The 66,782-nt window shown below is 48.6% G+C and overlaps 8 protein-coding genes across 19 annotated transcripts in view; 3 read left to right on the top strand and 5 right to left on the bottom strand.

Annotated features, from left to right (window-relative positions):
* phka2 (phosphorylase kinase, alpha 2 (liver)) overlaps nt 1-4,084 on the bottom strand; it is a 19,524-nt gene extending 15,440 nt beyond the window's left edge. For all 7 annotated transcript variants that reach the window (XR_011079931.1, XR_011079932.1, XM_068599418.1 and 4 more), the window contains exons 1-2: nt 3,755-4,084; nt 3,580-3,662 (exon numbers count right to left, since the gene is read on the bottom strand). Coding sequence is in view for 5 of the 7 variants with exons in the window: in XM_068599418.1 (XP_068455519.1) it covers nt 3,580-3,657 (78 nt within the window). In the remaining 2 variants the exon portion in view is untranslated. The remainder of the gene's footprint in view (nt 1-3,579; nt 3,663-3,754) is intronic.
* A 707-nt stretch (nt 4,085-4,791) lies between these two features.
* Nucleotides 4,792-8,912, top strand: ap1s2 (adaptor related protein complex 1 subunit sigma 2). The gene is made up of 5 exons (XM_068599386.1): nt 4,792-5,038; nt 5,477-5,655; nt 6,310-6,418; nt 6,527-6,664; nt 7,343-8,912. Exons 2-5 carry the CDS (start codon nt 5,477-5,479, stop codon nt 7,388-7,390), a joined length of 474 nt encoding a protein of 157 aa, XP_068455487.1. The 5' UTR covers nt 4,792-5,038; the 3' UTR covers nt 7,391-8,912.
* A 7-nt stretch (nt 8,913-8,919) lies between these two features.
* zrsr2 (zinc finger (CCCH type), RNA-binding motif and serine/arginine rich 2) lies at nt 8,920-13,477 on the bottom strand. The gene is made up of 11 exons (XM_068599385.1): nt 13,173-13,477; nt 12,852-12,931; nt 12,688-12,769; nt 12,508-12,616; nt 12,293-12,379; nt 11,856-11,894; nt 11,311-11,435; nt 10,978-11,191; nt 10,667-10,722; nt 10,471-10,580; nt 8,920-10,091 (listed from the first exon to the last, which is right to left on the bottom strand). Exons 1-11 carry the CDS (start codon nt 13,211-13,213, stop codon nt 9,082-9,084), a joined length of 1,953 nt encoding a protein of 650 aa, XP_068455486.1. The 5' UTR covers nt 13,214-13,477; the 3' UTR covers nt 8,920-9,081.
* Nucleotides 13,478-13,849: 372 nt separating this feature from the next.
* Nucleotides 13,850-17,665, bottom strand: LOC137801956 (transmembrane 6 superfamily member 1-like). Of its 4 annotated transcripts, none has more exons than XM_068599424.1 (10): nt 17,405-17,665; nt 17,180-17,247; nt 16,918-17,019; nt 16,749-16,848; nt 16,535-16,617; nt 16,256-16,374; nt 15,961-16,065; nt 15,790-15,882; nt 15,586-15,705; nt 13,850-14,236 (listed from the first exon to the last, which is right to left on the bottom strand). In XM_068599424.1, exons 1-10 carry the CDS (start codon nt 17,548-17,550, stop codon nt 13,901-13,903), a joined length of 1,272 nt encoding a protein of 423 aa, XP_068455525.1. In that variant the 5' UTR covers nt 17,551-17,665; the 3' UTR covers nt 13,850-13,900. The 4 variants fall into 4 exon arrangements, with proteins under 4 accessions (XP_068455525.1, XP_068455526.1, XP_068455529.1 ...); XM_068599425.1 differs by having other exon boundaries at nt 17,180-17,303; nt 17,405-17,544; XM_068599428.1 differs by having other exon boundaries at nt 16,922-17,019; nt 17,405-17,541.
* Nucleotides 17,666-18,349: 684 nt separating this feature from the next.
* Nucleotides 18,350-23,185, top strand: LOC137801970 (BTB/POZ domain-containing protein 1-like). 2 transcript variants are annotated; one of them, XM_068599454.1, is made up of 8 exons: nt 18,350-18,978; nt 19,572-19,728; nt 20,845-20,950; nt 21,034-21,231; nt 21,359-21,551; nt 21,669-21,756; nt 22,229-22,375; nt 22,483-23,185. In XM_068599454.1, exons 1-8 carry the CDS (start codon nt 18,563-18,565, stop codon nt 22,639-22,641), a joined length of 1,464 nt encoding a protein of 487 aa, XP_068455555.1. In that variant the 5' UTR covers nt 18,350-18,562; the 3' UTR covers nt 22,642-23,185. The 2 variants fall into 2 exon arrangements, with proteins under 2 accessions (XP_068455555.1, XP_068455556.1); XM_068599455.1 differs by having other exon boundaries at nt 18,351-18,978; nt 21,422-21,551.
* A 5,335-nt stretch (nt 23,186-28,520) lies between these two features.
* On the bottom strand, nt 28,521-30,333 carry LOC137801958 (RNA guanine-N7 methyltransferase activating subunit-like). The gene is made up of 3 exons (XM_068599431.1): nt 30,256-30,333; nt 29,887-30,051; nt 28,521-29,364 (listed from the first exon to the last, which is right to left on the bottom strand). The coding sequence occupies exons 2-3, from the start codon at nt 30,048-30,050 to the stop codon at nt 29,169-29,171; spliced, it is 360 nt and encodes a 119-aa protein (XP_068455532.1). The 5' UTR covers nt 30,051; nt 30,256-30,333; the 3' UTR covers nt 28,521-29,168.
* Nucleotides 30,334-30,370: 37 nt separating this feature from the next.
* Nucleotides 30,371-56,694, top strand: homer2 (homer scaffold protein 2). Of its 2 annotated transcripts, none has more exons than XM_068599430.1 (9): nt 30,371-30,624; nt 37,707-37,863; nt 48,886-49,017; nt 49,215-49,307; nt 49,657-49,796; nt 51,030-51,186; nt 51,550-51,660; nt 52,237-52,317; nt 54,803-56,694. In XM_068599430.1, coding segments are annotated over exons 1-9 (1,062 nt in total). In that variant the 5' UTR covers nt 30,371-30,622; the 3' UTR covers nt 54,992-56,694. The 2 variants fall into 2 exon arrangements, with proteins under 2 accessions (XP_068455531.1, XP_068455530.1); XM_068599429.1 differs by lacking the exon at nt 30,371-30,624 and adding an exon at nt 30,736-31,211.
* Nucleotides 56,695-58,737: 2,043 nt separating this feature from the next.
* LOC137801987 (WASP homolog-associated protein with actin, membranes and microtubules) overlaps nt 58,738-66,782 on the bottom strand; it is a 10,041-nt gene continuing 1,996 nt past the window's right edge. The window contains exons 2-11 of the mRNA XM_068599476.1: nt 66,349-66,522; nt 65,070-65,220; nt 64,505-64,674; nt 62,601-62,790; nt 61,700-61,878; nt 61,515-61,601; nt 61,338-61,433; nt 60,701-61,109; nt 60,098-60,234; nt 58,738-59,857 (exon numbers count right to left, since the gene is read on the bottom strand). Coding sequence (XP_068455577.1) covers nt 59,705-59,857; nt 60,098-60,234; nt 60,701-61,109; nt 61,338-61,433; nt 61,515-61,601; nt 61,700-61,878; nt 62,601-62,790; nt 64,505-64,674; nt 65,070-65,220; nt 66,349-66,522 — 1,746 coding nt within the window. The 3' untranslated portion in view covers nt 58,738-59,704. The remainder of the gene's footprint in view (nt 59,858-60,097; nt 60,235-60,700; nt 61,110-61,337; nt 61,434-61,514; nt 61,602-61,699; nt 61,879-62,600; nt 62,791-64,504; nt 64,675-65,069; nt 65,221-66,348; nt 66,523-66,782) is intronic.

Here is a 66,782-nt window from a genome sequence, read left to right on the forward strand (position 1 = left end):
CTCGAGGAACTACTGTGTAAAGACTCGAGGCACTACTGTGTAAAGACTCGAGGCACTACTGTGTAAAGACGCGAGGCACTACTGTGTAAAGACTCGAGGAACTAGTGTGTAAAGACTCGAGGCACTACTGTGTAAAGACTCGAGGCACTACTGTGTAAAGACGCGAGGCACTACTGTGTAAAGACTCGAGGCACCACTGTGTAAAGACTCGAGGCACTACTGTGTAAAGATGCGAGGCACTACTGTGTAAAGACTCGAGGCACCACTGTGTAAAGACTCGAGGCACTACTGTGTAAAGACGCGAGGCACTAATGTGTAAAGACTCGAGGCACTACCGTGTAAAGACTCGTGGCACGACTGTGTAAAGACTCGAGGCACTACTGTGTAAAGACGCGAGGCACTACTGTGTAAAGACTCGAGGCACCACTGTGTAAAGACTCGAGGCACTACTGTGTAAAGACGCGAGGCACTAGTGTGTAAAGACTCGAGGCACTACTGTGTAAAGACTCGAGGCACTACTGTGTAAAGACTCGAGGAACTACTGTGTAAAGACTCGAGGCACTACTGTGTAAAGACTCGAGGCACTACTGTGTAAAGACGCGAGGCACTACTGTGTAAAGACTCGAGGCACCACTGTGTAAAGACTTGAGGCACTACCGTGTAAAGACGCGAGGCACTAGTGTGTAAAGACTCGAGGCACTACTGTGTAAAGACTCGAGGCACTAGTGCGTAAAGACTCGAGGCACGACCATGTAAAGACTTGAGGCACTACTGTGTAAAGACTCGAGGCACTACCGTGTAAAGACTCGTGGCACAACTGTGTAAAGACTCGAGGCACTACCGTGTAAAGACTCGTGGCACGACTATGTAAAGACTCGTGGCACAACTGTGTAAAGACTCGAGGCACTACCGTGTAAAGACTCGTGGCACGACTGTGTAAAGACTCTTGGCACGACTGTGTAAAGACTCGAGGCACTGCTGTTTAAAGACTCGAGGCACTGCCGTGTAAAGACTCGAGGCACTAGTGTGTAAAGACTCGAGGCACTACTGTATAAAGACTCGAGGCACTACCGTGTAAAGACTCGAGGCACTACTGTGTAAAGACTCGAGGCACTAGTGTGTAAAGACTCGAGGCACTACTGTGTAAAGACTCGAGGCACTAGTGCGTAAAGACTCGAGGCACGACCATGTAAAGACTTGAGGCACTACCGTGTAAAGACGCGAGGCACTAGTGTGTAAAGACTCGAGGCACTACTGTGTAAAGACTCGAGGCACTAGTGCGTAAAGACTCGAGGCACGACCATGTAAAGACTTGAGGCACTACTGTGTAAAGACTCGAGGCACTACCGTGTAAAGACTCGTGGCACAACTGTGTAAAGACTCGAGGCACTACCGTGTAAAGACTCGTGGCACGACTATGTAAAGACTCGTGGCACAACTGTGTAAAGACTCGAGGCACTACCGTGTAAAGACTCGTGGCACGACTGTGTAAAGACTCTTGGCACGACTGTGTAAAGACTCGAGGCACTGCTGTTTAAAGACTCGAGGCACTGCCGTGTAAAGACTCGAGGCACTAGTGTGTAAAGACTCGAGGCACTACTGTATAAAGACTCGAGGCACTACCGTGTAAAGACTCGAGGCACTACTGTGTAAAGACTCGAGGCACTAGTGTGTAAAGACTCGAGGCACGACCGTGTAAAGACTCGAGGTACGACCATGTAAAGACTCGAGGCACTACTGTGTAAAGACTCGAGGCACCACTGTGTAAAGACTCGAGGCACCACTGTGTAAAGACGCGAGGCACTAGTGTGTAAAGACTCGAGGCACTACTGTGTAAAGACTCGAGGCACTACTGTGTAAAGACTCGAGGAACTACTGTGTAAAGACTCGAGGCACTACTGTGTAAAGACTCGAGGCACTACTGTGTAAAGACGCGAGGCACTACTGTGTAAAGACTCGAGGCACCACTGTGTAAAGACTTGAGGCACTACTGTGTAAAGACGCGAGGCACTAGTGTGTAAAGACTCGAGGCACTACTGTGTAAAGACTCGAGGCACTACTGTGTAAAGACTCGAGGCACTAGTGCGTAAAGACTCGAGGCACGACCATGTAAAGACTTGAGGCACTACTGTGTAAAGACTCGAGGCACTACCGTGTAAAGACTCGTGGCACAACTGTGTAAAGACTCGAGGCACTACCGTGTAAAGACTCGTGGCACGACTATGTAAAGACTCGTGGCACAACTGTGTAAAGACTCGAGGCACTACCGTGTAAAGACTCGTGGCACGACTGTGTAAAGACTCTTGGCACGACTGTGTAAAGACTCGAGGCACTGCTGTTTAAAGACTCGAGGCACTGCCGTGTAAAGACTCGAGGCACTAGTGTGTAAAGACTCGAGGCACTACTGTATAAAGACTCGAGGCACTACCGTGTAAAGACTCGAGGCACTACTGTGTAAAGACTTGAGGCACTAGTGTGTAAAGACTCGAGGCACGACCCTGTAAAGACTCGAGGTACGACCATGTAAAGACTCGAGGCACTACTGTGTAAAGACTCGAGGCACTACCGTGTAAAGACTCGTGGCACAACCGTGTAAAGACTCGAGGCACTACCGTGTAAAGACTCGTGGCACGACTGTGTAAAGACTCGTGGCACAACTGTGTAAAGACTCGAGGCACTACCGTGTAAAGACTCGTGGCACGACTGTGTAAAGACTCGAGGGCCTGCTGTGTAAAGACTCGAGGCACTGCCGTGTAAAGACTCGAGGCACTGCTGTGTAAAGACTCGAGGCACTACCGTGTAAAGACTCGTGGCACGACTGTGTAAAGACTCGTGGCACGACTGTGTAAAGACTTGAGGGCCTGCTGTGTAAAGACTCGAGGGCCTGCTGTGTAAAGACTCGAGGCACTGCCGTGTAAAGACTCGAGGCACTGCTGTGTAAAGACTCGAGGCACTGCCGTGTAAAGACTCGAGGCACTGCGTTCCATCAGCTGCAGACCTCTGGGTCACAGTCTAAACTTAGACAGCTGTTGACGTGCTGGCAGATGAAGATAAAGGTGCACAGCTTCTCCTGAGGCTGAACTTTGCTCACTTGTTTATTTCTGTGCAGCTGAAGGTTGAACCGTAACCTACACAGGCTGCCAAACACCTGCATGCCTCACATGTTTCTGCAGGACATAACAAAGGACTTGTTGACAACGATACAAAAGTAGCCTGTTGTTATTAAATGAAATGCAGTGCAAGTGTAATGGCTCCAGTGCAGCCATGAGATACGTGTATGTAAACGTGCTTACTTGATTGTGTGTTGCTTTACACTTCAACTACACTATTGAGTGTTGTGTGACACAACATTACTTTGACAGCTTCCGTGTTGCACATTGTGATCTTCCTTTACCAATGACGTAACAGATACAGCATTCTGAATGGTCTGTGTTGCGTAATACGTACGCTTTTAAAATTTTCTGTGTATTTTGATGCCAACAAGTGTACATTTATGGAAGTAAATGCAGGACTTGTAACACAACGCGTCTACCCGTGATGTGACTCTCCCGGATGGGGCCATGTCCGATCCGGACTCACCTGGTGGCTCAGGATCGTCTCTTGGACCAGCCTGGCGTAGCCATCCAGCCTCACTCCGGAGTTACTGCGGCTCCTCATCCTCACTGCACACGACACAACAGGTGATGCGTGAACAGGTCGCTCGCACTGGAGGCGCATGGGTGATACGTGTCCATGGTGAGTAACAGTAACTCACCGCAGGGTTAGTGGTCCATCCCTCCGGTCCTGCGGCGCGGGTGTAATGCGACAGTTCCGCCGCTCTGCAGAGGCTGCTGCTCGGCCGCGGCTCGCGAGCTAGGAGCGAGTAGCATCAGCTGCTTCTGACAACACGAACAGTACAAACACACACGTACCTAAACACACGTGCACACACAACCCGCAGGACGTGTAGGGGCTTAAAGGTGACAACGAACGTGAAGTTCCACAGAAACGGAGCGCGTGCAGAGTCCCAACTCAACTGTACATCCGTCCTGTAAAAGGAAAACAGAGGCATTACATTATGTTCCTGTGGTTCCAGTGTTTGACCAAAGGGGGCGCTGTTTCCCTCTCTTTCAGGGCGCAACCCGGATGAAAACGAGCAGAAACTTTCTCAAAGGGTTTATTTGTGCACCACATTTTATACAAATCACGTGCTACAAGAAAACAAAGGATGAAAACAGGACATATTGTATTCAAGAGATGTTTTCTTCTTTTTGGGAGGGTATTTGTATATTGTCCGAGTGTTATTTAAGTCTATCTGCACACATATGTGTATTGTAACATATACATTTGTATGTATGACCTTGTTGTACCACTTAACTATTTTACTTTTAAATGTATAATGTATCTGTTGTCTCTAATTAATTCTGATACTGTTATAAAAAATGCTGTATAAATACATGTGTACTTATAGAATCAGGATAAGAGCAATAAGTGGCAGGTGGAAACATAAATAGATACATGATAAAAGTACATGTATTTGCAGATGTACATAAAGTAAAAACAGTTTTTCACTGTAGTAGTTTCACCGTGGTGGGGCTATTATAATCTATTAGATATCACGGTGGGTGGTTTTATGTATTGTACAACAATACATCATATCTTCTTCTTATTATGGGTTAAAAAAAAAATATTTACAAGCAAAATATTACCCGTTAAATGAATGGAGCGTTCCACGCCGCCATTTCTACAAAGTGACGTCACATTCCGATTCACCTGACTGGCCATGAAAAAGTTTCCGCTACAAGAAGGAATAGCGTAGAGAATAACGGAATATTTCAGCCAATCACATCGCACAGCTGTGGACTTCTTGGCCAATCACAGCACGCTGACTCCATCGTCGTCTCACCAGCAACGACCATCCGCTAGCTAGTTTAGCATCCGTCTGGATGAGCGGCTAAGCTACAGAGACACCGACACGTCTGTTCGTCTCTGGTTATGTGTTCCTCTTGAATTTACTTAAGTCAACAGTCGAGAGACTAAACCGGAGGCCCGGTCAAAGGTAAAGAGTCGTGTTTACGTCTCGTGTCCGTGTAGCTAGCTGCGCGCAGAGGACCGTGTGAATGATGTGTGTGTGTGGCGCGGTCGAGAGGACCGCTAACCGAAGCTAACGGAAGTTTGTGCCAAAGCTCCCTGCGCATACTGTTGAGCGAAAATACACGCGAGCAGACGAGTAGCTCGTCTCATCCACTGATAGTGATGGCCTGTGTTTCCTGTTCGGCCGTTACGTGTGTGTTATGCTGTACACGTGAGATGTGCTGGATTAACTTTCTTTCAACGAATCAACACAGCATACATGTAACGAGCGCTGGTTTAGCACCGCCGGCCCCTTCCGTCCCTTTAGCTGTCCGTCCTGTCTGTCAACACACTGCCGGTCTCCTCTGACCGACGTTGACAGGGTCAGGCTGTGGATGACTTTGACATGAACCTCCTCCCTCAGATGCAGTTCATGCTGTTGTTCAGCCGGCAGGGAAAGCTGCGGCTCCAGAAATGGTACGTGCCCCTGTCCGACAAGGAGAGGAAGAAGATCTCCAGGGACCTGGTCCAGACCATCCTGGCCCGCAAGCCCAAGATGTGCAGCTTCTTGGAGTGGAGGGACCTCAAGATTGTGTACAAGAGGTAAGAGAGGCGTGATGTATGGCAGGTGAGCATCACATGTATTTAAACCACATGCACCCTGAGAGCCGACCAGATGCAGGTGGTGGTATAAAACAACGTTTCAATGATTATTTTGTCAAGCACAGAAATTTCTGGCATTTGATCTCACGTTCTGGTGCGTGAAGAAAGCCAGAAAACACCCCCTCTCTTGTAACGACGGCCAAACAATGGAGGACTCAGAGACAGGAAGAGGGCCTGGTTCCTCCTGACAAAGACGCAATCTTGGAAATACAAAAGACACATCGTCATGTGTTTAATAACATGACACAATTTGGAATATATCATACAAACAATCAAATGCACAAAACATGTTATGCGTAAAGGTTACAATGTTCCGTTTTTGTTCAGATTTTGTTATTTATTTAAAGTCTATGTTATGTGATTTGTAGTTTTGTCTTAATGTGACTTTCTGTGAAACAGAACAAACACAAATATTTTCCCTTTGAAGACCACTTACTAGATAGATAGATAGATAGACCTACGAACGAACGATACGTTGTGGACCGTGATTACTGCTAAATAAACCTAAACTAAGCACACTAATATATTGCATTTCTGCTGTAATGGTCGACTCATCGCCGCCTCGATCTTTTACCTCCGTGCTTGCCGTTGTAGATACGCCAGCTTGTATTTCTGCTGCGCAGTGGAGGACCAGGACAATGAGCTCATCACGCTGGAGATCATCCACAGATACGTGGAGCTGCTGGACAAATATTTTGGCAGTGTGAGTCTCTCAAACAACACACGTAGCATGCTGACTGATCCAAGGTTTTCAGTCTTTTAGTCAGGATCTCACTGATCTGCTGCGGTTTGTGGTGTTGTGGCCTCACAGGTGTGCGAGTTGGATATTATCTTCAACTTTGAGAAGGCCTACTTCATTCTGGATGAGTTCCTGCTGGGCGGAGAGGCCCAGGAGACGTCCAAGAAGAACGTGCTGAAGGCCATCGAGCAGGCCGACCTGCTGCAGGAGGTACTCTCTCTTCTCCATCAGCGATAGTTGAACCCACGAGGCAGACCGACACCTGTCCACCAACCTGCTCGTTTGGGCTGTAAACGTATCAGACAGTTCAGGGAAAATGCCAATCGCAAGTTTCCTGAGCCCAAGCTGATGACTTCTTGTTTGTGTCGTCCAACAGTCCAAATCCCAAATAAATACTAACTTCACTGTCGTTTTAAGGCAAAATTCTGCAAATCTTTACATTTGAGAGGCCGGAACAAGCAAATTGACATTTTAGCTTGAAAAAAGAGTTGAACTCGTCGTTTATCAAAGCACTTTCTGTCGAATCAAGTAATCTTTGGAGTAAATTAAGAATTCCTTTCCATCGTGATCCGAACATTAACACAGGAGGGCGGAGCTAAGATCTTGGTGTTTCGTCATCTGTCGCTCGTTCTGAGCCCTCCTCTCCATCAGTGCGTCTCTTCCTGCACGTCTGCGTTTGTCTGGCTGCAGTGTTTTGCAGTCGACTGGTGTCTTGTCAGCGTGACACTAATCCTGTTGTAGTAACAGCTGAGGGCCTAGAAAGGTACCGGCACACATTTAGTAACTTTCCTTTGTGACTTGTGTACCATGAATTTAACATTAGATGGGAGAATTTGTACTCCAAAGTGTACGACGGCAAAGAACATCTTTCTTTTTCTCCGTCTGCAGGAGGCCGAGGCACCGCGGAGCGTTTTAGAGGAAATTGGGCTGACATGAATCATCGCGCTCCTTCTCCGGCTGCAGATCTGGCAACCCTCCACGTCTCTACCCCGTCTTCTCCTTTTGTCCCGTGTCAGTGTTGTCTGTATATAATTGCCACCTGTGTATTCCTGTCCTATCCAGTAATGTCCTTTTCAATGTGGTGCCAACTGTGGTTTGAATGTGTCTATGTACAATCTCCCCCGCTGTATTCTGCAGTGCTATTCGCGTAACTTCACACCCAGACTTGTTAAATCCACGCAGTACAATGTAGCGACGACATGGAAACTGCAGCGTCACGATCGCCTCACCCGACTGGACCCTTTACTTTTTATTAAGGTGCTTCTGTCTATAAACCCTCATTTGACTCTGAGCGTCATTTAATATTGAATTATGAACTGACTTCCTGCTCTGCATACAAACAGGTTTTTACTTTGTCAAGAGCAAAATATTAAAGCGTCCTTTTTATTTTATATTGATCCAGCAAAGACCCATCAATAGTTAACAGAATAACTCATATACGGTTCAAGTTTAGTTCATTTCCAAGAAGATACGTTTCCTTTTGGACCGTTTGGGGAATTGTGTTCATTGTACTTATTATGCATTGGATGGAATATTTATTTCATCCAGATGCTTCTAGATTTACCTTCAGAACAGTGTTACTAAATTACAGGTTGTTTTTTTCCCAAACCGCCATTTTATTTATTTGCCGAGTCGTCTGTAACTGAGACATGAGCAGCAGCAGCAGAGGGCCGCTTCCAGTCACAACCATCACAAGGGTCAAACCATCACAAGGGTCAAACCATCACAAGGGTCAAACCATCACAAGGGTCAAACCATCACAAGGGTCAAACCATCACAAGGGTCAAACCATCACACGGGTCAAACCATCACATGGGTCAAACCATCACAAGGGTCAACTCAACCTTCACTGAGTGACATTAAACTATTACCCATGATTAAAATCAGCATATACGTTTGTACAAGTTAACCATTTCATGTTTCCTTTTCAAAACCAAAATGTTTACCTTTTGATAAGCCGTTTGCAATTTGTCAAAATTGTCTTTGTGTCGTTAATTTCTGTCAGTTATTGATAAAACATTTAAGCTCTAAATGTCCACTGAAGGTAACTCTTACGTCAGGAAGAGGTCCAGATGAAAGCGTTCCGACACGTTGGATCAAACAACACGCGACCAAAGAACACTGTGCTTCAGCGTCTCCACGCGTGCTGAAGGATGCTCAACGCGAGCGGCTCATTCGGCCACAGTTCAGTGTTGTGAAGTATTCCTCTGCTGGAGGACCGGTCTGTCTCCACAGGACCCAGAAGAACAGGAACAGATGCTCCTGCAAACTGTTGATCAGCATTCTTAAAACCACAAAGTGTTTCTGTTGAACATTCATAACCAATTATGAATTATTAAGTTCATCTTTGATTTGTGAAGAAGAGATCACCTTTTGTATTAAACACTGCCAACACATTTGCCAACATTTCTTTTTCTTATTTGAAAGTTAACAATAAATGTCAACCAAAAGAAAAGAACTCCCCGTTTGTTGATCTTTTGTTTTTATAAAGCAACAACAGTAAAAGTAGTGCCGAAGGTCCAGCGTTCAATTATTAAAGCCACATGTTCACATAAGTACAGTGTGTGACGGCATCAGGGCTCTGAAGTCTTTTCCTTCATCATCTTCCTTCATTCCTTCATCAGCCTCTAACAGACGAGTCCTGTCTCCTGCGGCTCGGCGGGTGTTCCTGACTCTCTTTCGGGACTCGACCTCTCGCCCTCGACGCGCAGCGGCTCATCAGAGTCTTTGTTTTCCTGAGTTTCTTTCGTCTCCTGACTCGTCGCTGTGAGGTTTGCCGGCGTCTCTTCCTCCGACTCTCCGGACGAGGCCGTCCCACCAGGCGAAGCGCTCTTCCTCCTGTGCTTCTTCCTGCTCTTCTTCTTGCTCTTCTTGGAGTGTTTGTGGTGCCGCCGTGTGTTCGAGTCCCCGCTAACAGGCTTCTCAGGCTTATCGGGTTTCTTGTGTCTCTTTTCTTTCTTCCTCTCTCTGCTTGCGCTTCTGGACCGGCCTCTCGTGTCTGCATCTTTGTCTCTACGGTCTCTCGTGTCTGCATCTTTGTCTCTACGGTCTCTCGTGTCTGCATCTTTGTCTCTACGGTCTCTTGTGTCTGCATCTTTGTCTCTACGGTCTCTTGTGTCTGCATCTTTGTCTCTACGGTCTCTCGTGTCTGCATCTTTGTCTCTACGGTCTCTTGTGTCTGCATCTTTGTCTCTACGGTCTCTTGTGTCTGCATCTTTGTCTCTACGGTCTCTCGTGTCTGCATCTTTGTCTCTACGGTCTCTGTCCTCACTCCTGGACCTGGACCTGTCCCTGCTCCTGCTCCGATACCAATCCTTCGCCCTGTCACTGTGTCTGGACGTCCTCTGGGAGGCCCTTCTCTCTCTGCTCCTGCTCCTCTGTCGGTCGCCGTCTCGCCTGCTGTGGGACCTCTCGGACCTGTCGGACCTCGGTGGGCTTCTGCTGCACTGGCGCTGCCTCCAGGACCGGTCTCCGTGTCGCTCTGAGTGCCAGCCGTCTCTGCGGCTCCCCCTGACGCTGCGGTCGGGCGACATGTGCAGGTCCCGATCCGCCTCCCAGAACTCGTTGCTCGGGTTTCGGAACACGTGCAGGAAGTTGCAGTGCTTTCCTTTGGGGCACCGCCGTCTGTCGAACAACCCTGAGAAAGACACAAGGAGGCAGGAGAGAGATCGAGTCCCGTGTCTCTGCAGAGTCACCGTGAGAGATCGAGTCCCGTGTCTCTGCAGAGTCCACATGAGAGATCGAGTCCCGTGTCTCTGCAGAGTCACCGTGAGAGATCGAGTCCCGTGTCTCTGCAGAGTCCACATGAGAGATCGAGTCCCGTGTCTCTGCAGAGTCACCGTGAGAGATCGAGTCCCGTGTCTCTGCAGAGTCACCGTGAGAGATCGAGTCCCGTGTCTCTGCAGAGTCACCGTGAGAGATCGAGTCCCGTGTCTCTGCAGAGTCACCGTGAGAGATCGAGTCCCGTGTCTCTGCAGAGTCACCGTGCCGCTCTCCAACCCGTCACCAGAACTCACCACATATGGCGTTCTTCCAGCGCGTGACGGGACACATCTCACATTGGAGCTGCCGGCCTGCGTAAAACCTGCCGTTGAACTTGATGATGGCGTCTCTGCACTGCTCCTCTCTGGACGGACAAGAACAACACAGGAGCAGTTTTCAGACATACGGTTCATTTGTTTGCAGGTTGTGGAAGAGTTGCAGCAAACGTACGTGTGGAACTGGACGTAAACGTTTCCTCTCAGGTGCGGCTCGTAGTTGCAGCTGACCTGAAAGAACACAATGAAGCCGGGTGTGTATTTCTAGTGGTAATAATTGAATCATGCAACAGACTATTTCATAAAAATAAAAAAGACTATCATTTTGCTTCTCTTTGCTGGTGAATGAAAAACAAAGATAAGTCAACTTAAATAAGTGGCACCAGATTTCTGCCCTCAGCCCTTAACGTATACTGAAACCTCGCAGTCAGATGGATGACTCCAGACAGCCCACTGCTTTGCTTCAGTGCAAACCCTTCATCTGACCTTGAATTGCACGACCTTGCCGATGCCCTTCAGCTCCGGCAGGACGTCGTGGTAGAACTCCAGGAAGGCCTCCTGCAGCTCCTCCTCGCTGTGCTCCAAACAGGCGTCCGCGTCGTAGTCGTCTCTGCGCGACTGCTCCATGCCAAACGTTGTGAACATGGCCCGGATCAGCAGGGTCGGGCTGGCTGTGGGATACACATGCTTCCGGGAACATCTGGACTCGAAAAGACAGCGGAGGGCAGAATATACAGAAACATTAAAGAACGGCACGTCTTGATGCCTGTGCGGCCGTCCTGTCCGTCACAAGTCACATGACAACAGAAAGAAGAGTACCTGTCTCCGAACCGGCACGCGCCGGTCTTCAGGAAGAACGGACAGTTGGCGACGTCGCGCTCCGTTCCAAAGTTCTGGCCGTTCTTCCCGGGAGCCTCGGGGTTCATCCACGACCCGTTTTCTAGCTGCAAGAGAGAAATCAAACAAATCTATTAAATTCTCACACAAGAGATTTGATTTGATAATTTACCTCTCAGCTTTAATAACTAAATAATAGATAACCAATAAATTGTCATATAACTTACATTTTTAAGATGAATTGGTTATTAAAGTAGGATATTTTACATTTAAAACAAATGTGCTACGATGGAAACTCTAAGAAGAGAGAAACTATTTCAAACTCATATTCTGTAAATCTTCTGCTGGTACGTCTGTGATGCGCTAACATCGTCCAACACTTTGGTTATTTCCGGAGCCATGTCCACAGCCCGAGTATATATTACTACATGTTACACTAAAGCATGTTAAACTGAGACAAACAGACTATGAACGATGGACTTTAGTGACACAAACAATGCTTCGACAGCTTTTCGATGCGTTTGTACCTGATGTTCCGCTTCGTCCAACATTTTCTGAACGGCCTCCTACAAATGGTGTAAAGACACGGCTGGTGAAAATGAGTAGAGGTCAACAAACTGCAGCAGATCTGTCGCTGTGTTAAGATCACACTCAGGAGGGACTGGCATGTCAACATCTGGACGTTTCAGATTTCACACACGCTTTTCACTCAAAGTAAAAGATACATCCTCGTGAGGGCTGAAGCTGCTGTTTCTCTCTGTGTGTGTCTTAGTGCAGGACGCTGCTCGTGCTCCTCAGTCAAGGAAATGTTTAAATACAACCATGTACACAGCAAAACATCTTTACAAAGGAAACATTACTGCACGACTGTCTGCATGGTCCCTTTTGGACGGGCAACATAAACACTGGTGGAGTAGAAGAGGATATGTTTCTTTCTGTTCTATCCTGCTGGCGCCCGTTTCACCTCTCTGTCCCGCTTCTCCTGCTGCTTCTGCTCTTTTTCTTCCTGTTCTTTCTTCTGCTGAGCCTCCCATTCCTCCTTTATCATCCGCTGGGAACAAAAGACAGTAGTTATTAATATGTTCACTCACGCTCACTGATCTACGGAGTCAGACTCCAGTCATTCGTACTATTTGGGGCCAAGTTATTACGATCAGCTGGATTCAAGCAGCAGATCACCTCCTCGTCTTCTTTTCTCCTCCTCGCAGCGTCCTCCCTCTCAGCTCGCAGCCTGAACTCCTCCTGGGCACACCTTTCTTTCTGCAGCCACTCCTCGTGCAGCCGCAGTCTGAGGAAACCAGTCAACACTGAGCTGCTGTTGTCATTGCATGAGACTGAATGAGTGATGTCAATATTCACCTTTCCTCCTCTGCAGCGTCGCCATCCTCATCGTCTTCATCATGTATTTCTTCAGGCACATTGCTTGGTCCATTAGTTAGACCTGTAACAGGGCAGATGCTGCGGTTGGTCTGGTGTAACGGTGCAGCAACCACTGGAGAGATCACACAATACAAGCTTCTCACCACGTCCTCTAACTTGGGCCAGAGCTTGGCGTTTCCTCTTCCTCCTCTCCTTCCTCAGAGCAGCCTTGCGCAGCTTTTGACTGAAGACAAGATGACATTTGAAACAATAACCAGATGAGTAGAAACACGATGCATGTGCTGCTGTCAGGAGCAGAGACGCTGCAGGTGATCAGCTGCAGTCACGCTCGTATTAGCAGGGGCGCGACGCAGGTATAACACATGTGGTTCAAGTTAAAATGCTCTTTACGTCGTGACGTCAGCTTATTTCTATCCACCACTCCAAACATGTTTATATGGCTGTAAGAAGAGAGAGACACCGACCTGGGCGCAGGAGCAGAACTCAGAGGCGTCGGTGCTGCCATCACAGCTAGTTAGCATGTCCAGCTAACGTTAGCATGTCTAGCTAACGTTAGCTCAGGTGACGTCTCTTCCTCGCGTTCAGGTGAAACCCATTATTCTGCTGGCTGGACGGCTGGTTTCCAGTGGACCTGGTCTCTCAGAGCCGTAATACTTCCTTTATGTTGTAAACTTGTTGTTCGCTCGCACGCGGAGTTGTTTAGCGGAAGAGGTCGCGTGAACACAAAGTACTTCCGGTTTAAAATTTAAAACACTACAATACGATGCAAATACATTTAAGAACATATTTGTTGCTCAAATAGTTGAATATCTGTGTATTTATTCCTGTGTACACTACATAGCTGTAACTATAGCATAAAAAGCATAGACACGTGAATGATGTATTTATTTAATATAATTATTAGCAAAAAGACACACAAAACTCAAATGTCAACGAGTAAGCAATTTTTAAAACCTGGAAGAAGAATAATGACTGTTTAGTAGTTTGAATCCCACACAATCCCATTATCTCCACTGTGACACACTGAGTGTATAAAAACTGTTTGACACTCGAGTATTTTGTCACGTTTCCAAAAACTCATTCAGGATAAACGTGGAAGCTCCAGAAATAGCAACAGCTAATAACTGCAAACACACTCCTCTACAAGCACTGCAGCCTTTTATTCAGGCATCCTCAACCCCCTGTCTCCCTCTCATCCAGTCTTCTTGTCTGGTGATGGCCTGGTGGAGAAGGCCGGCCTGGTGGAGAAGGCCGGCCTGTTGGAGAAGGCCGGCCTGGTGGAGAAGGCCGGGCTGTTGGAGAAGGCCGGCCTAGTGGAGAAGGCCGGCCAGGTGGAGAAGGCCGGCCTGGTGAAGAAGGCCGGCCTAGTGAAGAAGGCCGGCCTGCAGCAGCAGCGGTAGCACAGCGCCTGAGGCAGCAGAGCGTACAGGATGTTGATCAGCATGAAGACGAGCCAGCCGGCAGCAGGAACCCTGAAGGGGAACGCCGTCCGTGTGTGAAGCGACGCTCCAATGTGAGCGAACTGAGACTACGGAGTGAAGCAGGAAGGGACAATTACAGCAATGACTAAAAGCTACATACAACCCAACAATCATTATACATTGATATGATGATTGTGTTAAACACCAGTGTACATTTGTGAATATAGGAGGAAATCCTCTCATATCTTTTCACAACTTCACATTGTCTAGATTTTACAGTTCATTTAAAGGAATAATACAAAGACAATCTGTAAAGTAACACGATACAAAGGGAACAATTGTTTAAAATATTTTTCCATTGTAACAGACTCCTGCCAGTTTTCATAGAAAGTCACTGAAAGAAGACTCATGACGCGTCTCAGAGCAACTGCAGCTTTCCTATTCATAGCCGAGTCAAGCAGCTGCCATTAAAGTGAACGCCACCGTTCCCCTTGGCCTGAAGCCAGCCTCTTCCCTTTATCCCAGCGATGACTGACGCGGCAGCTCAGATGCTTCAGATGCTTCAGTTGCTTGAGTTGCTTTGTCCTGTTGCTCCCACCAACAGAGTTTGCGTCTCCAGATGAGAGAGCATGTGGTGTCGATCCAGAGCGGAGCTGTTCATGCAGATCCAATTGTGTTTTACTGCACAGAAAAACCACTTAAACAGAGACTAGTGTGCGAGCAGCGGGAGAGAGAGGACTGCATGGCCTAATCCACCTGGAATGATGATGTCATGTGGGAACAGATGTGTTGCTCTTTCATGTGGACGACCTTTGTGGGACCACACTATAAAGACCACACTACAAGGTCTGGACAATTCACTGTGTTAGTTATTATTATTATAACTGTTCATTCACATTGACATGATATGCATTGTATCCATTAGATTTGGCTTTGGGGAGGTCTTGTGACGATATGTCAGAGCTTTCAGAGCTAGTAGGTATGTCCCAGTCATAACTGCTGGATGTTGATGTGAACACTATTTACAAGTTGGAAACTTGTAAATAAACTTTATTTACAAGTTGTATTTACAAGTTGGAAACTTGCACAAGTTGGAAACTTGTAAATAACTTCAATATGACATGAAAACAGACGTGGACCTGTTCTTTGGAATTGTTTGGCCCTTTCAGGTAAACACAGGTGCATCAATATCAAGAAGTATGGCCTTGTTCCATGTGGTGCTGGTATTACAAATGCTGTTTCACTGGAATCTTTGTGACACACTAAAAACAATGCGACCATTATTGATTTGATGAATTCCACGTGTGTCTGCCATGCCATTCCACCCTCGTGTCATCTGAGCGTGTGTTGCTGTCCACACAGCCAGATTAAGAGAAAACACAGGTGTGCTAGTGCAGGAGCTCTCCTAGTTGTTCCTCGCCCACCAGCCCACAGCGAGGGAAGAGCAGCGACGTACCTGTGCCAGGGCTCCGGAGTGCACCAGAGTCACATCTGTCATCCACTCACATCCTGGGACCAGCAGCCCATAGAGAGTAACCAGGTAGTATGGCCCAGAGTACAGCATGCCCACCAGCATCTGACAAGTACAGACACAGTTCACTTCAGAAAAGAAGTGCAGTATCAGGATGAGGGTATGAGGTTTGGAGCTTCACTGAGTTACCTGTATTTTAGGATAGGCTGAAGGGTCTTTGAGGTAGGGCTCATACTGCCGCGTGTAGGCTTGACACCATTCGCTGGAACAGTCCAGAACAATCTGGCAGACGCATGAAGAAACGCATCTGTCAGATTCCTCCACTGTGTGTGAGCAGGTGATGCTGTTGTGGGTTCTTACCAGGCCTCTGAAGACACAGAACGCAAACGCAGGAACGAGGGAGATGATGAACAGGAGGTCCGCTGGTCTGTCCAGTAGACTTGTTCCTTCAGCCTCCTGGATGCTCTGAGAGAACCACAGCACATTAAAACAGTGCATGTATTCTTCACACACAATATATATACATATTTATATATATATATATATATATATATATATATATATATATATATATATATATATATATATATATATATATATAGGAATATTCCAATAATATCCTTTATTGTTATAAGGGCCATGTTTTGATGCTTACTATCAACTGAACATCCCGGGTGGCGGGCTGGCTGAAGATCTGGAAGCAGACCCAGATGGACACAGAGACGTGGAGCATGTGGAGGAGGAAGAGAGGGCTGACGTGGGTCCCATATTTACCTGAGAGAGAACACACCGAGACAACATCTCATTGTGGGAAAGACACAGCCCAAAGCCCTGAACGCAGCAGTATTTACAGCAGTGTTTTGTGTGAAGGGGGTCACACAGGCTATCCTACACTGGCTGTCTGAAAGCATGCTATTATTTTTAGTGTACTTACCCACAGCGTTCCCAAGAATGTACACTATGGTGCGCGTGAGAAAAGATCCCACCCAGTAGAGGCCTACGTTTCGGTAACTCTTCCTGTGCGTGCAAACCACAAAACACCACCATTGTCAAAGTCACATGATCACATTCTACTTCCAAGAGACGTGGGTGGATGGATGGGTTGGTAGAGACCAACAGGTGGACAGAGACAGACCGACCGCTCTTACCCCCAAGTGATGGCAGCGATCATGACCAGATACATGAGATAGTGCACACAGCCGTCCCAGTACGAGATCATGTGCCCATGTGCTGTGTTAATATGTGGATCTGCCTGAAACACATGGTCCATCTGTCAGTAAGAAGACAAACAGACTCACAAATGGGACACTCCAACACTTGCCTCTCTGAGGTAAAACATCACAACTCCATCAATGATGTTGTCCTGCTCCAGCCCGATGATCAGGTTCATCACACTGAAGGACGCGCACAAGGCAAACCCTGGACAGAGAGACACATGCTGCAGGTTTACTGCAGGATTATACACTCCCCAATAACCCCCTCTATTGTATGTTGAAGTCTTGGTGTTGAATCTATATTTCTCTACTAAAACTATAAACATTTAACATCATCTTCTTTCATGCATCTGTGTGCTTCATACCATAGAACAGAGGATCTCCTGCATCCTTCTTCTTGAGCATTACGCAGCAGAAATGGACAGGATGAGGACTGTTGAACTCCCAGAGAAGAAGAAAGCTTCAGCACTAAGTGCAGTGTAGAATTTTCTGTTTTCATTGTAAACATGACACATTCATTTCAAATGATGCTGATTTCTGCTCTACTGGCAAGAGTTTCTAAACTGAAATAAATGGCTCGTCTCACTCACCTGTTGTTGTGAATAAGGGACTTGAATAAATAGCAGGCTGCATGGACATCAAGGACAGCACAAACACTGCATCCCTGCAGAACTGCTGGTTGTATCGGGCTGAAGAGACTTATCTCCTGGGAGAAGTGAGTCCATTCACATGACATCTACTGCTTCTGTCCATCGGGAGAGGATCCTCCTGTTGCTCTATGAAGCTTCTTCCTTCTTTCCCTGTGAAAGGTTTAACTCTCTCTCTCTCTCTCTCTCTCTCTCTCTCTCTCTCTCTCTCTCTCTCTCTCTCTCTCTCTCTCACCCTGGGTGCGTCAGAGAGTGGCATGCATATATATATATATATATATATATATATATATATATATATATATATATATATATATTGAGAGAGAGAGAGAGAGAGAGAGAGAGAGAGAGAGAGAGAGAGAGAGCGAGAGAGAAAGAGAGAGAGAGAGAGAGAGAGAGAGAGAGAGAGAGAGAGAGAGAGAGAGACTGACATCTCGTGGTCGGTTTGAAACACAACAAATACAAATAAATGTATAAATAGGTTTGTTTATACAAGTATATATGTACATGAATAGATACAATTGATACATATGTAAATAAATATGAATATGCTTGTCATCTGATTTATAAATAACTTTAATATAATTAAATCCCTAAAACGGATTCAAATGGTAATCGCTGATTTCAATATGCGTAAATGTATTACGACTGTTTATCCTCCTTCATGATTTTTATTGGGGCAAAATTGTATTTCAACAAATGCTAATTTACTAACAAAACACTTCATTAGCAACTGTATATTTATAATATATCACATCGACATATACAGCTGAATAGTTTGTTTTAAGTCGTCCTTTATTCGTCTCGCTTTGTGCTCCTCTCCTCGTCCTTCGTGGTTGTTTTGTTGCTCGTGAACTGAACAATAAAGTTGAGCGTGTTTTGAAGGAAGTGCGCGTCTGCGTCATTTCTGGAGCAGCAGCAAGCTAGCAGATAAAACAAGCTAGCAGATAACGTTAGCTCTCTGCACATCAAAGGATGATGGCGTCCGCCGCGATGGACACCACGTAAAGGAGAACCGAGGCGCGCACGGTCCGGTCGGTGTGTTCACGGTGACGTCACGGAGCTTCCCTCACGGTGAAAACCACCGAGAAACGCGTCGTTATGGCGACCGGGAGCGGCGACGGCTTAGCGTCTAACCACGACGGGCGGGAGGCGGCGGCGTCCAACGCGGTCCAGTCCGGAGCCGCGGCGCTGCTCTCCACCGCGCCAGCCTCCGGGTCCGCCCGGTCCGCCTCCCCGCCCGCCCTCGGCCTTCACCGGGAGCCCATGTACAACTGGCAGGCGACGAAGAGCTCCCTGAAGGAGCGCTTCGCCTTCCTCTTCAACAACGAGCTGCTCAGCGACGTCCGGTTCGTCGTGGGGAAGGGCCGGCAGGCCCAGAGGATACCGGCTCACAAGTTCGTCCTGGCCGCCGGCAGTGCCGTGTTTGATGCCATGTTCAACGGGGGGATGGCCACGACCTCCACTGAGATCGAGCTGCCGGACGTGGAGCCTGCAGCCTTCCTCGCCTTGCTCAGGTAGGACAGGTGACCGCAGGTTAAAGCCCACCTGGTCGCGTAACATGCAGTCAGGTGGACAGGAGCATGTGGGCCTGATGGCCATTGCACTGCACACTGGCAGAGCTACCTGGAACATGACGGTCTGCCTCTCAGATCAGGAGCTCAGGTGTAACAACATCGTCAGGTGTAGAATACTGCAGAGACAAGGGTCCATATGTCAAAGACGTCTCTGCACAGTCAGGTCCAGACCCAGTGCCAGAAGGTTAGAAAGAGGAAACGCAGTGTTTTCCTGGGTGATGTAGGTGAGTCCATGTTTCTCTGGATGAACTGCAGCAGAGACACTTTGCTGTGTTTTAGTGCATGGCGAAGTGACCATCCTACACGGGTAACCGAATAGTAATCGCATGCTTTTGGAGCTGTGTGTCCTCGGGAATGTTTTTGTGCATTTTTAATTACCTCAGATACAATACTTTCATAGATGCCTTTCTTTATGAAACAGCTGCGGTACGGCCCTCACAAAGCTCTAAGTGGTGAAAGGATGGTTTACATCAGGGTCTGATGAGGGAAAAGGTAAACATTAAGGCATCGTTCTGCCCGTTTCCTCTGCTCAGGTTCTTGTATTCTGACGAGGTCCACATCGGTCCTGAGACTGTGATGACGACTCTGTACACGGCCAAGAAGTACGCCGTCCCGGCTCTGGAGAGCCACTGTGTGGAGTTCCTCACCAAGCACCTCCGAGCCGACAACGCGTTCATGCTCCTCACTCAGGTTACTGCACCGCTGCTCAATCTGACCCTGAGGCTGAACCCTAGACCCTGAACCTGAACCCTAGACCCTAAACCTGAACCCTTAAACCTAAACCCTGAACCTGAACCCTGAACCCTCTGGCTTAACCTTCAGTCTCACACCTTGAAGTTACCTCTTTACAATATACAACATTCATAGTTATCTTGTTTGCCACGGACATATTCACATGTTACACACGGACATATTCACATGTTACACACGGACATATTCACATGTTACACACGGACATATTCACATGTTACACACGGACATATTCACATGTTACACACGGACATATTCACATGTTACACACGGACATATTCATGGTACAACCTGGGACATTACTTTGATGTTGAGTTTCTCACACACGTCTATGTTTTGATGCTTTGGGAGGCGTACTTTAAGTCCCGGTCCTCTCCCACGTGACGAGAGCAGCAGGAAGTGCTTGTTCAGAAACCAGCAGTTGAAAGTCAGGACGTATGTTGAGAGTCCTTTAAGTGAGTCCACGCTTTACGAGGCACAAACAATAAAAACACATTTAAAGTAGCGCAGAAGGTTTTAATAATGCGCGGTCAGGTCTAAATAGGAAACCATGTAATGACAATGTTGTTCATCCCATCTGCTGGAAGCTTCCACCAGAGGGTGAGCATGTGTCTGTGTCCACAGGACCGTCCTGCAGCCGTCCATGGAGGAGCTTTTAGCACATTAGCTTGCGCTGTTTTTGGTTCATGCTGCTGTTTAGTTTTGGTTCATCGGTTTGTGTGTTCGCTGCTGCGCGTCAGGCTGCTCATCAAAAACACTGCTTTTAAAAAGAGACTGGTCTCCAGCAGTGTACTCTTCATTACCAGTGACATTTTAAGTTCATTACCGTCTTATGGAGGGTTGAGTGATTTTATTTTGCCCAAAAATGTATCCAACTAATTTATCAACTTGAGTATTAGATTTCCAAAGTCAGGTGTTTTCAGAATATGTTGACGGCTTTATTTCCCCAACATCTTTTGGTTGGTGTCACACGAGTGTTTTTAAATGATCCTTTGGTGCATGACAAACAGCAGTATCTACAATGAATCCTCAGACTCATGTTGTGCTCTGGTCCAGGCCAGGTTATTCGATGAGCCTCAGCTCGCCAGCCTCTGCTTGGACACCATCGACAAAAGCACTGCGGACGCAATAAACGCAGAGGGCTTCACAGACATCGACCTCGGTATGCGAGTCTTCTCGACAAAATGATTTCATTTTCTTTAGTTTGGAGGTAAACTGACTGTTCCTGTGTGTTTGTGCGCGTAGACACCTTATGTGCAGTGCTCCAAAGAGACACACTCAGCATCAGGGAGAACCGCTTGTTCGGGGCGGTGGTGCGCTGGGCAGAGGCCGAGTGTTACCGACAACAGCTTCCCCAGACCTCTGAGAACAAGCAGAAGGTTCTGGGCAAAGCCCTGCCGCTCATCCGCTTCCCGCTCATGACCGTAGAAGAGTTCGCTGCAGGTAAGCGCACCACGAACATACCGTTGGTTTCTCTTCCTGCAATGGTTCTTTGTTTTCTGACCATGCTGTTCCTGATGTGTCCAAACAGCTCACAGAAACCAGCTTGATATTCTTTCTTGTGCAACAGGGCCTGCCCAGTCTGGAATATTGTTCGATCGGGAGGTGGTAAATCTGTTTTTACACTTTACAGTAAACCCCAAACCACGGGTCGACTACATCGACCGGCCCCGCTGCTGCCTCCGGGGCGAGGAGTACAGCATTAATAGGTTCCAGCAGGTGGAGAGTCGATGGGGGTACAGCGGTACCAGTGACAGAATCAGGTGAGGAGACCAACAACGCATCGGTCCTCCAATCTAACAAACCCAGTGGAAGTTGCAGTTAGTAGTTATTCCTTTTGGTCTAATTTTCTTTTTCCGTCTGCCTTCGTCCCTCTACAGATTTAATGTGAACAAAAGAATATCCATAGTGGGTTTTGGCCTGTATGGTTCAATACACGGACCCACTGACTACCAGGTCAACATACAGGTAACTCTGCCTTCAGTGCATCATGACGTTATGTTAAGGCCTTTCATATCCGGACCGACGCATCGCTCCAGCTTTTAGCTGTTATTCTGAATGTCTTTGTGGAAGATGAACACATTTTAAAACACAAGCAGCAAAGCAACAACTTAAAGGGTTTAAAAACGTCTAAATCTAAACTCGGTGAACTCTTCCCTGCTGCACGTAGTTCCTCTTCCCACAACGTGCACTCACATGGAGAAGAAGTGAGTCCAGTTGTGACAAAGCTTGTATCGACATTGCGTTCTGGAGAGAACACTGCTGAAGGAGCGTGATATGTTCAACATCACTGTCAATGAACAGACATTACAGACGCATTCATTCTTTCTATTGAAGCCTAAAACCCAGCCACACGGCAACCGGCCAGCTGTGTTTTACACGTGAAGCTTCCTCTTGCACACGGTTGTTCCTCCACTGACGACTTCGTCTCGTTCTGCAGATCTTAGAGAGCGACAAGCGCATCACACTGGGCCAGAACGACACCGGCTTCAACTGTGACGGCACAGCTAACACGTTCAGGGTGATGTTCAAAGAGCCGGTGGAAATCCTCCCCAACGTCAGCTACACTGCATGTGCCACCTTAAAGGTCTGCACCTGCTGGTTTAACATGCACTGCTGCAGGAATGAACAAGAGGTGTAGTTGTTCTCACCCACCTGGTTGGATTAACACATCTGTCCTGTCTCCACCTCCAGGGCCCAGACTCCCATTATGGCACAAAGGGGTTAAAGAAAGTCACCCAGGAATCAGCGACAGGGACCAAGACAACATTTTTGTTCTTCAGCTCTCCAGGAAACAACAACGGTACATCGGTGGAGGACGGGCAGATCCCAGAGATCATCTACTACACCTAGACCCCTGCTGGTGCAGCGACAGGAGACTGCTGGAGATGACGTAGTGCCTCTTCAGCCTGGAATAGAGACTGTGTGTCTGAGAGAGTGTGTGTCTTTAGTGGTGTGTGGACCGGGTCCACAATGAGGAAACCAGTGGAGTGTGTGCAGGAGTTGTAAATGATCTTCATACCGTCTGTGTTGCTGTCAGGCGGCGTCCTGAAGGGGTTAATCTGCTGGTGTGGAGCTGGACACGCTGCCGGTTGCTGGTTGCCACCATTTCATTCTCTTTGCTCAGTTTTTGCTGTCGCATTGACTGAAAGTATATTATTTGCATATTTTGTATTGTCACTGTTCATGGCTCTCGGCAGCGTCTTCAAGCTCTTGTTTCTGCGTTGAGGATCCGTGTGATGTAACCATGGTACCTGCTGTAATTTATGACTTCATGTCCGCCTAGCAACACATTAAGTGAAGAGGAGGAAATACTCCAGGACTGTTATGGTGAAATAAACAACATTTTATTTTTTAGCTTTTTGGCATTAAAATGTTGTGAAATAGTTTCAATGGATTCTGCATAATGTTCTGAGTTATGTGTCATTCCTCCTTCTGTCACTGGGGGGCGCTCTGAAACACCTGAACAAAGACAGAGGAGGTTCATCAGGAGGCCGAAACATGCTCAACACATGCTTTAAATATTAATATCTAATGTCATGGAATTATTAATATAGAACAAGAGGCTGAAGGGAAGTTATATCATTATTAACAGTGGTGGAGGAAGTACTGAAGTTTAGTACTTAAGTAAAAGTACAGGTACCCAGGAAAATTTAAATAAAAGTACTACAACAATCCTACTAAAGTAAAAAGTACTTAATTTTACATTTAATTTAAGTATTAAAAGTAAAAGTACTCACGCAATGGGTTGTCTCTCAATGTCCAGGACTGTACCATTTTGATAAAGAATGCAGATATAGCGGCTGGTAATACTTCTGCCTCTCCAGAAGTCACTACTAGTAATCATAAGCAACCGAATTTATTTATTTATTTATATATATATATATATATATATTTAAAAAAGTCAGGGACATATTTTATTACATCTTTGATTATTGACGTATCACAAATACGTTGATTATATTTATATGCGTTGCTTATACACGTAGTTTAGTTGTATTGTTTATTACAAATACGTTAATAATTGTGTGTTTGTGTTATTGTCTTCTTGCTTTCTCGCTGAATTTAAGCATATTTAAATGTCTAAAATCTGCGGGGGAAAGAAAAGGGGCGGTGTGATGCCGGTAACGGGGCCGGTCTGAAGACCGCTGGGCCGGAGGTGCCGGTAACAGCCCGCGTCCCGCCGGGTCCGGGCCGGTAACAGCCCGCGTCCCGCCGGGTCCGGGCCGGTAACAGCCCGCGTCCCGCCGCGTCCCGCCGGGTCCGGGCCGGTAACGGCCCGCCTCCCGCCGGGTCCGGTCTTCTCTAAGTCGGGTTGTTTGTGAACGCAGCCGAAGTGGGTGATGAACTCCTTCTTGTGCAGTAAACCCACTGCAGTACAACACAGACGTGTAATCAACGTATTTGTAATACCGACGTCATGAGGGAGAAAACACGTTCCTCGTCAGCGTGACTGAAGTTGTGTTTTAGTTGTGGGGGACGTCATTTGTAGGAGACGGAGTTGAAACACGTCAGATGGTCACAGACAACGAGCCCGCAGCAAACGGGTAGCTAGCTGTAGCATAGCTCGGATCCTGCGACAGGGACCGGTGTTGTTGGGCCGCGGTGTATTCTGGGAGAGCCCCGCCCCTCCTGCGGTGTGTGTGCATGCGTGTGGGCTCATGTGTTTATGTCACGGTGCTGAACGCAATACATATTTTTGTGTCGGCAACATTTTGGCGAAACTGTGTTCATAAAATGTAACGAATAACGACACATATTGTAGAAATGTAGTGGAGTAAAAGTACAGATAATACCTGCAAGATGTAACGCAGTAAAAAGTATGCACTATTATTTTTACTTCAGTAAAGTACAGATACGTAAAAATGTATTTAAGTACACGAACGAAGTAAAAATACTTCGGTACATTCCACCACTGATTATTAATATACAACAAGAGGCTGAAGGTAACTTATAAAATTATTAATATACAACAAGAGGCTAATGGTAACTTATATACTTATTAATATATAACAAGAGGCTGAAGGAACACATGCTAACATTTCATAATGCTCTGCTAACATGAACATGCTAACATTTCATAATGCTCTGCTAACATGAACGTGCTAACATTTCATAATGCTCTGCTAACATGAACGTGCTAACATTTCGTAATGCTCTGCTAACATAAACGTGCTAACATTTCATAATGCTCTGCTAACATGAACGTGCTAACATTTCATAATGCTCTGCTAACATGAACGTGCTAACATTTCATAATGCTCTGCTAACATGAACGTGCTAACATTTCATAATGCTCTGCTAACATAAACGTGCTAACATTTCATAATGCTCTGCTAACATAAACGTGCTAACATTTCATAATGCTCTGCTAACATGAATATGTTAAAATTTCATAATGCTCTGCTAACACGAACATGCTAACATTTCATAATGCTCTGCTAACATGAACATGCTAACATTTCATAATGCTCTGCTAACATGAAAATGCTAACATGAACATGCTAACATTCATAACCTGTCCATGAGCTGCTGGAGGAAACAGGCCACTTCAGACGGCTGTGAGTGGGCTCTGATGAGGAGCGTGATCCACGCTGTCAGGTGAGTCACTGGGACCCGAGAGCTTTTCCCACATCACAGCCCACTCAGACGGCTTCATAATGGAAGAAAAAATAACAAGAAAATGGGTTTTCACCGCCCACCAGACACGAAACGCTGCAGGAAGCAGGTGACGAGTCCTCAGCTCTCACCTGGAGACACCGAGACAAACACACGAGAGCTGCTCGTCAGAGGGACGATTACTGAGGAACTAAAGAGGCACACGTGTGTGTGTGTGCGTGTGTGTGTGTGTGTGTGTGTGTGTGTGTGTGTGTGTGTGTGTGTGCGTGTGTGTGTGCGTGTGCGTGTGTGTGTGTGAGTCTTCCATTAACATGCTACCTTGTCGGTTCCAGCAGGGGAGCGACACTCTGCAGGCTGATGCTCATCACCCTGAAGTCTGATCACAGAGTCTGAAGAGGAAACCACATTTACATTCAACACACCGAAGAAGAAGAAGGAGAAGAAGAAGAAGAAGAAGAAGAAGAAGAAGAAGAAGAAGGAGAAGAAGAAGAAGGAGAAGAAGAAGAAGAAGAAGAAGAAGGAGAAGAAGAAGAAGGAGAAGAAGAAGGAGAAGAAGAAGAAGAAGAAGAAGAGATGTTACATATTTGTCACAAACAGCATCCAGAGTGCAGTCAGTGTGGAGAGTAATTTAGAGACGCGTCAGCTGTTCCTGCAGCAGAGTGCTGCTGAGGATGATGATGATGCTGAGGACGCTGATGATGCTGAGGATGATGATGATGATGCTGAGGATGATGATGCTGAGGATGATGATGCCGAGGATGCTGAGGACGGACCGAACGCTGGAACGACATTTTAAAAAAGCATGATCAACTTGTAAAATACTAAATATTGCTGAAGATGCTTCCCAGCCGTTTTGAAAGGTTTCGCGCTGTCACATTTCAGACGCTGTGAGTCTCTTTGGTTCCACTAAAGACAAACAAACGCGTGGATTCGTTTACCTGTTTAAGGCCGCGAGAGTCTCAAAGGTTGAATACAGATTCAACAAAGCTCTCGTGGACCTTTTGAAGTGGCCACTGGACCTGACTACCTGTAAATAAAGCAGTTAAAACAATTACCAATACTTTCATTTGTTGATACTTTAAGCACGTTTATGGAAAATGCTTGTACTTGATTTACTTGATTTTGAATACGCTTTCACGTGCACGTTGTTGTATTTAGCTCGTCCTTCAGTAAAGGACGAGCTCTTCTTCCTGGAGAGATTCCAGCAGACCGACGCTTCCCTCTGCAGCGCTGAGCAGCTGCATGGTTCCCTGAGCAGGGGACGGACCTTCAACCCTGATGTGCAGCAGCAGTTATTAGGAACTAAGTGCATGTATCATCTGCACGTGTGCGTCCTTGTGATCGTGCACAGATCTGTACGGTGCAGCGCTGGGGGCGTTTGTTTCAACAGAGACGACTCCGCCATTCCCACGTCACATGCTCCATGACCCCCCCCCCCCCCCCGCCCCACCCCGCTCTGCTGGGGGTTGGCTGGCCCGGGCCAACCTTAGCCCCCTGCTCTCTCCACGCCAGATGTAGGTCGCCGAGTGCTGCAGGGGCTGGGGGAAGCAGTGTGTGTGTGTGTGTGTCTGTGTGTGTGTGTGTGGGAGGTTGTGGATGCACACACATGTGTGTCTGCATGCTCTTACAAAGGGAGAGAGTGGAGATGGTGGTGGATGAGTTCATCATCGAGGACATGGCCCGCAGCACTCGGGCCCATCGCTGTCACATCGCATCGTCACACACAGACCTCATGCAGCCCGACGGCCCGGAGACGCCGGTCCCTCTCTGATGCGCTCCATTGTTGTCAAGCCTCCCTTTGCATTAGCAGCTTATTACTGTAATTAAAAGGCATGGCTGTGATTACAGGGGTCGCTGAAAGCAAGTTGAATGAAGCCTTGACCGGATAACAATGTTGTAAAGCTGCTGCAAAACAACAACATGGACTCGCCCTCAAATCCCAAATGCTGTATTAACAAGAGGATGAAGTAGGAGTGCTGACCCCGTGTTGACCTCTGGTGTTTGGTGAACTTTCCACAGGAACCAGCCAATTAGCATTAAACGCAGCACAGTGGAGGTGTTGTGTTGTTGTGCTTATATATGGACGTAAAACAGAGTAAAGTGTAAAAATGTGTTTAAAGATTAAACAGAGCTGTGAAACGTTGGTGAGCTTCAGAGGTCGATATGCTCATTTCATTTCCTTTGAGCCAGACTCCTCCCACAACCCCATTTAGAGTGTTTGCTAAGTACATTGCTAAGCTAATTAGCTGCAGCCTTACAGTTAATGAACAGATGTCCAATAAAAATGTTCCACATATGTATTTCCTGGATATTTGCTGTTTGTCTCTCCTCAACACCGCAGTTGAATTTTTACATTTCCTTGCTCATAAACCAGTTTCACGTTCAGCTCTGAAGAGCCGCGTCTGAAGTCTCTAAACTGATCAGTGTGATGGCAGCCTTCCTCAGTGTGCCAGTTTTAACACACACACACACACACACACACACTAACCTCCCTTATCCTCACAGCTGAAGTCTAAATGGAGGATTAACCCCGTCGTCACCACAGCTGTGACTAGAACCCGCAGAACGCTGCAGCGGCTCTGCAGTGTTTCATCAAATGAGTACTATTTGTTACTTATTTACGTTGCTGTGAAAGGACGTGAAACATCTTCAGGCAATGAGCTACATATGCCAGAGCCAATGACGCATGTAGCAATAATGCATTCATGATGCACATCAATATTTTAGTTGCTTTTCAGTGTGTGAACTATTGGTCGGCCCGAGCCATTCACTGAGAACATGAGACGCCTTCCTTTTACTCGCAGCGCACGTGTTCAGACCGACATCACAGGACGGACTGAGGACGTGGGGCTTCAGGGCGTCCTGTGTTTCTGGAGGCACAGAGGCCAAGAGCATCGTCGAGGAGAGAAGACGCTGTGATGACTTTCAGGCTTTGAGAGGGTGCAGTGAAGCACTGCATCGTCTCTACAGCGCCGCGTGGTCACCGGACCCTCACACTGGAACTACTGGGACGATTGATTCTCTCTAAGACAGACATGACCCAACACACTTACAGCGCAGACCCAAGGTTGTTAGACGTTGAGCCCCATGAACTCAAAATAAACAAACTCAAATCAAGAAAATACATGTTTAATGAAAACAGTTAATCAGTGTCCTGACATAACAGGACACTGAACAATGAAGCTGCTTCACAAACACATTCTCTTTTCTAATTCACAGTCTGCAGCCATACTGTACAATCAGCAACACTACAATATCACAGCATGTATGATGTACAGCCGCACAACTATTGAACACAAAGCAACTTGTAATGTAATAATCAGATCACATATCTGAAGTATTAAATATGAAATACATGCATCATTGTTAATGAGCGTTCCGGTATTGAAATCTGCAAGTATGTCCTTGTTATTATTCCCAAAACTGGAGTACAACGATTGAATGGGATTAAAAAGGTGGAAGCAGGATCCAGAATGAAGACTTGAGGTATGAAACGGTAATCAAACTGAACTAAACTGGAGTATGCATTTTCTAGTCAGACAACAAATCTGTATTCAACAATTAATAAAAATAATAATAAAAAAGCTCCACACCGTTTCAATGATTAACTGTAAAATGTTAATATTGATATCGTGCTCAGCCCTTTGAAAGCTGTGTCAATAACAGTCAAAAGCTAAAACAATGGTTAAACATCACCACATCATGGTTTTGCAATGACAGTTAGACTGAATACTTTAACGCCTGAGAGAATGGAGTCGTGATCAGTAGCGATCGTATTGTGATCTCTGGTAGGAGTTGTAGCCTTGGTTGTGGCTCGGAGGGCCTGATTGGCGACCGCTTCCATGCCCAGAGTACCGGTCTCGGTCTCGGTCCCGGTCGTGCCAGTGTTGCTGTCCACGCTGATCTCCTCCCCAACCTCGACCTCCTCCCCAACCTCGTCCTCGGCGGTCCTGGTACCTGGATGGAGACAATAGAAATGAACAGTTAGGCTCCAGAAACCCGTTCTTGCACAGAACAAGACTCCAGGAACCTCAGTTACACATCTAAATGACCAACGTGTCTGCACAGTAAATCCAGCTCTGGCCACCACGTTTCCTGAATCTCTTTCCGAGCTTTAGGACATTTAACCGCAACAACACTAAGAAATCAGGTGAGACGACGACGTCGTAGAGAATCAGTTTGAAAAAATGTGTGACTGTAGTGTTGAGCAGGTAAAAAGATAAAGAAACTGAATTACTAAATCTGTGAATGCACAAGCAGTCAGACAACCACACATGTCACATTTATCAGGAACAGACAAAGCAAGCAGAGTAAACCTTAAACTGATGTAAATCAGCAACACTCTGCTCTCTCACGTGGTGCAATACAAATGACTATTATTACCTGAAAGACACGTGTCAGTGACGTCAGTCTCATTGTCGTAGTGCAAGAAGCATGAACCCCAACATGTGTACGTCACAGCGCATCACGTGACGTTACCTGTCCCTGCCTCGGCTTCCTCCTCCGCGGCTCCTCCAGTCCTCCACGATGGGCGGCGGGTCCGCTGGGCGGGTCACGTACTGTTGGTACTCATTGTCGTCCGGTGAGAATCTGTGGGCGAACATCTCCTCGTAGTTCTGCTGGCTCTCCGTGGTCTCGGCCATGCTGCAACGAGAAGAAGCCCTGAGCATCACGACACCGCTAATGACGCGGTTAGCGTCAAGTTTTAATCCGGCGGATGTGTTCCGACTAATCCCTTAAACGGAACAATAACACGTAGAATGATGTGCCGGTGATTAGCTCAGGTTAATGCAGATTATGACAACAACACACATCACAATACACACATTTTACCGCTAGAAAACACACCTTCAACAACAAACTAACATGTCCGGAAGCGACTTCTGGTCTGAGTCCGTCACTGAAACGCTTCCCCCGAAAGAGACGATTACATTTCAATCGTTCCGGTCGCGCGCTGCGCACCTGCCAGTGATTGATCGATAGCTGTCGCCTGCGAGTTAGAAACAGGACCAACGGTCAGTGTCAAGCCGCGTGAAGTCTCTTGGCCTAAACACGAAGTATTTCATACATATTAATACATATTTTGTATATAATATCTATATTTTGACATGGAGACGTTAATGAGCTAATTTAAATTAGCGTCCACCGTGAACGTCACACCGCTTAATTGAGGAGAAAGTGCCAACTGCTGAAAATACATCGTCGTCCCTAGAACATGTAAGTTCCCTTGACTCAGCGTCGTTGTTGGTTCTTTTTTGACGGCATGTTAATTCATTGTCGGTTTAAATGAATTCGTGGTTTCGTGCTTGGAGTGAAACCGCACAGCGCCGGTTCAACGTGTGGGTGTCAGGCCGGAGCGCGAGCAGGTGACGCCGCTCCGTGTCGCTGCTGCTGCCCTTTCCTTTCACAGGAGAGCCCGTCGGGGAGACAGAAACTCTCATTTGTAACTTAATTCACCAGCGACGAGCGGCCAGGAACTGCCATTCAGACGTGCGTTTTATGTCGCATACCTGAAGAGCAAACCCAACCAGCCGAAAGAAAAAAACTTCCTTATATATGAGAGAGAGAGAGAGAGAGAGAGAGAGAGAGAGAGAGAGAGAGAGAGAGAGAGAGAGACGAGTTTGCGGAGAAGTGCTCTCATATTTCAGCTGTCTCTCGGTGGACTTGTTGGATCTCGTGGACTCTTTGGACCGATACTCGTCGGCGGACTTTGACTGCGCTTTGAAACACAACAGTTTCCTCTCAGCGCCGCAGCCAACAGCATATTTCTTTAAAGGAGTTGTTCCTCAAGTCCGCGCCATGGGGTGAGTAACGCAGCGCGCTGCCCTTCAGAGCGCTGCTCATGGCACCGCACGGACTGTCACGATGTGTGTGTGTGTGTGTGTGTGTGCGGCAATGCGACCCAACATGTCTACAAGTAACTGTGTGGTTTGCCTGTAAAGCTCTGAATGCATCGGTTGGTCATCATGTGTAGTAGCACACAGCTGATCCGGCTTGTTGGGAACACCGAGAGAGGAGATCCAGTTCACTCATGCAGCGGGATTATCAGCCAACGCTGGTAATTTAAGAGCTGACTTCATCTGCTCTTCGCGATCTGTGTGATTTAAGTTTTATTTCGTGTGTGAAATATTTCTAATTGTGGTCTTATTTATTATAGCAGAACGTTTTGGTGGACAGGTGTAGTTCCCCTTTGAATACTGTGTGTGTGTGTGTGTGTGTGTGTGTGTGTGTGTGTGTGTGTGGTTTACAGTGCATTATTTTGCCTTCGTAGTCTGCTGTGGTGGTGGCTGTGGCTCGATGCCATAGTTATGCAATCACGAGCTCACTTCACATCTAAATATATTGCAGATTTGTATTATGATTTATTTCTTGATTACTTACTTTTTGCTTGTTATTTGACTTGGACGTCACAATAATATCAGCGCAGTGTCATCTATGTATTTCAGAATCAAACCTCTTCGTAATTTATGTAAACTTTATATCTGCTTCTATTGGCGACAGTAGGAACCTTTCTGGTAAAACAAATAAAAACAGGTTAGATGTGAATAATAAGCAGCATTAATGCTCAGAGGTTGTTAATCCAGAGAAGAAACCAGCTCATCAGGAGTTTGTCGTCCTGGTCAAACCGGCTGGATGGAGCCGTGAGGAGGCGTCCCAGCGGACAGGAAGTGACGTCAGACTGTCTCTGCGTTCATACCAGCAGGATCACTTCGCAGGGACTTTACACCTCCAGACCTGGGGGGCCGTCACAAACGCCTGCAGGGCTTGTCGTCTGAAGGCCACTAACTCTGGAGATGTTGAGAATGCTGGTTCATAAATCACTTCAACAATTAAGACACTGTTATCATTTCATTTGTCAGGTTACAAAGTTAACTAATCATTTCCACATCAACTAACAATCAGTTTAATTATCTGTTAGTTGTTTTTATCTTTTCATCTTTAACAACGCTCCTCCATTAAAAAAGGAAAGCAACACATTCTCAACATTGAAAAGCTTCTCAACCATACAGCTCTACATTTATTAAAACAGAAGGTGTGTGTGTGTGTGTGTGTGTGTGTGTGTGTGTGTGTGTGTGTGTGTGTGTGTGTGTGTGTGATAATAAAGATAGTATTCTTGGCTCTTTGGTCCTGAATGGAGTTACAGATTAACTCTGAGTTGGACAGCATGTTATCAGCCTCCGTATCTCTCTTCCTTTCTCACCAGTGTCCTGTTGACCTTGACACATGTTATTGATCATATCATCTCCACATGGTTTGTGAATATGGATCAGTGTTGTATGTGTGCAGCGAGCCCAATAAATCGACTGTATGTGGTTTATGTTGCTGGATGAAATGCTGATGACAGAAGAGTGATCCTGAGTTCAGTCCCCAGCTTCCTGCTGAGTCTCAGATTGCCTGGAAGCTCCTCATGAGAAGTCCTTCAGACGGCGAAGCCTCCAGCGTGTTGTCTCCTCATATAAGCCACGCGGGGAGCGCAGGATCTCTGTAATCTGCCGCCGGCCAGAGAGTGACGGCTCGAGGCTTAACGCTCATTGATCAGTGTGACCTGTGACGAGGTGGCGGCCTCTTGGCTGCCGGAGCAGGAAGTGCACTGAACCTGGTCGGAGGTTCAGTGGTTGCAGGTAGTGGCGCCGCTGCAGGAGAGGTGCAGGTAGCGGCGCTGCTGCAGGAGAGATGCAGGTAGCGGCGCTGCTGCAGGAGACATGCAGGTAGCGGCGCTGCAGGAGAGGTGCAGGTAGCGGCGCTGCAGGAGAGGTGCAGGTAGCGGCGCTGCAGGAGAGGTGCAGGTAGCGGCGCTGCAGGAGAGGTGCAGGTAGCGGCGCTGCAGGAGAGGTGCAGGTAGCGGCGCTGCTGCAGGAGAGGTGCAGGTAGCGGCGCTGCTGCAGGAGAGGTGCAGGTAGCGGCGCTGCTGCAGGAGAGGTGCAGGTAGCGGCGCTGCAGGAGAGGTGCAGGTAGCGGCGCTGCTGCAGGAGAGGTGCAGGTAGCGGCGCTGCTGCAGGAGAGGTGCAGGTAGCGGCGCTGCAGGAGAGATGCAGGTAGCGGCGCTGCTGCAGGAGAGATGCAGGTAGCGGCGCTGCAGGAGAGGTGCAGGTAGCGGCGCTGCAGGAGAGGTGCAGGTAGCAGCGCCGCTGCAGGGGAGGTGCAGGTAGCAGCGCCGCTGCAGGAGAGGTGCAGGTAGCAGCGCTGCAGGAGAGATGCAGGTAGCAGCGCCGCTGCAGGGGAGGTGCAGGTAGCGGCGCCGCTGCAGGAGAGGTGCAGGTAGCGGCGCCGCTGCAGGAGAGGTGCAGGTAGCGGCGCCGCTGCAGGAGAGGTGCAGGTAGCGGCGCCGCTGCAGGAGAGGTGCAGGTAGCGGCGCCGCTGCAGGAGAGGTGCAGGTAGCGGCGCCGCTGCAGGAGAGATGCAGGTAGCGGCGCTGCAGGAGAGGTGCAGGTAGCGGCGCCGCTGTAGGAGAGGTGCAGGTAGCGGCGCCGCTGCAGGAGAGGTGCAGGTAGCGGCGCCGCTGCAGGAGAGGTGCAGGTAGCGGCGCCGCTGCAGGAGAGGTGCAGGTAGCGGCGCCGCTGCAGGAGAGGTGCAGGTAGCGGCGCCGCTGCAGGAGAGGTGCAGGTAGCGGCGCCGCTGCAGGAGAGGTGCAGGTAGCGGCGCCGCTGCAGGAGAGGTGCAGGTAGCGGCGCCGCTGCAGGAGAGGTGCAGTTAGCGGCGCCGCTGCAGGAGAGGTGCAGTTAGCGGCGCCGCTGCAGGAGAGGTGCAGGTGGCGGCGTCACCGGTAGGAATCACAGGAAGTTAAGGGGACATGCTGGCTGCTGATTGGTCGGCTCTTCACCAGATGGTTCGGGTCTTGGAGGCCATCTGCTTCCTCTGTGGAGACTTCCTGTTCCTCTGAGCGCTCATGAGGGGCTCTGCATCCCATAATGCAGTTCTGTCTCTGAGTTTAATGAGCTGTACTCTTTACTGTGTACTACAAAACACCAGGATCACAGTAATACTGCCATGACTACTTTGAATGAATGAATGAAAAGTACTTTATTAATCTCCAAGGATTAATAAAGTACTTTTCATTCATCTTTACTGTGTACTACAACACAACATCATTTTGTCTTTGCGTTGTTTTACCTGTTAGTCAATATTCAGAGGAACGCGAGACTTTAAGATCAGATGAACGTCTTGTTGTCTGTAAAATACCTCAAGATGTTCAACATGTTGCTCACTGATCAGTCAGTCAACTAACTGTGTTCAGTGTTGTCCCTTTGAAAGGCTCTCTGTCCGTCACCTAAACTTTGACGAGATGGAAATGAAGCTACTGCCCTTGAGTTGCTGTCAAGACAAACTGGCTTTGTGTGACTGAGGAGATGAAACAGGAAGTAGTGCCGTCACGGTTCTCTCGGCCCGCTCTGAGCTCTTCTGTCTCGCGGCCTCCTGGAGTCCAGGTGAACCTCGCTGACCTGGTTACTGGAGCTCAGTGCTCAATGTGACCCGCTCTGTGCAGCTCGGGCCCGGATGCTTTTCACATTCCTCCTTTTCTGCCTCTGAAAGACTTGGGAGACCGCTGACATGCGTCACTCCAGTCCGGACAGCAGAGGAGATCGATGGGGAGCTCGTGCGGAGACTCCGGACTGAATCCTCACCCTCTGGAGTCTGCAGGAGGCCGTTTCCTCAACAACACAACAAACCCAGCTGAGCGGTGCATCTGCAGCAGGGCAGCAACGAGAACACAAGCATCCAGCTGGTAGTCCTGGAGGAAAGCTGGTATTCTCTCTCTCTCTCCTGCATCACCTGTCCTCTTTAAGCTGGATTACCCCTCTCTGCACTCCTGTCTGTAAATCACAGGTGTGTCAATGAAAGGACTCGTGGTGCACCACTCAAAGGTATCGTCATGAAGACGTTCAGCCTTTTCTTCCTCAGGAATGAAACGGCAGTTGTTGGGTGTCCAAATGCATTCCTGTGTGTAAATTGGATGTTAAATATTTGTAGAGTCTGACATCGGCCTCAAGGATCAGCTGCTTGGTCTGAATTCATTCTGCGGGTGCGAAGGTGTATGGAGGCATCGACACACACACCTGTAAATTATTTAAAGCAGCAGATGGGACAGGGCACCCGACAGTCACCGAGAGAAAACCTCCAGCGGTCACAAAGTCACAAATGTCTTTTAATGTTTAATCCCGTTAAATCAATCAACTAATGCGTTTTATCTGAGAGAAGCAGATCACTGGATTCCAGCAGTTGTGTGAGTGCGTGCATGTGTTCAGCGCTGGCCTTTCTCTTCTCTTCAAAAGGTCAGCGTGTGTGTCTGTGTGCACGAAGAGCCACAACAGTGATGTGTGTAATGGGTTTGTGTTCCCAAAGCAGATGAAAATTGAGATTAGGCTTAAAAAGGACAGTGAATTTATTAGGCTTTCCTTTCTGTGAGAAGCATAATCCCAATGAAAGTCAAAGCTTTATTAGCTCGTGATTATCGCTGCACATGATCTCCACTGAGCGTCGTCACCGCGATGCCGACGTGACGTTGCTCTTCGGTCGGCTGCTGCTCAGCTTCGGTCTGGACCCGTTAATGACACGTAGCCTGCAGGACGTGAGCTAATCCTGCACATAGCTTTAGCAGCTTTTTGTTTTTGAAGAATAATTTGATGTGACTTTTTAAGAACATGCTCTCAAGTGGTTTTTATTTAAGCTGTTTTTATCCCTGTGCTCTTTAAAACATGTAATATTTATAATGTTTTTGCCCTGCTTGAATGATTCTCTCTTTCTGCTGCACCAAGCAGTGTGTCTGTGTCCACTTCAACTACCTTCAACATTCAACTGAACCCTTCATGTCTTAAGGTAAATGGCAGCCATGCAGGGGGAGTGGGCATGTGCAGAGGTCATACGTGACTTTAATATTGTTTAACACACATATAGTGACTCTGTTGGACCCTCACATGTTAGATTCCTTCACATGCAGTCACTCATCGTTGTCCTTCTATTCAATACTTGACGGGGTTAAAGACCTAAAAGACAGAAATGCACCGCGAGGACAAAGACAACACCAAGAAACACGTTCAGACCTCATGAACCTGAACCGAACGCTCGCTTCCTGCACGCAGCGAGACGCCGCGAAGCTTCCGCTGGACGGTTTATGGCGTGAACACTGAGACCCGCGGAGAAGAACAGGAAGAAGATATTCTGAAGTTATTGGGCCGAGTGGATGTGCAGAAGATGGCGGGACGAAGCACTAACGTGTAAGAAGGCACACGGAGGAGACACAGCAGCAGCTATGAAGACGAGATGCTCAGGGAACTTCTGGAAGACACTTTCACAGTTTGACATCAGCAGGATGAGTTCCTCCCATGCGTCTCCACACGGTCTTCACTCTCTCATCCAGCCACTCCACCTCATTACCACTAGTGAGACCCTCTGCTGGACGTTGTCATCGTGAGGAGCAGCAGCGTTTGAAACCGTTTAAATGTTCCTTCCCTTGCAGCAGAGACAAGATCACACTGTTGTTGGTCCACCAGCTGCACTGCAACCTTCTAGAAATGCTGTCGGATGAGGTTAGAACCAGTAGAGCAAGAAGAGTAACACAGCAAATTCTTTACATTCTCTAACGTGTGAGAGCTGTGTGTGTCTGTGTGTGTCTGTGTGTGTCAGACAAACCGTTCTGACTTTACTGAGATGTTTGTTGGTTTTCCTCTTTTCATTCAGCAGACGAGAGACGCTTCTCTCTTTTGACTTGTTGAGTAGACGATTGTCTGGAATGTATTTGGTGCACGAGGAAATGTTTCATTCTCCGATAGATGTGAGCGCACACACACACACACACACAGCAGTGCGCACGCACACACAGCAGTGCGCACGCACACACAGCAGTGCGCACGCATACACAGCAGTGCGCACGCATACACAGCAGTGCGCACGCATACACAGCAGTGCGCACACACACAGCAGTGCACACGCGCACACAGCAGTGCACACGCGCACACAGCAGTGCGCATGCACACACAGCAGTGCACACGCGCACACAGCAGTGCGCACACACACAGCAGTGCACACGCATACACAGCAGTGCACACACACACACAGCAGTGCACACACACACAAAGCAGTGCGCACACACACACACAGCAGTGCACAGTCTCACACACACACACTGTGTGTTAGTGAAGGCAGGTTGTGTTGGTTTGCAGTAAACTTCTGTCTGCCTCTGGAAACACAGCAGTGTCTCTTGCATAAGATGCAAGTTGTGGATCCTGCAGCAGTGGTCTGTCCCTCATACTGTCCTCTGTCCTCTGTCCTCTCTCCTCTGTCCTCTGTCCTCTGTCCTCTAGGGAGCAGCCCATCTACACCACCAGGGCTCATGTCTTCCAGATTGACCCAACGACCAAGAAGAACTGGGTTCCTGCCAGCAAGCAGGCCGTCACCGTGTCCTATTTCTACGACAGCACGCGCAACAGCTACCGCATCATCAGCGTGGACGGATCCAAGGTGTGTGTGTGTGTGTGTGTGTGTGTGTGTGTGTACATTTAACTGCTCTCAGGAGGCTGACGAGGAGCAATCAGAGACAGAATGCGATTTAAAAAGTGGATAAATTTACATCTGCAGCAACCTGTTCACCGTTTAGTATGTTCTGGGTGGTCGTCCATAGCTTCCTGTTGTCCCTCCAAACTCTGACTCTTAAGATGATGTTGATTTAATTCAAGGGCTTCCCTCATGATCTAATATTTAAGCATAGATATAAAATAATGAAACTGTTGATTCACATGAGATCAAACTCTTCATGTCCATCAGCAGCCGAGAGGAAAGATGCTGAAAGTCTGGATGACGCAACACCTTGTCTTGGGCTTTACTTCTGCTACGATTTAAACTAGTGCCCCGCCCCCCCCCCCCCCCCTCCCGCGTGCCCCGCCCCCCGGCGCCCCGCCTCCCGCCCCCCGCCCCGCGTGCCCCTGCCCCGCGTGCCCCGCGGCCCCGCAGCATGCGCGTGAGCGTTCAGCCCATCTCCCGCAGTGTGATGGTTCTTCACAAGAGAAGGATGTTGAGATTAAACCCTGGGAGCAGACACATTCACACCTCAAACAGGAGATTATGTGTTTCCATGGCAATCAGATACCTGGCCGTGTGTGAGAACCGGAGCGTCATGACGGCGTCCCTCTGCACACCTGCCACCTTTCACATTACCTGCACAGCCACTTTTCACACCGCTCTGTTTGGGGAGGTGGTTCAGTGTTGGGATTACAACCAACATGGAAGGATGCATGTGAAGGAAAGGATGCATGTGAAGGGTGCATGTGAAGGAAAGGATGCATGTGAAGGGTGCATGTGAAGTGAAGGGTGCATGTGAAGTGAAGGGTGCATGTGAAGGAAAGGGTGCATGTGAAGGAAAGGGTGCATGTGAAGGAAAGGGTGCATGTGAAGGAAAGGATGCATGTGAAGGGAAGGATGCATGTGAAGGGAAGGATGCATGTGAAGGCTACATGTGAAGGGTGCATGTGAAGGAAAGGATGCATGTGAAGGCTACATGTGAAGGGTGCATGTGAAGGAAAGGGTGCATGTGAAGGAAAGGGTGCATGTGAAGGAAAGGGTGCATGTGAAGAAAAGGGTGCATGTGAAGGCTACATGTGAATGTAGAGCATTTTCACAGCAAACATTTTCCTGTACACATTATTCTTTAATATAAATAAGAAGTATTATTTCTCTATTCCTGCATAGCATTGTTGAGTCAAAATGAGTTAAAATATAAAATATCTGGAAAGCTGCTTCAGGTCTCTCACGACTAAAGAAATGTCTTCTGAGAAAGCAGGATGTGTTTCTGTTGTACGCATGTGTACATGTTTGTGTATCAAGGCCAGCAGTCTTCTCTCTGCTCGTCCTCTCAGCCGCCATGTTGCTTCAACACGCTCAGTGCTGTCAGACCAATCTGACCAAAGCATCAAGTAATATTCATATGATGAAGAAAAAGGTTCAATTCATAAAATCAGAAGTGTGTGTGTGTGTGTGTGTGTGTGTGTGTGTGTGTGTGTGTGTGTGTGTGTGTGTGTGTGTGTGTGTGTGTGTTCGCGCGTGCATCAGCTGTGTGAGAGCTTAGCAGTTGAACATGTATTAAATATGCTGCTATAACTAGAGGGATGTTGGTATGAGGACAGTGACCCAAAGCAGGAACTGTTGAGTCAGATGAACGTCAGAGGCAGTGAGTGTTCTGAACTCTGGCTGCAGGGATCCAGTGTCTGCATGCATAGTCTGAGCCGCCGCATGCAGGGATAGCCTGAGCCACCGCATGCAGGGATAGCCTGAGCCGCCGCATGCAGGGATAGTCTGAGCCGCCGCCTGCAGGGATAGCCTGAGCCGCCGCATGCAGGGATAGTCTGAGCCGCCGCATGCAGGGATAGTCTGAGCCGCCGCATGCAGGGATAGTCTGAGCCGCCGCATGCATGGATAGTCTGAGCCGCCGCATGCAGGGATAGCCTGAGCCGCTGCATGCAGGGATAGCCTGAGCCGCTGCATGCAGGGATAGCTTGAGCCGCCGCATGCAGGGATAGCTTGAGCCGCCGCATGCAGGGATAGCTTGAGCCGCCGCATGCAGGGATAGCCTGAGCCGCTGCATGCAGGGATAGCCTGAGCCGCCGCATGCAGGGATAGCCTGAGCCGCTGCATGCAGGGATAGCTTGAGCCGCCGCATGCAGGGATAGCCTGAGCCGCTGCATGCAGGGATAGCCTGAGCCGCCGCATGCAGGGATAGCCTGAGCCGCCGCATGGAGTAACATATGTACATATACTAGGGCTGTCACGACACCAACATTATGGCTTTGATACGATACCTGCCATTAATATCACGATACCGATTTGAAAAAACCCTAAAGCTATCATATGGGTACATTAAAGATTGACACATAATTAAAGGGTAATTTCTCCCCTTTATTGAAAAATGCACTTATTAATAATCTTGAACTAATTATCTCAAGATGCACCCTCAGGCTCCAGCAGCATGTCACCATGTTGCATCAGTTGTGTTTCATTTGGGACACCTTTGTGCGTTCTGACCTCATGATCATAGACGCCTGTAGTCAAACTCGGCTCATGCTCCTCGTGGCTGCATGTGGGTGAGCTCGGGGTTTTTCATGTTATTAATTACATTTGCTCACGTTCGTTAAACTCTTTTAAAAGTTTGGGCTGCTTGAAAGCTGCTTGGCCAAGTTTGACGTGTTGCCTCCTTTGTGTTGCTTTACAGCAGGTTAACAGACGGGTCTGTCGGTGTCAGTGGGCTTTCCCTCAAGGCTGCACTGTCTCCAAAGTATCTGCTGATTACACTCCTGGCCTCTTTTTGTTCTACAAGCAGAGGACGGTCGGCAAGAGCTCCTGAGCTCCAGCCATGTTTCCTCTGGTCAGAGAGTGCTGCTGCGGCGGCGGCGGCGTGTGAGTGAGCCGGAGCCTTAAGCCCCGCCCCCCTGAGCTCTGTCTCCATGCTCTCTCTGCATGCAGCATGAGAGAGAGAGGAGCAGCTTTAAAGAAGCGCTATTTTCAGAACGTACCGATACTTAAAATATGCAAAATCGTATTGTTTTTAACGTGCGGGTAGCGCTGTACTTTGTTAGTAACGGTATACCGTGCAACATTAACATATACATATGTATACTTTGTTCCACACTTTATTCCACGTTTTATACAATTTCAGAGCTTTAATAATACAAAAAAATCATTTCTAACTTTGACATTAGGCTCCCACTAAGCAAAGGCTCGCTCCTCCATTGTATGTGAGTGAGTAACCTTCAGTGTATGAAGAGCCTTGAGGTCACAGGAGCCTTGAGGTCACAGGAGCCTTGAGGTCACAGGAGCCTTGAGGTCACAGGAGCCTTGAGGTCACAGGAGCCTTGAGGTCACAGGAGCCTTGAGGTCACAGGAGCCTTGAGGTCACAGGAGCCTTGAGGTCACAGGAGCCTTGAGGTCACAGGAGCCTTGAGGTCACAGGAGCCTTGAGGTCACAGGAGCCTTGAGGTCACAGGAGCCTTGAGGTCACAGGAGCCTTCAGGTCACAGGAGCCTTCTCTGGAAGGTCTCCATGGCCTGACTGATGAGTTCAGCTCCCTCAGGACTGAGCCTGCGTCACGGCTGCAGGGAGCAGCTTGTTTTCCTGAAGGTATGATGAGGTGAAATGCATCAAGTCATTCAAAGCGGTTGGCAGACGCACAGAAGCATTTAATATTTCACGTCATCTCATCACACCTCCGCTTGATGAGCAATGTGATGAGAGGACACGTGGTCCTCGTCTCCCGTTTCCTTCCACCGGCGCTGCCAGTCCACCTGTCCACCGTTATGGTTGATATGTCTTCATGAAGCTTTGTGCCACTCGTTCACCTCACCCACTGCTTCTGTCAAACGAGTGAGACGAGCAGTGAGATGTTATGAACACCAAAGAACAGGAACATGTCAGAGGATCACATTTGAGTTTGTAGACAAAACCCGTGTTATAAGATGTGCCGTCACGTGGGTTCATCTTTCTTTAAAGGGCCGGCGCTCTCTGGAGAGAGAGTCCTCTTCCTGCAGCATGACGAGTCCCTCGCTGCTCGACTAGTGATCAAAGCGCTTCCCCTCTCCTTTTTGGCTGACTTTGCAGGTTCTGTGCTCTCCACAGACACATAATCCTCCCCCAGGCTCCTCCTATGTCTTCCTAGCTGTCTCCTATGTCCTCCAGGCTGTCTCCTATGTCCTCCTAGCTGTCTCCTCTGTCCTCCTGCCTTCTCCTATGTCTTCCTAGCTGTCTCCTATGTCCTCCAGGCTGTCTCCTCTGTCCTCCTAGCTGTCTCCTCTGTCCTCCTGCCTTCTCCTATGTCCTCCTAGCTGTCTCCTCTGTCCTCCTGCCTTCTCTTGTGTCCTCCTAGCTGTCTCCTCTGTCCTCCTGCCTTCTCTTGTGTCCTCCTAGCTGTCTCCTCTGTCCTCCTGCCTTCTCTTGTGTCCTCTTGCCTTCTCTTGTGTCCTCCTGCCTTCTCCTATGTCCTCCTGCCTTCTCTTGTGTCCTCCTAGCTGTCTCCTCTGTCCTCCTGCCTTCTATGTCCTCCTGCCTTCTCTTGTGTCCTCCTGCCTTCTCCTCTGTCCTCCTGCCGTCTCCTCTGTCCTCCTGCCTTCTCTTGTGTCCTCCTAGCTGTCTCCTCTGTCCTCCTTGCTGTCTCCTCTGTCCTCCTGCCTTCTCCTCTGTCCTCCTGCCTTCTCTTGTGTCCTCCTAGCTGTCTCCTCTGTCCTCCTGCCTTCTCCTCTGTCCTCCTGCCTTCTCCTATGTCCTCCTGCCTTCTCTTGTGTCCTCCTAGCTGTCTCCTATGTCCTCCTGCCTTCTCTTGTGTCCTCCTGCCTTCTCCTCTGTCCTCCTGCCTTCTCTTGTGTCCTCCTAGCTGTCTCCTATGTCCTCCTGCCTTCTCTTGTGTCCTCCTAGCTGTCTCCTCTGTCCTCCTGCCTTCTCCTATGTCCTCCTAGCTGTCTCCTCTGTCCTCCTGCCTTCTCCTATGTCCTCCTGCCTTCTCTTGTGTCCTCCTAGCTGTCTCCTCTGTCCTCCTGCCTTCTCCTATGTCCTCCTGCCTTCTCTTGTGTCCTCCTAGCTGTCTCCTATGTCCTCCTAGCTGTCTCCTCTGTCCTCCTGCCTTCTCCTCTGTCCTCCTAGCTGTCTCCTCTGTCCTCCTAGCTGTCTCCTATGTCCTCCTGCCTTCTCTTGTGTCCTCCTAGCTGTCTCCTCTGTCCTCCTAGCTGTCTCCTATGTCCTCCTGCCTTCTCTTGTGTCCTCCTAGCTGTCTCCTCTGTCCTCCTAGCTGTCTCCTATGTCCTCCTGCCTTCTCTTGTGTCCTCCTAGCTGTCTCCTCTGTCCTCCTAGCTGTCTCCTATGTCCTCCTGCCTTCTCTTGTGTCCTCCTAGCTGTCTCCTCTGTCCTCCTAGCTGTCTCCTATGTCCTCCTGCCTTCTCTTGTGTCCTCCTAGCTGTCTCCTCTGTCCTCCTAGCTGTCTCCTATGTCCTCCTGCCTTCTCCTATGTTCTCCTACCTGTCTCCTCTGTCCTCCTGCCTTCTCCTATGTCCTCCTGCCTTCTCTTGTGTCCTCCTAGCTGTCTCCTATGTCCTCCTGCCTTCTCTTGTGTCCTCCTAGCTGTCTCCTCTGTCCTCCTGCCTTCTCCTATGTCCTCCTGCCTTCTCTTGTGTCCTCCTAGCTGTCTCCTATGTCCTCCTAGCTGTCTCCTCTGTCCTCCTGCCTTCTCCTCTGTCCTCCTAGCTGTCTCCTCTGTCCTCCTGCCTTCTCCTATGTCCTCCTGCCTTCTCTTGTGTCCTCCTAGCTGTCTCCTATGTCCTCCTGCCTTCTCTTGTGTCCTCCTAGCTGTCTCCTCTGTCCTCCTAGCTGTCTCCTATGTCCTCCTGCCTTCTCTTGTGTCCTCCTAGCTGTCTCCTATGTCCTCCTGCCTTCTCTTGTGTCCTCCTAGCTGTCTCCTCTGTCCTCCTAGCTGTCTCCTATGTCCTCCTGCCTTCTCTTGTGTCCTCCTAGCTGTCTCCTATGTCCTCCTGCCTTCTCTTGTGTCCTCCTAGCTGTCTCCTATGTCCTCACTGATCCTCCCCCATTCGCTCTGTGCCACTTGATCCTCCAGCGGCTCAGCTGCCAGCGTCACTCCGCTCTGCCTCCCTCTTTCTCACCCTCCCACTCACTCTCTTGCTCACATTGTCCACTCATCCATGACGGCATGCCGTCACCGAGACACGCAGGTAGTCTGTGTTTAACTTGCAATGATGAGTCGAGTATGTTGATGTGTTTCTACCAACGCTTCTGGAGGTGTTCATACTAATACAGGATCAATAGTCTGTTTGCAGAGGAGTTACACATAATACAGGACCAATAGTCTGTTTAAAGAGGAGTTATACATAATACAGGATCAATAATCTGTTTAAAGATGAGTTATACATAATACAGGATCAATACAGGATCAATAATCTGTTTAAAGATTAGTTATACATAATACAGGATCAATAATCTGTTTGCAGATGAGTTATACATAATACAGGATCAATAATCTGTTTGCAGATGAGTTATACATAATACAGGATCAATAATCTGTTTGCAGATGAGTTATACATAATACAGGATCAATAATCTGTTTAAAGATGAGTTATACATAATACAGGATCAATACAGGATCAATAATCTGTTTGCAGAGGAGTTATACATGAGGCTTGTGCGATATGTTGAAGTCAATGTAATGTGTAACGTTTGAAGAAGAAATTATTGATATCTTGGGAACCAAGATATCAATCAGCCATGAGAGATATCAATCATGGCTGATTGATATCTTGGGAACCAAGATATCAATCAGCCATGAGAGTTCATCTCCCTGGAGATGAACTCTCATGGCTGATTGATATCTTGATAAATTGATGAAGACCCTCAAAGTCGTCCATGTTTTCAAAAGGAAACGATGTATTTTGAGTCTTACAGTCTTGAGTCTTATCGCATATGAAAGGTTGTGTTACCTTCTGGGTTTCCTCTGAGTGATCAATAAAGTTTCATCAGAGCTAAACTCTTTGAGCTCAGTTCAATATTCACGGTTCCTTTCAGGATAAATGAACCTCTGCTTTGATGACTCCTCTGGATTAATGCCCTTCATATGCTTTGACTCCTCTGGATTAATGCCCTTCATATGCTTTGACTCCTCTGGATCAATGCCCTTCATATGCTTTGACTCCTCTGGATTAATGCTCTTCATATGCTTTGACTCCTCTGGATCAATGCCCTTCATATGCTTTGACTCCTCTGGATTAATGCTCTTCATATGCTTTGACTCCTCTGGATTAATGCCCTTCATATGCTTTGACTCCTCTGGATCAATGCTCTTCATATGCTTTGACTCCTCTGGATCAATGCCCTTTATATGCTTTGACTCCTCTGGATCAATGCTCTTCATATGCTTTGACTCCTCTGGATCAATGCCCTTCATATGCTTTGACTCCTCTGGATCAATGCCCTTTATATGCTTTGACTGTACGGGATCAATGCTCTTCATATGCTTTGACTCCTCTGGATTAATGGTCTTCATATGCTTTGACTCCTCTGGATCAATGCTCTTCATATGCTTTGACTCCTCTTGATTAATGCCCTTCATATGCTTTGACTCCTCTGGATCAATGCCCTTCATATGCTTTGACTCCTCTGGATTAATGCTCTTCATATGCTTTGACTCCTCTGGATTAATGCCCTTCATATGCTTTGACTCCTCTGGATCAATGGTCTGCATATGCTTTGACTCCTCTGGATCAATGCTCTTCATATGCTTTGACTCCTCTGGATCAATGCCCTTCATATGCTTTGACTCCTCTGGATCAATGCTCTTCATATGCTTTGACTCCTCTGGATCAATGCCCTTCATATGCTTTGACTCCTCTGGATCAATGCTCTTCATATGCTTTGACTCCTCTGGATCAATGCCCTTCATATGCTTTGACTCCTCTGGATCAATGCCCTTTATATGCTTTGACTCTACTGGATCAATGCTCTTCATATGCTTTGACTCCTCTGGATTAATGGTCTTCATATGCTTTGACTCCTCTGGATCAATGCTCTTCATATGCTTTGACTCCTCTGGATCAATGCTCTTCATATGCTTTGACTCCTCTGGATTAATGGTCTTCATATCAGATTACAGCACCTTGGCTTTTTGCCACTTAAAGCTCTGATGTGGGAATAAAACCTGACTGTAATTGGTGCAGTGTGTGTGTGTGTGTGTTTTCTGTGTGGCTGCAGTGTATGACACTGTGTGTGTGTGTGTGTGTGTGTGTGTGTGTGTTTGTTTTCTGTGTGGCTGCAGTGTATGACACTGTGTGTTTTCTGTGTGGGTGCAGTGTATGACACTGTGTGTGTGTGTTTTCTGTGTGGGTGCAGTGTATGACACTGTGTGTGTGTGTGTTTTCTGTGTGGGAGCAGTGGATGACACTGGGTGCAGTGTATGACACTGTGTGTGTGTGTTTTCTGTGTGGGTGCAGTGTATGACACTGTGTGTGTGTTTTCTGTGTGGGTGCAGTGTATGACACTGTGTGTGTGTTTTCTGTGTGGGTGCAGTGTATGACACTGTGTGTGTGTTTTCTGTACGGGTGCAGTGTATGACACTGTGTGTGTGTTTTCTGTGTGGGTGCAGTGTATGACACTGTGTGGGTGTTTTCTGTGTGGGTGCAGTGTATGACACTGTGTGGGTGTTTTCTGTGTGGGTGCAGTGTATGACACTGTGTGGGTGTTTTCTGTGTGGGTGCAGTGTATGACACTGTGTGGGTGTTTTCTGTGTGGGTGCAGTGTATGACACTGTGTGTTTTCTGTGTGGGTGCAGTGTATGACACTGTGTGTGTGTGTGTTTTCTGTGTGGGTGCAGTGGATGACACTGTGTGTGTGTTTTCTGTGTGGGTGCAGTGTATGACACTGTGTGTGTGTTTTCTGTGTGGGTGCAGTGTATGACACTGTGTGTGTGTTTTCTGTGTGGGTGCAGTGTATGACACTGTGTGTGTGTGTTTTCTGTGTGGGTGCAGTGGATGACACTGTGTGTGTTTTCTGTGTGGGTGCAGTGTATGACACTGTGTGGGTGCAGTGTATGACACTGTGTTTTCTGTGTGGGTGCAGTGTATGACACTGTGTGTGTGTTTTCTGTGTGGGTGCAGTGTATGACACTGTGTGTGTGTTTTCTGTGTGGGTGCAGTGTATGACACTGTGTTTTCTGTGTGGGTGCAGTGTATGACACTGTGTGTGTGTTTTCTGTGTGGGTGCAGTGTATGACACTGTGTGTGTGTTTTCTGTGTGGGTGCAGTGTATGACACTGTGTTTTCTGTGTGGGTGCAGTGTGTGTTTTCTGTGTGGGTGCAGTGTATGACACTGTGTGGGTGCAGTGTATGACACTGTGTTTTCTGTGTGGGTGCAGTGGATGACACTGTGTTTTCTGTGTGGGTGCAGTGGATGACACTGTGTGTGTGTTTTCTGTGTGGGTGCAGTGTATGACACTGTGTGTGTGTTTTCTGTGTGGGTGCAGTGTATGACACTGTGTGTGTGTTTTCTGTGTGGGTGCAGTGTATGACACTGTGTGTTTTCTGTGTGGGTGCAGTTGTGTTTCTCTCAGGACCGTGAGTCGCTCTGGTGGGTCAGACGTCTGCATGGCCTCCCTGCTGGCGTCCTCAGTCTGTTCTCTGCGTTCTGGGTGTCTGTGTCCAGTAGTGATGCAGGGTGAAGTCTTTTAACCTCAGTCACTGAAAGATGGAGACGGTGGGGGCGTCGAAAAGGACACCAGTCTGTCAGCCGGAGTCCTGCGATCAGAGCCATGTTGCTATGAAACAAGGCTGCGCTGTGATTAAACTGTCTGCTGTTGCTTCTTAATTGTCGGGGTAATTTGCATGTGCGCTCTTTTAGTTGTCGTGTCTCTGGAGGTGTTGGTTTGTGCACAGAAGGATGAAGCTGCTTGTGTTCACGTCTCCTGTTCACGTCTTCATGAGACGGGTTTACAGCGACAGTGTTGCAGAAAACAATTTGGGGGAATCTCTTTGGGAATCTCTGGGTTTCTGCTGTCGCTGGCTCGCCATTGGTTCCAATTTTAGAAATGCAGCAGATATTTTCCACCAGCTGATTTACTGCACGACAGGTGAACGAGTGCTGCAGCGACACACACTGAATGTGCTGCTTAGGTTAGTGGGCCACCTCTGCTCAGTCCGTCCATCACTGTATTCTCATATCGAGTATTTGCAAGCAAATCCGAGTTAGCGTTTAGGTAGAGCAAAGTGTATTTGTGTGGAGGTAGTTATTTTTCATCTCAGACTTGAGATGCTGGTGTGTTAAAGGCTTTCCACCTCAACAAGTCTAACTGGATGTGAAACTGCAGGATTCATGCTGGAACATAGAAAGAGTGCAGAGCTGGTCGGCTGAAGATGGTTGCTTTGATTTAGACTCTGAGGTTCTCCTTCCAGCATCAGCTGCAGGACTTTGTATTCAACATAGCTCTGTATTGTAGAGAGGTTCTCAAAGATGAACAGGAATCATTCTGTATTCATGAAGTGGATCCTTTAAAAAATAACAGATAAATATACCAATTGTAGTTGTAGCAGCCATTAGTCACAGGTGTGTATTTTATTGTGGTAATGTGTGTTTTATTGTGATAGTTTAAATACGGGGCACCGGTACGAGCAAGAAGGATTGACGATGCGCGGGTGACGGGGAGATCAGACGGTTTTTACCGCTCAACTGAAGTGCTTTGTAAACAAAACAACATGTAACTGCCGTCCGTTTACAGTTAAACGGGAAATAACACCCAAACATGTACCAACGGCTGGAAAGACTTCAGAGTCCAGATGTACTGCGTGTGGATGGAGCTACGAGAGGGCACGATGCCAGAACTCTATTACGTCTGGAACAATCTCACAACCCAACAGCAGGAACCTGTGACGGGGACGGAGCCGTCAGATGGACCGGAGACCCATGATGCAATTCTGTGTAATGATCTCCAAGTTAATGATGCGTTATGTGTCCCAACAGGTGATTATCAACAGCACCATCACGCCCAACATGACGTTCACCAAGACGTCGCAGAAGTTCGGCCAGTGGGCCGACAGCAGGGCCAACACGGTGTTCGGCCTGGGCTTCGCTTCAGAGCAGCAGCTGGCCAAGGTGAGAGGAGCCGGTCCATCCGACTCTCCGTCCACTGATGGACTGGCCTGAAACTGAACTGTTGTTATTGAGATGCCAGCTGGGGAAATGAAGTATTTCAGGGTCCGTCACTAGATACCTGTGTCCGTGAGCGCCGACATGTCTCAGAGCTGCTTTTCATTTTGTATTCAGCTCTTTCACGTCTCTCAAACTTGCAGTTTTCTGAGAAGTTCCAGGAGGTAAAAGAAGCAGCAAAGCTGGCGAGGGACAAGTCTCAAGACAAGGCGGAGACATTGAGCAATCACTCGCAGGTAAACGACACCTCTGTTGTTGTTGTTGTTGTGCTTCTCCACTGGCAACGTTGTCCTCGACAGAGAGAAAACTGGTAACACTGGAAAAATGTTGTTTCTGATTCTGTGTTTTAGAAAAAGCTCCTGGTATGATCAAGTATTCAAATAGTGAAATGAATATGTGCTTCATGTCTCTGCTGTCAGCTGACATGTCCACCTGATCACAGCGCTTCACCAAAAGAAGCCCAGGACCTTTTCCACCAGTTATGAGACACGTTTGTGGATTTTAGGCCATCAGAACGTTTAGAAAGCCTCAGGGAGAGAAACTAAAGCATGAAGGTAACATAGTGAACCCTCTGCCCCTCAACAGGAGTCTGGACGAGAGACGCCGACAACCAACCAGGCGTCCAGCATCAATGGAACCGACGATGAGAAAATCTCTCACGTGGGTCCGGAGGCCGCTGTGCTGCAGACGGAGAACGAGCATCTCAAGAGTGCAGTAGAGCAGAGGTGAGGGTTCCTCCAGGCACAGCTGGAGAACCTGATGGAGGAGCGATCCTCACGTCACGGATTCACACTCCCTGGCTGCTCCTGTTGGTTCTTCTAGTTTATCTTGTGTTCATCTCCGCGCCGAGCTGTGCTCTAACGCTCGCCATCTATTTTATTGCTCCGCGATGATGTCATGGCCCCGAAGGGCTCCACAATCATCTCTAATCTAAGTGGAGCTGCTCCTCTCCACCGTTCTGTTATATGGCTTTATCATCCAGATGCTGAGTGTATAAATCACTAATTGCATGAAACACCAGATGGGATTAGAATGACCTGAAGGCTTGTGAGTCCACTGAAACTACAGTACATACATTTAGTTTCACTGGAAAGTAACACAACCAACATGACATCAGGAGCCAGATGGGATGAAAGGCTCATAAACATTTTATTTAAAGAGGAATTACAACTTCAGACTTTCCTCACACAAGAAAACAAGTATTACGTGAGCATGAGGAGGTGATGCTGTATTTACCAAGCAAGTGAAACACAATCATACATCCACAGAAGAGTAGTTACAGGACCATGAAAGTGAACAGAAAGCTGGTCGGAAGAACTGAACTCGAGCCTCTTAATGAAGTACCAGCTCTTTCCAGGAAACATCTTAGCAAAGTGAAAGAACAAATAAAGCTTTATTGTGTGTCAAAACACTGATTCTCAACACAACTTTGAGGGAGAACATTCCTTTAAAACCAGGTCATCAGGCTCACGTGCCTCTTTCAAACGTCTCCAGCTGGTTGTCGAACAGTTTGTCCACCGTTTGCTTTGTCGGCCTCTTCTCTTCCTTCACCAGGCCTTCAGGTTGAGTTTGAGTTTTCTGGGAATGGACGGCAGAACGCGGCGGTGTGAGTCTGTCTGCTTCTGATGGCGAGCAGCACACGTGAAAGCAGCCGTGCATAAGGAAGGGACAGTGATGCTAAATATACATCTCGACCTCTTGGACCTGATTGCTTGATAAGAAAAGACAAACTGTATGTTGGAGCTTGTCAGCAGCTCGTCAGCCCTTTTGAGACTCTCCCACTCATTACTTTATGATTGAAACGTCTCCTGGCAGCGTTGTGTACATCAGGTCTCATTGAACACGACTGAAGGGTTTTGTCGCGTGTCGGTGGCACGAGCCCCGGCATTGCAGCTCTAACCCGTCGACACTGTCCCTCCATTAATAACGCTCCTCCTGGATCTCTCTCCGTCTGACAGCAACACCAACGCCAAGAAGTGGGAAACGGAGCTGCAGACCTTAAGAGAGAATAACGCCAGGCTGGTGGACGCGCTGCAGGAGTCCTCTGCTAATGTGGAGAGCTGGAAGAAACAACTGGGAGCCTGCAAGGAAGAGAGCGACACGCTCAGGGAAAAGGTAACGCAGAGTGAACACAGTGATGCTGCTGGCGCCAGAAACACCGTTGAACTAAACGCTAGACTGAATGAATCGAACCAGACAGATGGAGCCAACCACCTGCAGATCTTGAGTTTCTTTGATAACCTGAGTGAGCAAAGTACAAGACATTGGATGAGTTGTTTCCTGCACCGGCATCCACTATGAAGAGCGTTATGTGGGCTTCATAAAGTGCTGCATTCATACATTCACTCTATTTTCAAGACATCGCTTTTAAGATGCAGCATATTTAGGATTCTTCAAATTTACAAATATTTTAGGTAAACAAAGTGTGAATGTGTATTGATGAGCCGTTGTCTACGTTGTTTTCTGTCGTTTTTGCAGATTGCAGAACTAGAAGCTCAGTGTAACGAAGCCGATCAGGAGAAACAGAAAAACTCCCAACTGTCCGTCCGAGTGCAGCAGCTGCAGGCGGAGCTGCAGGAGAAGGAACAGGTGAGCAAGTCTGGAGAGTCCAGACTTTACCCCGGAGGCAGATCATCTTGAAGGAGTTTATGTCATCAGTTCTGCTTTAGTACACTTAACATCCGATGTGAGAATAGTCACACTGATCCAGATCTCTGGTCCAGATCTCTGATCCAGATCTCTGGTCCAGATCTCTGGTCCATATCCTCTGATCCAGATCTCTGATCCAGATCCTTCGCTGCGTAACACTCACCCGTCTAGAGATGCATTCGCTCAACTCCTCCAATTAACACCTCCAAACATATTAGTTTCAAGTTAACTTGTTCTTTATTCTTGCTGAGAGTTCGATGCCACGCTCTGTAGGACATGTGAAGCTGAAGCTGGAAGATGCTTAGCTTAGCATCTAGAGAAACAACAGACTGATGCAAGATGCTCTCAATATTCACATCAAGCTCTGTGAGAAATCCAAAATGAGTCTCCCAAAATATTGAACAATGTCTTGAACATTTGAAAGGTTTGGCTTCTTTTAAGTTATTTCATTCTTAAGAAAAGGACGTAGTTAATCAACATGATGCCGTTTTGTTGGTTTCTGTCTCTGTTTCCCAGGAGCTGGAGAACCTGAGGAAGCAGGCGGAGATCATCCCTCAGCTCATGGCCGAGTGCGAGAGCATCACTGCAAAGCTGCAGGTACGTTCAAAGCTCCAGGAAACACTTGTGTCTGTGGCCACGTCCAGCAGAGCATGAGGCTGGAGGACGTCTGCCACAGCGAGGTTACAGAGGCTGTGAGGCGTGAGCAGCGCTCAGGCGGAAAGAGGAGAGTTCCTCTTCACCATGTTCTGCCTGAGGGCTGGTGACACAACATTTCCATCACGTGTCTACGAACACACACTGTGGTTAAGGTACCTACTAATGAAGGTTCATTGTTCCTCCTTTGAAAAGGGTTCCTTTGTTTTGCCGATGGAGAGCTTTAATGACCCGGTGGCGTGTGTGTGTGTGTGTGTGTGTGTGTGTGTGTGTGTGTGTGTGTGTGTGTGTGTGTGTGTGTGTGTGTGTGTGTGTGTGTGTGTGTGTGTGTGTGTGTGTGTGTGTGTGTGTGTGTTGTTGGGTGTGAGCATCTGCTGTTGCCAAAAACAATAAAGATTCACGCATCACCTCCCGTCTTCCTCGTAACAAAGCCTGTTCGGCAAGTCTCGTTCCTTATTGAGTAATAAGAGACTTTCTGTGAAACCAGAAGTGAGTGACTGTACGCTGCATCTCGCCTGTTCAGAGCGACTCCAGCAGGATGTAACCGTCCGAGCTGTTGTGCATGTGTTGGGTTTCCAGCCGGGAGGAGAGTGAAAGCAACAGTGTGCCTGAAGGTCCTGAGCTTCACAAAGCTCCACCGCCTGGTTTGTTTGCGCCACGGCCAGCTGGATGAAGGACAGCGACAACGGTTTATCCAGCCGCCACCAAACCAAGCAGACGGGATTCCTGGAATACCTCAATGTGTGCAGGAGAAAATGAAAACGCAGCCACAGTTCACTCAGATGAAAATGAATGGGTGAAGTGAACCTGCTCAGGTGTCCGTTTTTATTCTGTGATTTTAGTTCTTAACATTTAAAAAAGAATCCACTTCCTTTCCCTCTGCATGTGGTCATGGCGCCTCTATTTAAAGACGACGCCCATGAGGTCAGGTTTCAGGAGACATGCAGGCGCATGTCTGCAACACCCATTTAGCTCCTACTCCAAACCCTCCCTTCAAGGGCATCTTTGGCTTTAATGTGTCAATCATGTCTCCTGCCAGTCTGAACACTTGCTGCCCCGTGCAGAGGAGTCAAACTGCTTTAGTCCCATTTCTGATAGTAGCTGAACGTCTGATTCCTGCTCCTCATTGGTGGAACCAGCTCCTCGTTGGTGGAACCAGCTCCTCGTTGGTGGAGCCAGCTCCTCGTTGGTGGAGCCAGCTCCTCGTTGGTGGAGCCAGCTCCTCGTTGGTGGAGCCAGCTCCTCGTTGGTGGAGCCAGCTCCTCGTTGGTGGAGCCAGCTCCTCGTTGGTGGAGCCAGCTCCTCGTTGGTGGAGCCAGCTCCTCGTTGGTGGAGCCAGCTCCTCGTTGGTGGAGCCAGCTCCTCGTTGGTGGAGCCAGCTCCTCGATGGTGGAGCCAGCTCCTCGATGGTGGAGCCAGCTCCTCGTTGGTGGAGCCAGCTCCTCGTTGGTGGAACCAGCTGCTCGTTGGTGGAACCAGCTCCTCGTTGGTGGAGCCAGCTCCTCGTTGGTGGAGCCAGCTGCTCGTTGGTGGAGCCAGCTGCTCGTTGGTGGAGCCAGCTGCTCGTTGGTGGAGCCAGCTGCTCGTTGGTGGAGCCAGCTGCTCGTTGGTGGAGCCAGCTGCTCGTTGGTGGAGCCAGCTGCTCGTTGGTGGAGCCAGCTGCTCGTTGGTGGAGCCAGCTGCTCGTTGGTGGAGCCAGCTCCTCGTTGGTGGAGCCAGCTCCTCGTTGGTGGAGCCAGCTCCTCGTTGGTGGAGCCAGCTGCTCGTTGGTGGAGCCAGCTGCTCGTTGGTGGAGCCAGCTGCTCGTTGGTGGAGCCAGCTGCTCGTTGGTGGAGCCAGCTGCTCGTTGGTGGAGCCAGCTGCTCGTTGGTGGAGCCAGCTGCTCGTTGGTGGAGCCAGCTGCTCGTTGGTGGAGCCAGCTGCTCGTTGGTGGAGCCAGCTGCTCGTTGGTGGAGCCAGCTCCTCGATGGTGGAGCCAGCTCCTCGATGGTGGAGCCAGCTCCCCGTTGACATCAGGACAGCAGGGAGTGTCTACATCTTCCATCGCAAACTAAAAACACATGTTTTAGACTCCACCTTGAATAAGGAAGCTTGCGTATTAGCAGCACTTCAGTAGCACTTAGATGCTCTTACTGACAGCACTTTGTAGTTTGACTTTACTGAAGAAATTGTTCTTGATTGTTGTTGTTCTGACTTTGTTCTCACGGTTGAATGCACTTATAAGTCTCTTTGGATAAAAGCCTCAGCTAAATGAAATGAAATGTAAAAGCTGTAAAAAGGTTCATCTTTGGTTTAGCTTCCCGGCTAAAATGCAGCCAAAAGATCAAACCATCTGACATCTCTTTGAAAACATGAATCTGATTTCCCCTTGTCCACCAGCTGCTGTAATGCAACTATTGTTTTGTTTTTCCTTAATATCCGTCCACAGACTGCTGAGACGAGGAACAAGGACCTGGAGGGCAGCATCGAGGGTCTTCAGCTGGACATACAAGACAGTCAACAGAAGCAGGGCAACATGAAGGGCGAGCTGAAGAAGTTCATGGATATGCTGGATGGAAAGATAGACGAGCTGCATGAGTTCAGGCAGGGGCTCTCCAAGCTGGGTGTTGATAACTGAGGAAAGAGTGACTGAGCTGAATGGGTCAGAGGTCGGTACCAGGGGTTCACTACAGTGTCTTCAGGGCAGAAACTATGCGGCACCTACTCCCCAAGGTGACGTCCACTCAGACACTTCAGCTTTGGTTTCTAATCAACACTACCACGTGAGAAAGAGGCCGGCATGAGCCACCAAATGGCTCCATTTTGTGCGCTGGCTTTGTGAGACTACATCAAGAGTCACAACTTTATTTATCTGTTTGTGTTGAGGGGGGCGGCTTTAAAAAGCTGGTGGTGGGTTCTTAGATTCAGTCGTTTTGTTTGGCAGCCTGCAGCAGCGCTTTACAGGCCGCTGAGAGTAGAAGAGAGGACTTAAAGGGCTAAGTGAAGAACGATCAGCATCGCTCTCGTAATAATTGGTGTTAATACTTGTCTCCCCCTCAGACAATTAGAGATGAAATATTGTTCCAGGCGTTGCCTCTCGTCTATCTCAGGTGTCAGAAGACAGTTTGTACTCATTGGATCATATGCACATACATGACAGACGGCCATGACACAAAGTGCCTCCAGGTGAGTCCAGACCGACCTGGCAAGGAGATTCACGTCCAGGTGAATCACCGTGACGTCCAGGTGATTCACCGTGACGTCCAGGTGAATCACCGTGACGTCCAGGTGATTCACCGTGACGTCCAGGTGAATCACCGTGACGTCCAGGTGATTCACCGTGACGTCCAGGTGATTCACCGTGACGTCCAGGTGATTCACCGTGACGTCCAGGTGAATCACCGTGACGTCCAGGTGAATCACCTGGACGTCACGGTGAATCTGACGAACAGTCGAACATGTAAACGTGTTTCTGTGGCGACAAACTCAACGGACGGAAATGGTGTTTGCACAAAAGCAGGAAGCCATCAGCTCTGTTTCAGTAAGTGCTCCTTCAGAAACATCCCATAATAATAATGGGTCCCCTCTTTCCCCCGTGAGTGTAGTGTTCAGAGGACTTTGTGTGCGCAATAGTGTTTTTGTCCATGTGTAGAACAAAATGTCTCCGAGGCCGTTGATGAACTTCTTCCAGTTTCTGTCCTGGTGGTGGTTTGTGGGCGGGGCTTGGTGGTGGTTTGTGGGCAGGGCTTGGTGGTGGTTTGTGGGCAGGGCTTGGTGGTGGTTTGTGGGCGGGGTTTGGTGGTGGTTTGTGGGCGGGGCTTGGTGCTGCTCGTGGTGAACAATGTGAACGTGAACTTCACTGATGACGGCCGGTTTGGCACCGTCACGATTCTTGGTTTTCCGTTTTACATATTTATTTATTTTTGGTGCCTCTTTGCAATTAGTGTTTCTAGAACAAACCAAGTAAATGTCTTTAGATGTGCGATGATATATTTAAATATACCAAACTGTCAGGATTGGGGGGTTTTATAAGAACTGAGGGATTGTTTGCAGCTGCTTTTGGGGAAGTCCTTCTTGGAACCATTTGAAATCAAAGGCGTGTGTTGTGGCATATTGACGGGGAACCGATGATGTCATAAGTCTATATTTTTTCATCACTGTTTTGATCTACAAAGGGACATTTTGCATTTTGCTTTTGCTTCTCTGACCCACTGTCTCCTGAACCTGGAACACAAAGTATGAACCTTTCTTTCAAAACCAATGCCTCATGTGCACTTTTGTGACTCCTGTTCAATATTGTACAATAGAACTGACAATTGTTAAAATCTAGTTTAATTACAATGCTGAGTTTGGTGTCTTCTTTTGCCGTTGAAGCAGTGGGCCACATTGTGGCCACAGGTTTGTCTCATAATCCCATTTGGTCCCCGATGGGTGCCGAGTGCTGTGCAGGAGATGCGACTGAGCTGCAGAGTCTTCAGGCGTTTCTTCCTGGAGGAAGAAGCTCCGCCGCCGCACGTCTGCGTCTCTGATGTTGAAGCACTAAATATAGCCAGAAGTGGGCTTTACTCACTCGCTAACGCGTAGCTTTAAAAACATGTTTTGGACCAGAACAACTGAAGGAACACAGACATGAGCTCGTTGGAGGGAAGATGCTTTAAACTCCAGCGTCGTCGCAGCGCTGAGGAAGCAGGCTGGACCAGGGGACACGTTGCCGTGGCAACTTAATCCCACTGCTTCCTGTTGTTGTGAATAACAGTGTGAGTGATGGACAATAGGGGTTCGGATCCAACGCAACCTTCCAACAATTACTCTTGTAATTACACGATCTATGCAGCTGTGCATCTGTACAGATGTACAGATGCACAGCTGCATAGATGTGCATCTATGCAGCTGTACAGATGTACAGATGCATAGATGTGCATCTATGCAGCTGTACAGATGTACAGATGCATAGATGTGCATCTATGCAGCTGTACAGATGTACAGATGCGCATCTATGCAGCTGTACAGATGTACAGATGCGCATCTATGCAGCTGTACAGATGTACAGATGCGCATCTATGCAGCTGTACAGATGTACAGATGCGCATCTATGCAGCTGTACAGATGCATAGATGCATAGATGCACAGTGGAGTTTCACAAAGTCACAGCATGTTTTGGTGGGTTTGGTAATTTTTACAAAGTTGTGAATTGATAAATCAACTATTTAACAAATTAAAACCAATGCCAAACGTCGAGATGTTTTTCAATATTAGTTTAAGACTTAACTGAAGAAGCAGCGACGTGGAAACATCTCAGGTTTCCTCCTGAGGCCCAGACGGGAAAACTACCAAGAATGTTCTGGAAAGCTCTGAAGCTCTTGGACCAGAGATGATCCTCCTCATCTTCATCTCAGAGGAGTAGAGCTCAGTAGATTTAATGTTCATGACGCTGGAGAGAAAACTGCTGGATGTATGAGATCCTGTTGCTATGGTAACAGAGAGAGAGTCTTAAACGTTTCATATTTTAAATCAATGAATCATTTCTTCTGCAAACCGTTTATTGACATTTGCCAAACAGAATTGTGTTATTTTGTGTGTTCAGGTAAGTTCTGTGTCACAACATCACAGCTGCGTGCATTGATATCTGAAGAACACATGAATGTTCTGAACTCGTCATCAGAGGAAGAAACACGCCTCGCACACCGAGACCTGAAAACAATCATTCACACTGTTTAAATAAAAAGCTGTGTGCTTGAGCTCTGATGGGTCGAGCACTCAAAGGAATCTGATTACATTCAAAGTAAGAAGTCAGCTCGTGATGAGCAGCTGGCCGTCTCTCAGCCCCGAGACGACCCAGAGCCGGCTTCAGGGCCCAGGGCCGGCTTCAGGGCCCAGGGCCGGCTTCAGGGCCCAGAGCCGGCTTCAGGGCCCAGGGCCGGCTTCAGGGCCCAGAGCCGGCTTCAGGGCCCAGAGCCGGCTTCAGGGCCCAGAGCCGGCTTCAGGGCCGGCTTCAGGGCCGGCTTCAGGGCCGGCTTCAGGGCCGGCTTCAGGGCCGGCTTCAGGGCCGGCTTCAGGGCCGGCTTCAGGGCCGGCTTCAGGGCCGGCTTCAGGGCCCAGGGCCGGCTTCAGGGCCCAGGGCCGGCTTCAGGGCCCAGGGCCGGCTTCAGGGCCCAGGGCCGGCTTCAGGGCCCAGGGCCGGCTTCAGGGCCCAGAGCCGGCTTCAGGGCCGGCTTCAGGGCCCAGGGCCGGCTTCAGGGCCCAGGGCCGGCTTCAGGGCCCAGGGCCGGCTTCAGGGCCCAGGGCCGGCTTCAGGGCCCAGGGCCGGCTTCAGGGCCGGCTTCAGGGCCGGCTTCAGGGCCGGCTTCAGGGCCGGCTTCAGGGCCGGCTTCAGGGCCGGCTTCAGGGCCCAGAGCCGGCTTCAGGGCCGGCTTCAGGGCCGGCTTCAGGGCCGGCTTCAGGGCCCAGAGCTGGCTTCAGGGCCCAGAGCCGGCGTCTCTAAAGGCCTCCACATGGCGGGATGGCGGCGTGTTGTTCACTGCTGCCGGCTTCTCTTCTTCATGAGCGGCTTATTCGCTCAGTTCGGGATTCAAACAAAGAAAAGCAGCATCGAGCTGGTCGGGATGTTTTACAACATTTTGTTCATTTTGAAAAGTGCAATGTTTACATGAGGAAGAGGCGTAATCCCGCCCGTCCTTTTGGATGAAGGTTTGGCAGCAACGTGAGCTGTCGCTCAGAACCGTGAAGAACACAGCGCGAGTAAAGAGAACAGCTTCAAATCTAAACCGATCTATATCCATCCGTACAGAGATATCCATACTTATAGAGATACCTACATCCATCCATATTTATAGAGATATCTATATCCATCCATACGTCTGTAGATATCTATATCCATCCATCCGTCTAGAGATATCTACATCCATCCGTCCATCCGTCTAGAGATACCTACATCCATCCGTCTAGAGATATCTACATCCATCCGTCTAGAGATATCTACATCCATCCGTCTAGAGATATCTACATCCATCCGTCTAGAGATACCTACATCCATACGTCTATAGATACCTACATCCATACGTCTATAGATACCTACATCCATACGTCTATAGATATCTACATCCATCCGTCTATAGATACCTACATCCATACGTCTATAGATATCTACATCCATCCGTCTATAGATATCTACATCCATCCGTCTATAGATATCTACATCCATACGTCTATAGATACCTACATCCATCCGTCTATAGATACCTACATCCATACGTCTATAGATACCTACATCCATACGTCTATAGATACCTACATCCATACGTCTATAGATACCTACATCCATACGTCTATAGATATCTATGTGTGTGTTAGCTCAGCTGTCCCAGTCTGCACTGTGCGTCTCGTCGTCTCCTCTGTCCTCGTCGTCAGAATCCGCTGCTACCTTCTTCATCCTCATCATGGCGGCCTTGATGCTGCGCTGCAGGTCGGTGTCTCCGCTGTTCAGGTCTGCGCGCGCAGGAACCATCTACACGACGAGAGGCAGTTCATTCCACTTTGCACTCACATCAACATCACTTCCTGCTCCCCAAACGTGCCTTTGAACTATATTCGTCCAGATATTTCTGGACACATTTTGAAAGCGCAGGTGGAGCTAACTCGGCACCGCTCGACGTGCAAACTGCAGCGGTGACGCATGTTGGAACTGAAAGCTTATTGGCTGAGACTAGACACAACACGTCCATCAGCGGTAGGAGGAGCAGCTCACCTTCTTCAGGGTGACTCCCTGTCGGATGGCCAGCAGCAGGCCGCTCCTCGAGCCGGCGGCGGCCTCCGTCGGAGCGCCGGCCTTCCGGAGCTGAATCTTCCCACGCTGCAACGAGGCCAACACTTCATCCATCGTTCCTGCAGCGAAACGACAACAAAGCAACACGGACGCCTTCAAAACGACGACAGAAGGAGCTGCTAACCCTAAACTTAACCCTAAACTTAACCCTAAACCCAGAGAGATCGAACGCTTCTTCACACGCTTCAAACCGCAGCTTCCCCTCCAACGACCTGCAAGCTCAGAAAGCTGCTCGCTGTCATGGCCGCCGCCTCCTGCAGCCCAGAGAGCAGCCGCCTCACGGGAGGACACGAGGACAGAACACCACACACACACACACACACACACACACACACACACACACACACACACACACACACACACACACACACACACACACACACACACACACACACACACACGCTTCCCTGCAGTCTGAGAGATTCACACATTTTCTCTCAATCCACCAGGAGGATTCAGTCAAATAAAAAATCCTTTCATAATAATACTTTATGACAGATAAAAAGTACTTTGCAGGAATCTCACCTAAATTTTGTTTGAGCATGTTCTTGGCTGGAAAAGGAGGGTCCTCTTTTTCACTGAGAGGCCTCGGCGTGTCTTCAGAGGAGGCGTGGACACGGGGAGGAGGCATGGCAGGAGGGGGAGGAGGCATAGCAGGGGGGGGAGGAGGCATGGCAGGAGGGGGAGGAGGAAGGGGCGGGGCAGGAGGCGGGGCAGTCGGGCAGGTGGTTGCTGCAGGAGGCGGTGCAGAGTAGATTTGGACGGGGATGTCTCTGGGCTTCTTGGCTTTACTGCGTCCGGGCGGCGGGCGGATGGAGGGCGGTCCTCCGGGGGGCCCGAGGCTGATGATGGACAGCGGCTGGGAGGGACACGCCCCTTCAGGAAGAGACGTCCTGGACGGAGGAGGCTTCAGGAGGAACTGGCCCGGTCGCCTCTGGGAGGCAGAAGAGGCAGAAGCTGGTTTTAGACGGAAGAGAGCACTCACATACTGATGTCTACACACCGAGGTCAAAACACACACACATCTCACACCACAATGCCGACACACAAAGATAATCCGATTAATACATTAACACATCTAATCTGCTCGATAGGATCAACATTTGAATGAAATGTTCAAACTGTGGTTGGGAGCTGAAGGCTCCTCTGAGCAGACGCTGACCTCTCTGAAGGAGCGCAGCCGGCTCAGAGTCTGCTCTCGCTGCTCGTCCACCCACTGCTTCCTCCTCTCCTCCTCCTCCTTCCTCTTCTCTCGCTTCTGTGGACAACAGGGAGACCGCCAAGAGGTGAGGAGACAACAGTGGGTTTCATTTGCTTCGTTGGGGGTGGGGGGACGTACCAGCTGGACCTGGTGGTGCTGGGTGAAGAGCAGGGAGCTCTGCTGGGCGTGGAGCTGCTTCTGCTCGTTGGCCTCCACGCACTGATCCTGAACACAAACACGGACACCAGTACTGCAGCAGAACGTCAGAATGGCCTTCGCCGCTGGAACCTCCTCCTCTGACGGCGTGCCGACCGCCCACACACCTTCTTGTTGCGGAGATAAGCTCGCCGGGCGCAGATGGTGCCTCTCTTGGTCTCCAAGGTCTGCAGGCGTCTCTTGAGTTGACTGACGGCCGGAGGGTCGGCTTGCTGGACGCCCGAGAGGCTCTGCAGCTCCTCTGGATCCTCACACACGTCGTAGTACACCACCTCCTCCTTCAGCTCTGCAACACAAACGCGGTCCGATCACTCAAAGCGCTCGGCGCCCGTTTCAAACGCCGCGCCGTCGACTGAAATCAAAGGTCTGAGGTCATCGCTGCCGGTCTGTATTCAGCAGAGAGGACGCCTCGGGTCGTTGTGATCACGAGCTCGTCTCCACTCCCTCACGAAACAGAGGAGGTGTGACGTCACAAATGAAGCTTCCTGATGCAACAGCACGTCGGCAGCTGCATCAGGAAACAGAGGCGCTTTTCAAAGCTTTTTGCAGGACGGAGATCCCTTCAGAGCTCTGACTCAGCAGGACGGAAATGTTGGAGTAATCTGACTACAGCGGCTCTCTTTGTCAATGTTTAGATGCGTACAAGAAACCGGGTGATCTGCATATTATCCCTTATAATTATTGATATATTCCAACCAGCGCACTGGAAACCCCCTGACAGCTATTTTATTTGAAGTATAAACTTCTAACTCTGTTGAAAGGCTTGTGAACTCAGCAGCAACTTAGAGGACAACGTCCTGCTTTTTGTTTGGGGAGAAAACTCACCTGGAAGCAGCCAAACAACACACACACACACACACACACACACACACACACACACACACACACACACACACACACGCTTCAGCTTCTGTGTCTCGCTTCCTTCAGAAGGACGAGCTACTGAATATTCACACCTCTTTGCCGCGGTGTTTAAGCCGTCTTCCTCTCACAGGAAGCGGCTCGTACCTCTGATCTGCCGCCGCACCGCGTCCATCTGGGCCACCAGCAGCTGCTCCTCGTTCTTCAGGATCTCAAACTTGGTGTCGTACAGTTCCAGTTGGGTTTCATAGAAGTTGAGCTCCAGCTGGTCCACCGTGTCCTCAGACGCAGACCTGGGATCAGCTGTGTGGCTCTGGGCTCCAGACAGGCCGCGCAACTACACACACACACACACACACACACACACACACACACACACACACACACACACACACACACACACACACACATATATAAAAGCATCTCACGCTGCACAAGACGGCCAATCAGAGCGCTCTGTGAGCAGACGCATGGATTAGCTGCTGGTCTCCTTTCTTCTACCTTTTCTCCGCTCAGTGTGCACGTGGGGTTAGTGTGAGTGAGCGTGCACCTCTGTGTCCGTCCACGGCTACATTCATTCTGCTGAAGCAAACATGTTTATGTTGTTGGGGCAGGCTAACAGCTACGTTAGCTTAACACACCAGGCTGACAGCTACGTTAGCTTAACACACCAGGCTAACAGCTACGTTAGCTTAACACACCAGGCTAACAGCTATGTTAGCTTAACACACCAGGCTAACAGCTACGTTAGCTTAACACACCAGGCTGACAGCTACGTTAGCTTAACACACCAGGCTAACAGCTATGTTAGCTTAACACACCAGGCTGACAGCTACGTTAGCTTAACACACCAGGCTAACAGCTACGTTAGCTTAACACACCAGGCTAACAGCTATGTTAGCTTAACACACCAGGCTAACAGCTACGTTAGCTTAACACACCAGGCTGACAGCTACGTTAGCTTAACACACCAGGCTGACAGCTACGTTAGCTTAACACACCAGGTTGACAGCTACGTTAGCTTAACACACCAGGCTGACAGCTACGTTAGCTTAACACACCAGGCTGACAGCTACGTTAGCTTAACACACCAGGCTGACAGCTACGTTAGCTTAACACACCAGGTTGACAGCTACGTTAGCTTAACACACCAGGCTGACAGCTACGTTAGCTTAACACACCAGGCTGACAGCTACGTTAGCTTAACACACCAGGCTGACAGCTACGTTAGCTTAACACACCAGGCTGACAGCTACGTTAGCTTAACACACCAGGCTGACAGCTATGTTAGCTTAACACACCAGGCTGACAGCTACGTTAGCTTAACACACCAGGCTGACAGCTACGAGGGCTACGAGGTGAAAGCAACCGCACAAGGCGGGGTCGGGCAGTCATGTGAAGTATGTCTGGTATGGAGTGACTCATTCTGCCGCTGTGCTTTGACTCTTTGAAACACACGGTGTGTGAAGGTCTGCTAGCACACTGGCGCTCAGTAGAGCTGCAGACTTCTGCTCCCACAGGACTCTTGAGGAGACGTTGCTTACTGAGCTTTCCAGAGCTCTCCGTCAGGCTCATTGTGATGTCACAGCGGTGGATCCGCCAGCATCCTGATGCTTAAAGCCTTTCATTGGATGCATAATGCAGCCGCATGAAGGTGTTCTTTGAATTTATTCCAAAATGCTGAAATGTGCAGCACGACACTTGAGCAGCAAGTGCTGACCCTCCACCAGCGGTCCTCAAAGGAGCGCATGCAGCACGGTGAGGGTCTGTACACACACACACTAATTCATGCATGCAGGTTTTGGGGTGTGTCGAGGGGGTTCTCTACTTTCACAGAGGCAATATGAACAGATCATAGCAGCCAGATATCCACATCAGACTGGAAAACCAAGTGAAGGCTTCACTGTGTCTCCTCCACACTAGCAGAGCCTCACCGGCCAAAGAGACTCTAAACTAGAGCGACGCCTTAAAACGAGTGAGTCCGGTACGCCGTCACACAACCTGCAGACTAAAGACAGAAGGACACAAATGAAGGCATGAGGTGCACACACCTTTTGTCTGATGCCGTCCTTCTTGCGGCTGAGGCACATCTCTGCAGCTCTCATGTGCTGCAGCGTTTCTTTGGCCAAGAGGAAGCGCAGCTTCTCCAGTCGGGGAGCTGCAGAGCGCCAGGCGGCCGCTCCGAAGCGACACTTATCTTCCAGCATCTGCTTCAGCATACCTGAACAGACACGCAGGGAACCGGTTAGATGGAGATCTGACCCAAAACACCTATGGATACTTTTACAAAGTTGGACTTAATCAATTTGAGTTGCTCAAAGAATTTCACGAGTCAGAAATACTTATGTGAGTTTTGTCATGTTCATATAGATTGTGTGCATCTAGAAGGTTGCTTTCTTGTAAATGTCTTCCCTCGGATCAAGACGTTGAACTACATAACCTGCTTTACTTGAGCAGGATGTTTAACCCACAGCACAATCATCTGGTTTAATATTATACAAGTGATCATATATTTTAGATCAATATGTAATCATTTCAGTGCTTCCTTTCCGAGGAAGGACAGATCGTCCTGAATGTTTCCTCCCGTCACGCAGAGGAGAAATGAACGGCGTGTACCAGCCAGAGCCTTTGAAGTCTGAGCGAAGTACGAGACGGTGATGTTCTGGATGGAGGCCGCGGCGTCTTCTGCTTTCCTTCTCCACTCCTCCGCCTCCTTCTGCAGAGCGGCAACTCTCTTGGGACCCAAGTCCTCCACCTCCAGAGCTTTCTGCAGACAACAGAGCTGGACTTCAAGCAGAGCCTTCTGCAGACAACAGAGCTGGACTTCAAGCAGAGCTTTCTGCAGACAACAGAGCTGGACTTCAAGCAGAGCTTTCTGCAGACAACAGAGCTGGACTTCAAGCAGAGCTTTCTGCAGACAACAGAGCTGGACTTCAAGCAGAGACGACGCTGCTCACGCAGCTCAGTCCACGATTGGAGAGGAAATCATAAGTGACCAAACGTTTTGCTTCAATGAGACATAAAAGTATTGAATCATTCAAGATTCCAGATGTTTTCACTGTCACACACACACACAGTAACAATTATTAAGCGTTATTAACCATTATTAAGCATTATTAACCATTATTAGCAGTTATTAACCGTTATTGACCATGTTTAACCATTATTAACCATTATAACCTATTATTAACAGTTATTAAGTTATTCTACACAATGAAAATATTATTCTGCTCGCTCCTCCAAACCCAATTACTATTAACTTAAAATAAAAAAGGCTCAAAATATAAAAGATATAACAGTATTGCACACAAGTATGATAATATTATTGATATGATATTATTGATACGATAATAGTATTGCTTGTATCTTTATACACTGCATTGATACGTGTGTGTGTGTGTGTGTGTGTGTGTGTGTGTGTGTGTGTGTGTGGACCATGTTCCATACGTAGCTCCCATCACTAGCAGCAGAGCACATGAACCCTCCAGAGAGCCGTTACCAGGAGCTCCATGCTGCAGAGCTCCATGCTACAGAGAGTGTTTATCAGGAGCTCCATGCTACAGAGCTCCATGCTACAGAGTGGTTACCAGGAGCTCCATGCTACAGAGTGGTTACCAGGAGCTCCATGCTACAGAGTGGTTACCAGGAGCTCCATGCTACAGAGTGGTTACCAGGAGCTCCATGCTACAGAGTGGTTACCAGGAGCTCCATGCTACAGAGTGGTTACCAGGAGCTCCATGCTACAGAGTGGTTACCAGGAGCTCCATGCTACAGAGTGGTTACCAGGAGCTCCATGCTACAGAGTGGTTACCAGGAGCTCCATGCTACAGAGTGGTTACCAGGAGCTCCATGCTACAGAGTGGTTACCAGGAGCTCCATGCTACAGAGTGGTTACCAGGAGCTCCATGCTACAGAGGCCAGCTAGCTCCCTCGTGTCCCTGAAGGGCTGCAGCAGATACTGGAAGAAGCTGGTCGCCACGGCGACCAGCGCCTGGTACGCCTCCTCCTCCTCCTCGTAGATGCTGAGCAGCGCCACCATGTGGTCTGCAGCGCCGTGACTCTGCAGGAGCTGCACACGCACGCACACACACACACACACACACACACACACACACACACACACACACACACACACACACACACACACACACACAGTTACGTGGGTTCCTTCTGAGCCCTTTCAGAATAAAGGTCCAGCTGGCTGAGCGCTGACCAGTGAGGTCAGAGGTTCATCACCACTGAAGACAAACTAGTTTGTCCTGTAAGACGAACAAACAACTTCAGGACAAGCTGGTGAGAACGACAGCTGTCGCCCACAGGCCTCGAGGC

Source organism: Clinocottus analis, unplaced genomic scaffold (genome assembly GCF_023055335.1).
Source record: "Clinocottus analis isolate CAN_PGR_092001 unplaced genomic scaffold, fCliAna1.0.p SCAF_47, whole genome shotgun sequence".
In the NCBI taxonomy this organism is placed as follows: domain Eukaryota; kingdom Metazoa; phylum Chordata; class Actinopteri; order Perciformes; family Cottidae; genus Clinocottus; species Clinocottus analis.

Coding starts and splice junctions, on each gene's coding strand:
- ap1s2 (XM_068599386.1), top strand. CDS start 5,477: ATGCAGTTCATGCTGTTGTTCAGCCGGCAGGGAAAGCTGCGGCTCCAG. Junction 5,656..6,309: donor CTCAAGATTGTGTACAAGAG/GTAAGAGAGGCG, acceptor TTGCCGTTGTAG/ATACGCCAGCTTGTATTTCT. Junction 6,665..7,342: donor AGGCCGACCTGCTGCAGGAG/GTACTCTCTCTT, acceptor CTCCGTCTGCAG/GAGGCCGAGGCACCGCGGAG.
- zrsr2 (XM_068599385.1), bottom strand. CDS start 13,213: ATGGCAGCACCGACGCCTCTGAGTTCTGCTCCTGCGCCCAG. Junction 10,723..10,977: donor GCAAGGTCGTGCAATTCAAG/GTCAGATGAAGG, acceptor GTGTTCTTTCAG/GTCAGCTGCAACTACGAGCC. Junction 10,092..10,470: donor CTGGAAGAACGCCATATGTG/GTGAGTTCTGGT, acceptor TGTCTTTCTCAG/GGTTGTTCGACAGACGGCGG.
- LOC137801956 (XM_068599424.1), bottom strand. CDS start 17,550: ATGTCATGTGAATGGACTCACTTCTCCCAGGAGATAAGTCTCTTCAGC. Junction 16,618..16,748: donor ATCGCTGCCATCACTTGGGG/GTAAGAGCGGTC, acceptor TTGCACGCACAG/GAAGAGTTACCGAAACGTAG. Junction 15,883..15,960: donor TCTGTGTCTTCAGAGGCCTG/GTAAGAACCCAC, acceptor TGCGTCTGCCAG/ATTGTTCTGGACTGTTCCAG.
- LOC137801970 (XM_068599454.1), top strand. CDS start 18,563: ATGGCGACCGGGAGCGGCGACGGCTTAGCGTCTAACCACGACGGGCGG. Junction 21,552..21,668: donor GGTACCAGTGACAGAATCAG/GTGAGGAGACCA, acceptor GTCCCTCTACAG/ATTTAATGTGAACAAAAGAA. Junction 21,757..22,228: donor ACTACCAGGTCAACATACAG/GTAACTCTGCCT, acceptor CTCGTTCTGCAG/ATCTTAGAGAGCGACAAGCG.
- LOC137801958 (XM_068599431.1), bottom strand. CDS start 30,050: ATGGCCGAGACCACGGAGAGCCAGCAGAACTACGAGGAGATGTTCGCC. Junction 29,365..29,886: donor GGAAGCCGAGGCAGGGACAG/GTAACGTCACGT, acceptor GTCTCCATCCAG/GTACCAGGACCGCCGAGGAC.
- homer2 (XM_068599429.1), top strand. CDS start 30,964: ATGAGAGAGAGAGAGAGAGAGAGAGAGAGAGAGAGAGAGAGAGAGAGA. Junction 49,308..49,656: donor CATTGAGCAATCACTCGCAG/GTAAACGACACC, acceptor GCCCCTCAACAG/GAGTCTGGACGAGAGACGCC. Junction 49,797..51,029: donor AAGAGTGCAGTAGAGCAGAG/GTGAGGGTTCCT, acceptor TCCGTCTGACAG/CAACACCAACGCCAAGAAGT.